At 42.0% G+C, this 72,089-nt stretch overlaps 1 protein-coding gene across 2 annotated transcripts; it reads left to right on the top strand.

The window, feature by feature from the left end:
- Positions 1–13,050: 13,050 nt before the first annotated feature.
- LOC129814787 (matrilin-4-like) lies at positions 13,051–52,010 on the top strand. 2 transcript variants are annotated; one of them, XM_055867815.1, is made up of 13 exons: positions 13,051–13,312; positions 17,817–17,958; positions 18,173–18,375; positions 18,678–19,068; positions 19,518–19,640; positions 20,092–20,214; positions 25,410–25,532; positions 29,626–29,748; positions 45,823–45,945; positions 47,061–47,465; positions 47,775–47,927; positions 48,306–48,410; positions 50,858–52,010. In XM_055867815.1, the coding sequence occupies exons 2-13, from the start codon at positions 17,886–17,888 to the stop codon at positions 50,914–50,916; spliced, it is 2,004 nt and encodes a 667-aa protein (XP_055723790.1). In that variant the 5' UTR covers positions 13,051–13,312; positions 17,817–17,885; the 3' UTR covers positions 50,917–52,010. The 2 variants fall into 2 exon arrangements, with proteins under 2 accessions (XP_055723790.1, XP_055723791.1); XM_055867816.1 differs by having other exon boundaries at positions 13,052–13,312; positions 18,200–18,375.
- Positions 52,011–72,089: the final 20,079 nt, after the last annotated feature.

The following is a 72,089-nucleotide window of genomic DNA, read 5'->3' as shown; positions in this document are numbered from 1 at the left end:
ATTTATTTCCATTGTTAGAGCGGTCAGTCAAGTATCTTGTCAGTATACAGATCATATTTGCCGTAACTAAATGGCACCACTCAGCTCTCTGAACAAAGACAACCACATTCAAGGTTTCTTGAGAGAGAGAGACTATTTTCTTATTACCCAAAGGGCCATGGAATGTGCCTCATAATTTGGTTTGTTGAAAAGGTTCTCCGATATGAGTGGAGAGGTGGACATGAGACAGAGGAAAGAGGGAAAATAAACCAAACAACAGGTTACTGTTCTGAAGATGGAGGACCCATAATTGGCACTGGCACACTCTCGCTGTGGCTGTTGTGCATAGGGCTAGAGTAAAATAATTCCTGTAAAGGGCCTTCTCGTAATTTTTCAGAAGTCAAACTACACACAACCAAAGACATTGTGAGAAAGGTCCAAGACAAGTGCTTGGATAGCAGATCAGGGCCCGGTTTCCCAAAAACATCTTAAGGCTAAATTAATCGTTAGAACCTTCGTAAGAGCATCGTTAAATCTCCGAGCTGTTTCCCAAAACCATCATTACTAAAGTTGCACTTGAAAATGCTTGTCTCCCCAACTGCCTCAGAACACTCGTAGAACAGCTAAGTGCGTCGTTACATGCGTTTTTTCCCTACCACTTGATACACAGAAGATCTCGGGTAAATATGGTATCAAGATGTTTATCTGTCTCTCTGAGACCGCTTATAACTTCACAACGAAGTCGATTACAAATACAAAGTTGCCATGTCTTTGAAATTGAAGAGTTTCATTCCAAAACGCTATATATCCTTTTTCAGAAATGTTGGTAAATTAGCTTTTATTGTTTAAAGAAATTATGAAAGAAGTGTTTTTTTCGCCATCTAATGAATGTGGTTGTTCATGACAAATCTATTACTTTATGGTTTCATTTCAGAGATACAAATAATCATGTTTTTGCTCAATTCTATATATCTGCCTCACTCTCAGATAAATAAATAGTACTGCTAGGTTTTACAGCGTCAAATTTAACAACTAAATTTTTTATAAATAACTGTACAAATTATACAACGTGACAAATACATATACACTACAGTTCAAAGGTTTGGGGTCAATTAGAAATGTCCTTGTTTTTGAAAGAAAAGCTTTAAAATAACATAAAATTGATCAGAAATACAGGTTAGAAATTGTTAATGTTGTAAATGACTATTGTAGCTGGAAACGGCTGATGTTTAATGGAATATCTACATAGGCGTACACTCCTGTGTTCCAATGGCATGTTGTGTTAGCTAATCCAAATGTATCATTTTAAAAGGCTAATTGATCATTAGAAAACCCTTTGACAATTATGTTATGAAATGTTGTGTTATGAAAACTGTTGTGCTGATTAAAGAAGGAATACAACTGGCCTTCTTTTAGACTAGGTGAGTATCTGGAGCATCAGCATTTGTGGGTTCTATTACAGGCTCAAAATGGCCAGAAACAAAGAACTTTCTTCTGAAACTCATCAGTCTACTCCTGTTCTGAGAAACGACAGCTATTCCATGCAAGAAATTGCCAAGAAACTGAAGATCTGGTACAACGCTGTGTACTACTCCCTTCACAGAACAGCGCAAACTGGCCCTAACCAGAATAGAAAGAGGAGTGGGAGGCCCCGGTGCACAACTGAGCAAGAGGACAAGTACATTAGAGTGTCTAGTTTGAGAAACAGACGCCTCACTAGTCCTCAACTGGCAGCTTCATTAAATAGTACCCGCAAAACACCAGTCTCAACGTAAACAGTGAAGAGGCGACTCCGGAATGCTGGCCTTCTAGGCAGAGTTGCAGAGAAAAAAACATATCTCAGACTGGCCAATAAAAATAGATTAAAATGGGCAAAAGAGCACAGACACTGGGCAGAGGAATTCTGCCTAGAAGGCCAGCATAGTCGCCTCTTCACTCATGTTCTATTTTGCAAATTTTAGGCTACTATCTGGAATTTTTCTCTCATATATATGATGTGTAACAACGTGTGCAAAGTTATTAAACATTTGCAGCCATATGTGAAATGTTTCTAGAAGCTGATCTGTCGTCAGTAATGTGGAATAATTCTAATGCTAAGGTAAGATTTGAATGGCGAAAGCTGATCAGAGAGCAGTGCTGCCTTTCAGTCTTACAGATGTCGGATCTTAATAATACCCATTTCGTCACAGGAGGAAAATAATCCTGCAGCAGGAGGATTTGAATAAATATTTAAATATTATAATCGCTGCCAGGGGACAGCTGGAAGCGGTGTTTGGAGGCTATACAATTCAATACCGTACCTAGAGGGCTATGGTTTGGGGAAGACCGCAAACCAACCATACTAATATCAAATCAAATTGTATTTGTCACATACACATGGTTAGCAGATTTAATGTAAGTGTAGCGAAATGCTTGTGCTTCTAGTTCCGACAATGCAGTAATAACCAACGAGTATTCTAACCTAACAATTTCACAACAACTACCTAATACACGCAAGTGTAAAGGGATGAAGAATATGTACATAAAAATATATGAATGAGTGATGGTACAGAACGGCACAGGCAAGATGCAGTAGATGGTATAGAGTACAGTATATACATATAAGATGAGTAATGTAGGGTATGTAAACATTATATTAAGTGGCATTGTTTAAAGTGGCTAGTGATACATTTTTTACATACATTTTTCCATTATTAAAGTGGCTGGAGTTGAGTCAGTATGTTGGCAGCAGCCACTCAATGTTAGTGATGGCTGTTTAACAGTCTGATGGCCTTGAGATAGAAGCTGTTTTTCAGTCTCTCAGTCCCTGCTTTGATGCACCTGTACTGACCTCGCCTTCTGGATGATAGCGGGGTAAACAGGCAGTTGCTTGGGTGGTTGTTGTCCTTGATGATCTTTATGGCCTTCCTGTGACATCGGGTGGTGTAGGTGTCCTGGAGGGCAGGTAGTTTGCCCCCGGTGATGCGTTGTGCAGACCTCACTACCCTCTGGAGAGCCTTCCGGTTGTGGGCGGAGAAGTTGCCATACCAGGCGGGGATACAGCCCGACAGGATGCTCTCGATTGTGCATCTGTAAAAGTTTGAGTGCTTTTGGTGACAAGCCGAATTTCTTCAGCCTCCTAAGGTTGAAGAGGCGCTGCTGCGTATAAGTATTACCAAGTATTCTCACAGCTTCCTGCAGCATTGCTGTAGCGCAGTGGTCTGAGTAGCGAGCTTACACTCTGAGCATCATAAGTTCACGCCCAGTACTCTGCAATATTTTGAAACTTTGTACGAACGGAAACTAATGTTGGAGTAGTATACTGTTATTATTTAACCAATCCAAAGACTGCTGCCTACCTGCCTACCTTTAGTATGTAGCACTTTTCCAGTAGGTTACTGCCATTTGGAACGGGATTCGAAGGCAGCATCATGTCAAAATGCATTCACATTCGACCAAGCGCAAGAAGTTTGTAGCGACATTGTAGCCACTGTAGCAGCATGAGCAACTAGTGCTTGCAATTCAGTGAACAACTACCCCAAAATGGAAATATCTGACATCAATAACAAGTAACAGAATCAATCTCCTCAGTACCGACCATAAAAAAATTGGCTCACATCAATAGCATCATCCCGGATACCCTAGACCAGGTATTCCCAAACTGGGCAATGCCGTCGGGGGTACGCCAAATACAAATGTGATTCACATTTATTTAAAAAAAAATCAATTTCGTCACATTTTCAAACAGTCCATTTATATTTTCCAATGGGACTATACATTTGGGTGAGTTTTTTTTCTCACCTGAGTAGCCAAAAATACAATTAAACCATCTAGTGTTCAGCGAAATAACAACACAATGTCAAATACAGGTAGCCTAGTCAAATAATTAACATCCAATCACATTAACTGTTACGGACCGTTAGTGCAATTCCCACGAGAGAGTATGTAGCTAAACGTAGCTGCTGCTCATGTTGGTATCTGTACTGATGTCTCAAAAGCCATGACAGGGAGACAGTGGAGTGGTAACGCACGTACGCCACTTGGGTACACTGCAGCATCTGCCGAGAAGCTCTTGCTGCCAAGGGAATGCCTGACAGCTTGAAAGACGTTTTGGACACTACAGTGAAAATGGTTAACTTTATTAAAGCAAGGCCCCTGAACTCTCGTGTATTTTCTGCACTATGCAATGATATGGGCAGCAACCATGTAACGGTTTTACAACATACAGAAAGAAGTGTGCTGGTTATCAAGGGGAAAATTGACACTTTTTGAAAATTGAGAGATGAGCTTAAAGTTCTCTTAACTGACCATCATTTTCACTTGTCTGACCGCTTGCATGATGCTGAGTTTCTCACGTGACTGGCCTATCTGGGTGAGGATTTTTCTCACCTTAATGATCTGAATATAGGATTACAGGGACACTCCACAACTATATTCAATGTGCGGGACAAAATTGATGCTATGATTAAGAAAGTGGAGCTCTTCTCTGTCTACATTAACATTGACAACACACAGGTCTTTCCATCATTGTATGATTTTTGTGTGCAAATTAACTCAAGCTTACGGACAATGTCAAATGTGATATAGCAAAGCACCTGAGTGAGTTGGGTGTGCAATTACGCAGGTACTTTCCCGAAACGGATGACACAAACAACTGGATTCATTATCCCTCTCATGCCCTGCCTCCAGTCCACTTACCGATATCTGAACAAGAGAGCCTCATCAAGATTGCAACAAGCGGTTCTGTGAAAATGTAATTTAATCAGAAGCCACTGCCAGATTTCTGGATTGGGCTGCGCTCAGTGTATCCTGCCCTGGCAAATCGCGCTGTTAAGACACTGATGCCCTTTGCAACCACATACCTATGTGAGAATGGATTATCGGCCCTCAATAGCACAAGAACTAAATACAGGCACAGACTGTGTGTGGAAAATTATTTAAGACTGAGACTCTCTCCAATACAACATTGCAGATTTATGTGCATCCTTTCAAGCACACCCTTCTCATTAACCTGTGGTGAGATATTCACAATTGTCGATGAACAAATAAGGTTTTATATGTAAGATGGTTAAATAAAGAGCCAAATTATTGATTATTATTATTATTATATTATTAGTATTATTATTAGTGCCCTGGTCCTGTAAGAGCTCTGTCACTTCCCACGAGCCTGGTTGTGATAACAACTCATACGTTTAATATATGTATCGTATAGTGTGTGTGTGGCAGGCTTACAATGATGGCAAAAAACAACATTTGAGGGTGCGCTGACCTTGGTGCTAGAGCGGGTACGCAGCTGGAGGTTGAATGTTTGAAGGGGTACGAGAGTATAAAAAGTTTGGGAACCACTGACCTGGACCCACTACAATTTACATACCGCCCCAACAGATCCACAGATGATGCAATCTTAAATTGCACTCCACACTGCCCTTTCCCACCTGGACAAAAGGAATACCTATGTGAGAATGCTGTTCATTGACTCCAGCTCAGCATTCAAAACCATAGTGCACACAAAGCTCATCACTAAGCTAAGGACCCTGGGACTAAACACCTCCCTCTGTAACTGGATCCTGGACTTCCTGATGGGCCGCCCCCAGGTGGAAAGAGTAGGCAACAACACGTCTGCCACAGTGATCCTCAACACTGGGGCCCCTCATGGGTGCGTGCTTAGTCCCCTCCTGTACTCCCTTTTCACCCACAACTATGTGGCCAAACACGACTCCAACACCATCATTAAGTTTGCTGATGACACAACAGTGGTAGGCCTGATTACTGATGACTATGAGACAGCCTATAGGGAGGAGGTGAGAAACCTGGCAGTGTGGTGCCAGGACAACAACCTCTCCCTCAATGTGAGTAAGACAAAGGAGTTGATTGTAGACAACAGGAATAGGCAGGCCGAACAAGCCCCCATTAACATTGACGGGGCTGCAGTTTCAGCAGGTCGAGAGTTTCAAGTTACTTGGTGACAACCTCAACAAGAAACTATCAGTGCCCCCCCCAAAAAAAAAAATTAAATAAATAAATATGAATGTATGTACTTGTAAGTCGCTCTGGATAAGAGCGTCTGCTAAATTACTTAAATGTAAAAAAATATGTAAATGTAAACACACCAAGACAGTTGTGAAGAGTGTACGCAACACCTTTTCCCCCTCAGGAGACTGAAAAGATTTGGCATGGGTCCCCAGATCTTCAAAAAGTTCTACAGCTGCACCATCGAGAGCATCCTGACCGGTTGCATCACCATCTGGTATGGCAACTGCTCGGCATTTGACCGTAAGGCGTTACAGAGGGTAGAGCGTATGGCCCAGTACATCACTGGGGCCAAGCTTCCTGCCATCCAGGACCTATATACTAGGCGTGTCAGAGGAAAGCTCCAAAAATTGTCAAAGACTCCAGTCACCAAAGTTATAGATTGTTCTCTCTGCTACCATATGGCAAGTGGTACCAGAGTGCCAAGTCTAGGACCAAAAAGCCCCTTAACAGCTTTTACCCCCAAGCCATAAGACTTCTGAACAATTAATCAAATGGCCACCCGGACTATTTACATTACAACCTGTCATTTAAATAGATTTTTATTTGGATTTCATGTAATGGACATACACAAAATAGTCAAAATTGGTGAAATGAAAAAAATTACTTGTTTCAAAATATAAAAATATAAAAAAACGGAAAAGTGGTGTGTGCATATGTATTCACCACCTTTGCTATGAAGGCCCTAAATAAGATCTGGTGCAACCAATTACCGTCAGAAGTCACATAATTATTTCAATAAAGTCCACCTGTGTGCAATCTAAGTGTCACATGATCTGTCACATGATCTCAGTATACATACACCTGTTCTGAAAGGCCCCAGAGTCTGCAACACCACTAAGCAAGCGACACCATGAAGACCAAGGAGCTCGACAAACAGGTGAGGGACAAAGTTGTGGAGAAGTACAGATCAGGGTTGGGTTATAAAAAATCTGAAACTTTGAACATCCCACGGAGCACCATTGAATCCATTATTAAAATATTTTACGAATATGGCACCACAACAAAACTGTCAAGAGAGGGCCGTCCACCAGGAGTCATGGACCAGTCAAGGAAGGTATTAATCAGAGAAGCAACAAAGAGACCAAAGATAACCCTTAACCTGTTATGGGTGCAGCCCGACACCGTTACACTTATGACAACATCCAGCTCAAGTGCAGGGCGCGAAATTCAAAAGATATATATTTTTTTAAATATTTTTATTTTATTTTATTAATTTTACCGTTATTTTACCAGGTAAGTTGACTGAGAACACGTTCTCATTTGCAGCAACGACCTGGGGAATAGTTACAGGGGAGAGGAGGGGGATGAATGAGCCAATTGTAAACTGGCTACTGTAATTGTAAAATTTAACTTTCACACATTAACAAGTCCAATACAGCATATGAAAGGTACACATCTTGTGAATCAAGCCAACATGTCCGATTTTTAAAATGTTTTACAGGGAAGACAAAATATGTAAATCTATTAGCTAACCACGTTAGCAAAAGACACCACTTTTCTTACTCCATCAGTTTCTTACTCCATCAGGTGCTATCACAAATTCGACCAAATAAAGATATAAATAGCCACTAACCAAGAAACAAATTCATCAGATGACAGTCTGATAACATATTTATTGTATAGCATATGTTTTGTTCGAAAAATGTGCATATTTCAGGTATAAACCATAGTTTACATTTCAGCTACAATCAGAAATTGCACCGAAAGCAGCCATAATATTTACAGACACCAACGTCAAATACCTAATTACTCATCATAAAACATTTCTGAAAAATACATAGTGTGCAGCAATTGAAAGACAGGCATCTTGTGATTCCAAACAATATTTCCGATTTATTAAATGTTTTACAGCGAAAACAAAATGTAGCGCTATATTTGCGTAGCCACAATAGCCAGATACACTTGGGCGCACACGACCAATTCACATGCACGACAGATATATGAAATAACATCATAAATTGGTTCTTACTTTTGCTGATCTTTCATCAGAATGTTGAACAAGGTGTCCTCTGTCCAGATGAGTCGTTGTTTGGATTCAGAATGGCAAATTTCCCTCTTCACTTAGCATTGGCACTAGCCGAGTGGCACAAATCTCTCCGACGTAAACACAGTCAGAGGACGGAACACGGCAAAACTCCCAAAAAAAATTTAATAATCTGATTAAAGTATATTGAAAAAACATACATTACGATGATATGTTCACATGTATCAAAAAAATTCCGAGCCGGGGATAGTTGTCGTCTATTACGGCAGCAAAACAGAAGGCAATGGCACTTCCTTGTTGTGCGTTTCAGAGTACCGGAAGTGGACGGTCACTTCAAAGAAATAGCTTTTATTCCACCCCAGACCAAGATGAACACAACATTTCTTCTCTGACATCCTCTTGACACCAAGAGGAAGGCGTATGGGGTGTAAGTAGACTCCTAAGTGTCATGACCATATATAGGCATCAAGTTGAACAGAACACATATTTCTGACATTTCACTTCCTGGTCAGGGAAAGTGCTGCCAAATGAATTCTGTTTCACTCAGAGAAATAATTCCAACGGTTTTAGAAACTAGAGAGTGTTTTCTATACAATATTAATAATAATATCCATATTGTACGAGCAAGAATTTTGTAGGAGGCCGTTTGAAATGGGCACGATTTCACTGGCTACTCAACACTTTCCCTTGCAGCCAGAAGAAGTTTTAAGGAGATGCAAAGCGCCACAGCGGAGTTTGGAGTATCTGTCCATAGGACCACTTTAAGCCGTACACTCCACAGAGCTGGGCTTTACGGAAGAGTGGCCAGAAAAAAAGCCATTGCTTAAAGAAAAATAAGCAAACACGTTTGGTGTTCGCCAAAAGGCATGTGGGAGACACCCCAAACATATGGAAGAAGGTACTCTGGTCAGATGAGACTAAAATGTAGCTTTTTGGCCATCAAGAAAAACGCTATGTCTGGCGCAAACCCAACATCTCTCATCACCCCGAGAACACCATCCCCACAATGAAGCATGGTGGTGCAGTATCATGCTGTGGGGATGTTTTTGGTTGGCAGGGACTTGGAAACTGGTCAGAATTGAACGAATGATGGATGGCGCTAAACACAGGGAAAGTCTTGAGGGAAACCTGTTTCAGTCTACCAGAGATTTGAGACTGGGACGTAGGTTCACCTTCCAGCAGGACAATGACCCTAAGCATACTGCTAAAGCAACACTCGAGTGGTTTAAGGGGAAACATTTAAATGTCTTGGAATGGCCTAGTCAAAGACCAGACCTCAATCCAATTGAGAATCTGTGGTATGACTTAAAGATTGCTGTACACCAGCGGAACCCATTCAACTTGAAGGAGCTGGAGCAGTTTTGCCTTGAAGAATGGGCAATGATCCCAGTGGCTAGATGTGCCAAACTAGCCACTGGGGGGGGGGGGGGGGGTTAGAGCGATGGATTAGTAACCGAAAGGTTGCAAGATTGAATTCCCGAGCTGACATGATAAAAATCTATCGTTTTGTCCCTGAACCAGGTAGTTAACCCACTGTTCCTAGGCCGTCATTGAAAATTAGAATTTGTTCTTAACTGACTTGCCTATTAAATAACGGGAAAATAAAAACAAGTAATATCAAATCAAATAGTAATGCATGCTCAAGTTTCTGTTTTTTTGTCTTACTTTCTTCAAAGTGGTAGGCATGTGGTGTAAATTAAATAATACAAACCCCCCAAAAATCAATTTTAATTCCAGGTTCTAAGAAATTCTAGGAAAAATGCCAAGGGGGTGAATTCTTTCGCAAGCCACTGTACATGTACAAATTACCTCGACTAAACTGTACCCCCAGTATATAGCCTCGCTATTGTTATTTTATTGTGTTACATGTTACTTTTTTTACGTTTATTTATTACATATTTTGTTAACCAACAATGCAGTTCAAGAAAGAGTTAATAATTCATAAGTAAGCATTTCACGGTAAGGTTTACACCTATTTTATTCAGTGCAAATAAAGTTTGATCTGAGGTAAGCTTGCATGCATGATATCATACAGGCTACGATTTATTGAGATAGTAAAACAGCTTATTTTACTGACTTTTAAGGATGATTAAAAGCCAGAATAGTGGTGTTGCACTGTAAAGCTTATTGTTCCATTGGAGCTGCAGTTTTTGTCTAACGAGTAGGCTTGGATTGTGATTAATTCATACTATAATTCATAAACTATCATACCCGTGTATACAGTACATTTGGAAAGTATTCAGACCCCTTGACTTTTTCCACATTTTGTTACGTACAGCATTGTTCTGAAATGGATTACATTTAAAAAATCCTCATCAATCTACAGACAATGCCCCATAATGACAAACTGAAGACAGATTTTTTTTAAATGTTTGCTAATGTATAAAAAAATAAAAAATAATACCTTACATAACTAAGTATTCCCTTTGCTATGTGACTCGAATTTGAGCTCAGGTGCATCCTGTTTCCATTGGTCATCCTTGAGAGGTTTCTACAACTTGATTGGAGTCCACCTGTGGTAAATTCAATTGATTGGACATGATTTGGAATATCACAGCAAAAACCAAGCTATGAGGTCGAAGGAATTGTCCTTTTAGCTCTGAGACAGGATTGTGTCGAGGCACAGATCTGAGGAAGGCTACCAAAACATTTCTGCAGCGTTGAAGGGGGACAAGAACACAGTGGCGTCCATCATTCTTAAGTGGAAGAAGCTTGGAACAACCAAGACTCTTCCTAGAGCTGGCTGCCCAGCCAAACTTAGCAACTGGGGGAGAAGTGCCTTGGTCAGGGAGGTGACCAACAACCTCACTCTGGCAGAGCTCTAGAGTTCTTCTGTGGAGATGGGAGAACCTTCCAGAAGGACAACCATTTTGCAGCACTCCACCAATCAGGTCTTTATGGTAGAGTGGCCAGACGAAAGCCACTCAACAATAAAAGGCACATGACAGCCCGCTTGGAATTTGCCAAAAGGCACCTAAAGGACAAGATTCCATGGTCTGATGAAACCAAGATTGAAGTTTCTTGTCTGAATGCCAAGCATCACGTCTCGAGGTAACCTGGCACCATCCGTACGGTGAAGCATGGTGGTGGCAGTATCATGCTGTGGGATGTTTTTCAGCGGCAGATACTACGAGACCAGTCAGGGTTGAGGAAAAGATGAAAAGAGCAAAGTAAAGAGAGATTCTTAATGAAAACCTGCTCCAGAGCACTCAGGACCTCAGACTGGTGCGAAGTTTCAACTTCCAACAGGACAACGACCCTAAGCACACAGCCAAGACAACACAGGAGGGGCTTCAGGACAAGTCTCTGAATGTCCTTGAGTGGTCCAGCCAGAGCCCGGAATTGAACCTGATCGAACATCTCTGGAGAGACCTGAAAATAGCTGTGCAGCAACGCTCCCCATACAACCTGACAGAGCTTGAGAGGAAAGGGAGAAACTTCCCAAATACAGGTGTGCCAAGCTTGTAGCGTCATACCCAAGAAGACTCGGCTGTAATTGCTGTCAAAGGCGCTTCAACAAAGTACTGAGTAAAGGGTCAGACTAAGCCAAGGGCAATTTATCTATGTGACAATCATTCCGTACAATAGAAATAAAGTACTTGTTTATCACGCATACCAGACACTTTGAATGTTGGTGTAGCCTACTGACTTATTTTATTCGTTTCCTATTTATGTTATCCAAAAGTGTCTGGTATGGTAATTTCTTATGAACATTGGGGGTAGAATAACCCTGGACTGTCCATATTTGAAATGTTTAACTAAATCAAACCCATATCAACTCAGTTGGCCTATATGTGCGTGCTGAATGCAGTCACCCTAACCGCTAGACCACCCCAGACCATTGTTGAACTACATTTTGAGTTCATTCACAACCTTAGGATACACTAGCCACTTGTTTGTCATGGATTAGTGGAGACCTATATCCATCTTGTCTTGATTGTATATTATTTTATTTCACCTTTATTTAACTAGTCAGTTAAGAACAAATTCTTATTTACAATGACAGCCTGCACCCGCCAAACCCGGACGACGCTGGCCCAATTGTGCAACACCCTATGGGACTCCCAATCACGGCCGGTTGTGATACAGCCTTGATGCATCAGGAAAATTCTCTGTGGCAAAATAGTGATCGAATTAAGATCCAACATCTGTATCAGTATGGACACATGCCTCAACAACCCACTTAGCAATCGTTCTCTCTGCGTAGTGTTTTGGGAAACACCGTTGTGTTGGAAAGATGCATCGCTAAAACACTCAGAAGCCCAAGTTCCATTGCTAACATGAAACCGGGCACAGTATAATAAAATTGGGGCTTAAATGCACAGGACAACAACTGTCCATCACTGGCAAATCCATAGGCCAAGCACATTACAGCAAAACAATAAAAACATCCAAGCTTATGTACAGTAGTTTTCCCACTGTCTTTATGTACCAGTTCAATTGTATATGCTTGTCTCGTTTCTGTAGACATAGTGATGTATGTTAAAATGTTTCATTGAATTGTCTCACAATAACTTCACTCCTACAAATATTTTCCCCTTATATAGACTTTAAGAAGTGAGTGTTCAGAGAATGTCTTGTCCAGATTACTGAGCTCTTATTTGACCCTGGGTTCACAGTTAACTTGAGCTGTCTGCCTACACACCAGGGTGCCAGGAGTTTAAATTAGACTTTCTCCTAGAGGTCACTGCGTCAGGAGCACAGACCTACTGGTTTTTCACACCATGCATGGCTACATAAGGCATGAAGTAAACAAAATGCACTCCAACAGTTACTAAACTAGGCCAAAACTAGGCCAAAATTACTGTTATTGTTGTCATTGGTAAATCGTTGTTACAGTATTAGCATTGGTCATTTGGAAAAGCACAGTGGGTAGCCTAGAGTTAAATAGTTTTATCAAACTTTATTTAGTAATCTCAATAAGTTTGAATTTATTGTATTCTACACAAAAGGCGCAAGATAATCCCAGTCCTGGCACGTGTCCCTCCTGTGCCTTCCCAGCGGTTCCTATTTCAAAGGGGGGTGGGGTCTACATTGCACTGTCATTGCCTGTATTTTAATACCTGCATGAGCCTCCACTCCTTCATTCCATGACAGAATATCAGTTGAGACGAGGCTAAAACCTCACAGGAACACTCATTCCTCCCAGCTTGGTGATTTAGGAGAATCTTGGATACCTTTGCTTTTACTTGGACTTTTTGTGAGTCACAGCAGGCATTTTGTGTGTTTTAAAGTTGTATTTACAGCAGTAGCTTCCCTGTTCCATTCCAACGGCCAAGGTTCCGTCCTACCCAGCGTCATTCCCAGGAGAGTGAGCGAATCCCCGGGTGGGCACAGGTGAGTGGGGTCCATGGAATTCGTTATCTGCAGCGATGCTGAAAATGTAATGGAGAGAGCATGTTTTTTTTTCATTATTCACTGACTGCTTATCTATAGACCAGTGTCAGTGTGTTTTGTTTGGCTACTCTATAGGCAAATAAATATTTTGGTCAACCAGGCAACATGACCCAGTAAGGAAATGCCTGTCTGATCCTTCATTAGCGGCACTATGGGATTGTCGTTTCTGATGTTACCATCATAGGGTATAATAAGAGTTGCCAATATGCAGTCTATCCCTGAGGTGTAGCTAATTTATATACACCTATATTGCTCAGTCATATCAAAGCTATGTATGCACTACTGTGCTGTCATGGTAGTCTACACTTGAAGATAAGAAATGCTTTGTAGTAAAACTATTACAAATATTTACAGCTTATATTGTTAGTATTAGTGTTAGGCAAATGCATTACTGTAGTAGCAATCGGTTTGTGCTGGACTAGATAATGATGGTTATCTTTAAAGAGTTCCTTGGGATAGAATGGAATTATTCAAATCTATATTTGCCAATCTGTGCTTATTAGGCTAATGGTTTGATGAAATTATATTATTAAATTGCAGTTTAAAAATGATACCTTAAACAAAACTTGGCTTACACTATAATTTAGTACAATTCATTATATAGAAACTATCACCAAACAGGATAATATCCAACAAACCCACATCTCCCAGTGAAATTGTGTATAATGAGAATTGCGGTTAGTTAAAAAAAAAAAAAAAAATCTATACAACCTGGTTATCAATGCAACATTGTGTATTGTAGAGTGAGTATGTTGAGGGTGCTAACTGCCGGTATGTGTGGGTGCACTGTGACTGCCTGGAGAAGAAGAGGCAGGAGAAACTGCTAACAGTAGCAAAGTCCACATCTGCTTCCAATCGAGAAGGAACAAGAAGCTGCTGTGTCTTAATCTGAATATGTGCTCAAGCTGTCACTCAACTCCCTTCCAGCCACAGAGCCAGCCACAAATGTCTCTTCTCTTCACTCACTCTGAATGTGTAGCTCACTCTCCCTCTCTCTTCCTACCTCTCTCCCCCTTCCTCTTCCCACCTCTTTCTCCCCTCTTGTAGAATTTACTTTACTTGGTGGAACTTGATGTGCACCAGATTCATTCATGTAGAAATTAATTGACCAAATTTTGTTTGCTCAAAAAGTTTGTCTTTTTTTGGGGGGGGTAGAACTCATTAGAATAATACAGAGCATATTTTGCAACCATACCTTAACAACTGCTGGCTTAGGAACTGGCAGAGAAGCTCATCGGTGAGAAAGAAGCCCCACATGAAAAATACTGTTTATATATTATATTATTATATTTATATACTATACTATTCACTGGTGTTTTTGCGCAAAAACACTACAGTGAATACTGTGGTATTTACTGTTGTGTTTTTTCTGATATGACTGTAGTATTTACTGTAGTGTTTTTGCAGACAGTGTAGCATACTGTTGAAAGTTTTTTATGAAAAAAATTTATGAAACTTTTTAATGATCTTTTTGGTGCTTTCTCCTTGAAGAAACCTACCGGATAAATACTAAAAGAGCAAATTTTCCATAACCTAAGTAGGTAGGACTGGGGACTGAATGGCTAGGTTCAGCTCTTCTGCTATTTTCTTTAACCTGTAGGGAACAAAATATATAGTCACAAATATGAGGGAGGGGAATGGGCATATGCAAATTGTGTAGTATAGTATTCTACAGTATACTACAACATTCTATAGTTAGCACTACACAATCAAGGGATAATACAATGTGTAGTATAGTATTCTACAGTATATTTCAAACTTCTATAGTAAGCACTACATGGCTGAGGGATACTACAGTGTGTAGTATAGTATTCTACAGTATGCTACAACATTCTATAGTAAGCTCTACACACGATCGAGGGGTAGAACAGTGTGTAATATAGTATTCTACAAAATTCTATAGTACGTACTACACATGATCGAGAGATACTAAAGAGTATAGCATACTACAGTTTACTACATAATACTATAGAATGCTATAGTAAGCACTATAGTATATGTTTTTTTTAGTAAACAGTAGTATTTTGTTATGTGGGGCAGATGGGAGCATAAAGCTCCCTACTGAAATCTTCAGTAGAGCTTGTTAACTTGGTAGAGCTTGAAATCTTGGGAGCTTGTTAACTGGAAATAAAACTTTTGAATGTAAAGAAGTGTTTCATTTAGTAGCTAGGACGAACACAACTCAAAGAGCTAGAACTGACACAATTAATTAATTTGGGAGGTAATTGAGTTTAAACATGATTACCTGAATACATTTTGTCAATCTGACATAGTAATTTATAATTATTATTTCTCAATTCAATAGGTGACTCCGGGATGATGACCTTCTAGGCAGAGTTGCAAAGAAAAAGCCATCTCTCAGACTGGCCAATAAAAATAAAAGATTAAGATGGGACACAGACCCTGGACAGAGGAACTCTGCCTGAAGGCGAGCATCCCGGAGTCGCCTCTTCATTGTTGACGTTGAGACTGGTGTTATGCGGGTACTATTTCATGAAGCTGCCAGTTGAGGACTTGTGAAGCGTCTGCTTCTTAAACTAGACACTCTAATATACTTGTCCTTTTTCTCAGTTCTAATGTACTTGTCTTCTTGGGCCTCCCACTCCTCTTTCTATTCTGGTTAGAGTCAGTTTGCACTGTTCTGTGAGGGACATAGTACACAGCGTTGTACCAGATCTTCAGTTTCTTGGCAATTTCTCGCATGGAATAGCCGTAATTTCTCAGAACAAGAATAGACTGACGAGTTTCAGAAGGAAGTTCTTTGTTTCTGGCCATTTTGAGCCTGTAATCGAACCCACAAATGCTGATGTTCCAGATACTCAACTAGTCTAAAGAAGGCCAGTTTTATTGCTTCTTTAATTAGCACAACCATTTTCAGCTGTGCTAACATAATTGCAAAAGAGTTTTCTAATGCTCAATTAGCCTTTAAAAATTATAAACTTGGATGGGCTAACACAACATGCCATTGCCATGGTTGCTGATAATGGGCCTCTGTACGGCTATGTAGATATTCCATTAAAAATCTGCAGTTTCCAGCTACAATAGTCATTTACAACATTTTTTTTTTCAAAAACAAAGGCATTTCTAAGTGACCCCAAACCTTTGAACGGTAGTGTATATATATATTTTGTAAATGTGAATCACATTTTTATCAATAGGCCATAATTGATTTTGGCCCAATAGGCCTGGCATATTGCCACGTTCAAAGAGCTTTCCATTTTGATTGGCATATTTAGCATAAAAACCTTTAGGCCTACCTATAACAAAAAATAATATGCATCTCTGCCCAGCCTGGCAAGAGTGACCAAAGGGATGTTAAGCATCCCCAGTAGCTCTGCAAGTGTGGAGATGATATTCTCCGCTGCTGGCCTGCTCTCCAGTCACCATAGCATGAGCCTGAAGCCACAGACTGGTCAAACTCGTGTTTTTAAAAAGGAATTCAAAGGCACTAATAAGTCATTTTTTGTTTAATTTGTATTGAATTCTAAGTACGTCACAGACTATATGTGCAATTTATAGACTATAGTGATTTAATACAAAGAAATGTTTAAATGCTGAGCACTTTCCAACAGGATTTCCAACAGCAGAACTCCGCTCACATACTCTGGTAGTGGGGCACACTGAAAGCTTCTTTGTACCTGCACACAGACACATGCACAGGGTTTACGGCAGGAGGCTTCTAAAACACACGTCTAGAGTTATTTCTGCACTGGGTCTCGGAGGAGAACAAGTGAGACTGATCAAGACCACAATGCATAAGGCTTTCTCTGAGCAGGATCTGGGCTCTTTGTGAGGTCCTGATCTATCTTTGTCATCACACTTAGTTCTGTCTGTATCCCTCTTTTCTTCTTTCCATCGCTCTCTTATCTATGAAATTAGTCTGTGGGATTTCACATACGTCTTCATATCAGAGGGATTCATGGCTCATGTCAACTGGCATCCGTTTAATGGTTCACTAAAACGTTGCTGCCAAGTAGGCATAGCACACTCCACAGTTGTTTTTTGATGTGGTATCTTCCTACTCTCTCTGAGGAAGTTGCTTCCATTGGGCATTCACAAATTGACCAAAATGAGGCCAATGAATGACAACAACCACTTTTTCAAGGTACAGCTATCTAAGTGATAACGATAAACCTCACCAGGACCCCTCTCTCAGGACCCAAGAAAATAAGTGCTTTTTGTAATGTCCATTTCGTATAAACATGTCCCAGACATTGTTATTTTCCAGCGATTACTCCTGTGCTGCGTTTGAACCCCTTGCTTTTGGTGATGTGAAGGATTAGTCCTGTGTGCAGCTATCTGTTAGGATAGGACTGAATCCTGTATACCTCCGCCATCTTTTTGGCGTCAAGAGTTTTTACGGCAGAGCTGGGCAGGAATGTGCTAGTGGTAAAGTACCCATGGATGTCTCTGACATGTTTTGTTCTGTATTCTCTCATTGCAGAGCAGTGTGAAGCCTGCCTAAACCCAGACCAGCTCTGACAGGTCCAGCTCCCAGCCCAGCACCCTAAACATGAGACAGCTGTGTGTCTGTGTGTCTATCCTGCTAGTCTTGGCCACCCTGGCTGTGGCTAGGCCAAAAGCAGGTTAGCCAAATCCAACGATGAAGTAATAAAATTACCATGAATGCATTGCAGTTCGGCACACATTCAATTGCTTCTTACCTCATCATTTTTTGTTAGATTCAATTAGAATGAGATCTGGCAAGGAAGTTAATGACATTCATACAAAATTACTGTTTACTTCTATGCTTATGCCGTAGATCATTTCATATTCATGCAGCTTGTGATGAATTTGCAGCTGATTTTCAACTCAATTCCAATCCAGCACCGGAGCAGAAGTGCAAGTCTGGCCCAGTGGACCTGGTGTTCATTATTGACAGCTCTCGCAGTGTGCGACCCCACGAGTTTGAGACCATGCGCAAGTTCATGATCGACATCATCCACACACTGGACGTGGGATCGAACGCTACCCGGGTCGGCCTGGTACAGTACTCCAGCCAGGTCCTCAACCTTTTATCATATTCTCAATTTATCTGTGTTTTTACACCTTAGCGAAGAACTACGCTTGAAAAGGGAAGATAGTTCGTGGCATGTATTTCTTATCTTGTCTTCCATTTCCAATCGTAGTTATTGTAGCTCCACAAAGTCTAGAGAACTATCACGAAAGGCTAAAAGCTTTTGCGATTCACATGTTTTTTTCCTAGGGTTTAACTAAACCGTTTTTTCCGCTGTTAAAGACTCAGTTAGACATGCAAACCCTGGAGATGAAGAGGTGACTGATGCTTTGTATGCTTCTACTCTAGGTCCAGAATGAATTCTCTCTCAAGACCCACGCAAAGCTGCAGGGCATGGTGAAAGGCATCAATGAGATCATCCCCTTGGCACAGGGCACCATGACGGGCCTGGCCATCAAGTACGTCATGAACCATGCCTTCACGGCAGCTGAGGGTGACAGACCCAAGGTGCCCAATGTAGCTGTCATTGTAACGGACGGACGGCCCCAGGACCGTGTGGCGGAAGTGGCGGCCGAGGCTCGGGACAAGGGCATCGAGATCTACACAGTAGGCGTGGCCCGGGCGGATATGACCTCACTGCGCGCCATGGCATCGCCGCCCTTCGAGGATCATGTTTTCCTGGTGGAGTCTTTTGACCTGATCCACCAGTTTGGCCTACAGTTCCAGGACAAGCTCTGCGGTGGGTTGGGTTGATATGTAATATTATTGAATTATCATCAAACGTGTGTACAGCAATATGCGCGATGTAAGCAATTATCAAGATACCACTCAGTTTCAATCATATTGAGAAAATCACACTTTACAGTTGCTGAAGTGTCAAGGTCATCAGTGTTCACAAATGTATGTATTCGTACCTGAGACTTTTAAAGCTTGTAAAACATTTATCCGCTAATTTATCCTCAGAAACTAAATTCATTTTCAGCACTCGCAATAAGTTACATCTTTGGCAGCACAATATCAAGACCTGCACAAGTTAGTGAGGCTATCATCAGGCCAAAAAATACAATTCTAGCTTTTGGGAACTTGATCATCTTTCAAAACAGTATGAGCAAATCCTTGATATTTCCTAATGTCAATGATATGAGAGTGATTAAAGGTAGATTTTTTGCTCACCTGCTGGTGTTCCAGGGATGGATCTATGCCTGGAGTCTGACCATGGCTGCGAGCACCTCTGTGAGAGTTCCCCTGGCTCTTTCCACTGCCTGTGTCGGCCAGGGTACACTCTCAACAAGGATTCCAAGACCTGCACAGGTAGGCTGTCCATTGGGCTAGACATGAGACAACTTAATACTTTTTAAAAATTCATGAACGATATATAATGTCAGTCAAGTGCATGCATAACTGTAGTGTATTCAATTTCATCACGTCACTTGAATTTAACAGTAACTGGGCCTGGTTCTTGTATATGCCAATGGAAAATTTGTAAGAAAGTTTCAATTGTGAGCATGTAGCCATGTATCTATTCAATATGCATTGTGGAAGTTCAGCTTTACAGCATGATTGAAATGTAAAGGCAATGTTCTAGCTTAAGGAGACTGGATTCACGGTAAGCGTGAATATGTCGTCTCAAATGGAAATTATCTTCACATTTCTATCACAGAATCTGTAACGATTCAGATTGAATAGAGCCCTAGGTCAAGTTAGGATTCAGCCATTACTGATTTACCATAAACAGTGATTTTTGTCTCTTTGTATGATATAGCCATAGACCTGTGTGCTGAGGGGAAGCATGACTGTGAGCAGATCTGTATCCCCTCCCCTGGAGCCTTCACCTGCGGCTGCAACATTGGCTACACCCTCAACAACGACAAGAAGACCTGCACAAGTTAGTGAGGCCATCATCAGGCCAAACAATACAATGCACTAAAAGCAACATATTTAGCATAATCCATCCAAACCCATAGACAGGGGTCACCAACCTTTTCTGAGGCAAGAACACTTTCTGAGTCAAATTGCAAGCAGAGATCTACCGCTCAGGGTTTTTTTTAAACATTACTTAAAAGCCTATGAAACATTAACATTAATTACAAACAGTTATGTAGCAATGAGGTTTGTGCAGTAGGCAATAGGCCCAATACATTATCACTGCATATTGGCTATGCTTGAATTACCCTGCCAATGTTGTTCTTCTCAGACCATTTAGAAATTATTTTAGGTATATTATTTTACATTTTATTTTACATTTTAGGTATATACCTAAATCATATGATCAAACAGGTAATAGATAATTTGTTTTATTACTTCTGAGGCACAGCTGAGTGAGCATAATAATTAATTTATAGGAACACATTGCTATACTCATTTATTGCAGTTGCAGTGCTGGTTTTAGCCATAGCCAAAAATTCTGAAAAATCTGAATGTAGTTATTTATTTTTAGATTTTTTATTATTATTACTCATTAATTTTTTTCTCACAAAAGTAGTACACTGGGCCTTTAATAGTCCTGTATTAGCAGACCAATATAACGTCTGCAGTATGGGCAAAAGTATTTTCCCAGCATTGTGAAACAGTGAATTTGGCCTTACTGCTATTAGCCCATAGAAACGCATTGAATAACAGCTTCTTACATGGATAAACAGACAGTCCCCCCAAAAGTTTAAATGAAGTTTGTTCTGAAGTGTCATGAAACTTTTTTGTTGTTGTATGTATTTAACCTCTTATTTTAGGCTCTCAACTATCTCCATATATATGCTTCTGTATATTTTTTAAACTGGTACCCGGCTACCTTCAGACGAGTTATGTGAGGCTTGTGGGCATCCTAGAGCAAAACAACCAACATGTACGTGTTCGTGAGAGACTCACCTTCCCACCATATTAGTGTGTAGTCCAAACGGTTCGGACGCTACAGACGCTTTTGTGAGAAGACTGATTTTCGGGATGTCTCATGGTCTGACAAACACTGCTCTAGCTCTGACACCTTTCACCGCAGTTGTGGATGCAGTGGATTGAGATGCAGCACATGCAAAATATGAGACACTGTATCTGTAGCTAAAACTGACAGATTTATATGGGGATTTTTTATGATGCTAATTAGATTTCCACGGGGACATCGACTCTAGGGAATTATAAACATTAACTTACTCATAAAAAGAGCAACTCTTTGCTGCATTCGTTGTGTCTTTCTCTACTCAACTTCGTTCGATGCTTCTTTTTACAGTCTATGGCTCAAGGAAACTGTGCAGACACAGTGATCTGAGCTTTCTGATTGGCCAGCGGTAGGCCTATAAGTGCACTTGGTTTGCTCTCAGGGCCTGCCGGGTAGGCGGAGTTCTACTTTCAGACACATGAAATTATTCAAAATGGGAACACTTTTTGGTTTTACTGTCTATGGCTCGAGGAAACTGTGCAGACACGGTGATCTGAGCTACCTGATTGGCCAGCGGTATGCCTATAGGTGCACTTGATTTGCTCTCTGGGCCTGCCGGGTAGTCGGAGTTCTACCTTCAGACACATGATATGGTGAAAAATGGGAACACTTTGCCAATCCTGTGCTAGGGCTGCTGAATCAAGTGCACCTTGCTATAAGACTCTAAATTGAGCTCAGATGCATCCTGTTTCCATTGATCATCCGTGAGATGCTTCTACAACTTGATTGGAGTCTACCTGTGGTAAATTCAATTGATTGTTCGTGATTTGGAAAGGCACACACCTGTCTATGTGACCAACCGGTTCAAATCGGTCTCATGTAGCAAAATGTTAAATATGTTTTCTATAGTGGATAAAATGGTATACCATACACTACAGTTGAGGAACAACGGGAAAGTGATTTTGCTTTGAATATTGATAAACTTGTAAGCTTACTTTTGAGAAAATGGACTTTGAATATTTTGTACTACTACTGGAGAACCCTCCTTTGTCTACACTCATTCAGCATCGTTCACACCCTCTTAAGCTTTAGCCCCACCTATCTCTTTAAATCAAATCAAAACACATTTTATTTGTCACATGTGCCGAATACAACAGGTGTTGTGACCTTACAGTGAAATGCCTACTTACAAGCCCTTAAGCGATTAACCAAAAGTAAAAAAAAATATTAATTAAATATAAAATATAAGAAATAGACAAATAAAAAATTATTAAGGAGTAACAATAAAATAATTGTAGCAAGACTATATAAAAAGGGGTCCCGGTACTGAGTCAATGTGAGGGAGCACCGGTTAATCAAGGTAATTGAGGTAATATGTACTTGAAGGTAGAGGTAAAGTAACTATGCATGGATAATAAACAGAGAGTAGCAGCAGCGTAAAAATGGGGGTGGTCCGGGAAGCCATTTGATTAGCTGTTCGGGAGTCTTATGGCTTGGGGGTAGAAGCTTTTAAGAAACCTTTTGGACCTAGACTTGGCGCTCCGGTACCTCTTGCTGTGCGTTAGCAGAGAGAACAGTCTATGACTAGGGTGGCTGGAATCTTTGGCAATTTTTTGGTATAGAGGTCCTGGATGGCAGGAAGTTTGGCCCCAGTGATGTACTGGGCCACACACACTATCCTCTGTAGTGCTTTGTAGTCGGTGGCAGAGTAGTTGCAATACCAGGCGGTGACGGAACCAGTCAGGATGCTCTTGATGTTGCAGATGTAGAACTTTTTCAGGATCTGAGGACCGTTGTGGAATATCTAATCAAAAGGAAGAGAGACTGCAGATTCTTTCAAAGAACACTTTATGAGATTTGTAAAAATGGAAAATCAACTACCTACTCAGCAGTGATAGTTGAAAAGATCAACGAACAGTGCCGGTTCAATGCTTTTATAGAGAAAATACATACAACCCCTTTCTGCATACGTGGCAGTCAGCAGATAGTGTGTAAAAGGTCATTCGTGGTCTATCTAAACTTAAGATAGCACAAGGTTGATAGCCCGAGGGCTCAACCGACTAACTGCGTTCACAACAACAAACACTATATTGTACTCCTTTCTGCAAGGTTCCATACATGTGACTTTCTGGTGATAGTAAACCCATGGGATTTCACATGCTGCGGTTGCGCCCAAATGTCTCTTAGCTGTAAGCCCAGTCTTATGACTAATTCACACCAATACAAGTGTCACGTCCGTCGATAGAATGATGAGACCAAGGCGCAGCGTGCATAGAGTTCCACATCATTTTAATAAAGAGAAACTCACTAAACAAAACAGCAAAAGCACAAACGAAACGTGAAGCTACTGGAGTGCACAAATGCAACTTACTGTAGACAAGATCCCACAACTAACAATGGGGAAAATGGCTCCTAAATATGATCCCCAATCAGAGACAACGATAAACAGCTGTCTCTGATTGGGAACCATATCAGGCCAACATAGACATACAAACACCTAGATGACCCACCTTAGTCACTATCACGCCCCAACCAACACTGAGAAAAACAGCTTACTATGGTCAGGGCGTGACAACAGGTTTGTATCAGGTTAGAAAAAACACTAGCATATAACAAAAGACTATTCTTTAAGCAGGAAAACATGGGATAGCATGACTAATTATGTAATTTTCCATGACAGGACCCATGCCAAATCTTTTCAGTCTCCTGGGGGGGAATAGGCATTGTCGTACGCTCTTCACGACTGTCTTGGTGTGTTTGGACCATGATAGTTTGTTGGTGATGTGGACACCAAGGAACTTGAAGCTGTCAACTTGCTCCACTACAGCCCTGTCGATGAGAATGGGGGTGGGCTCGGTCCTCCTTTTCCTGTAGTCCAAAATCATCTCCTTTGTCTTGCTCACATTGAGGGAGAGGTTGTTATCCTGGCACCACACTGCCAGGTCTATGACCTCCTCCCTATAGGCTGTCTCATCGATGTCGGTGATCGGGCCTACCACTGTTGTGTCATCTGCAAACTTAATGATGGTGTTGGAGTCGTGCTTGGCCATGCAGTCATGTGTGAACAGGGAGTACAGGAGGGGATTGAACACACACGTCTGAGGGGCCCCAATGTTGAGGATCAGCGTGGCAGATGTGTTGTTACCTACCCTTACCACCTGGGGGCGGCCCGTCAGGAAGTCCAGGATCCAGTTGTAGAGGGAGGTGTTTAGTCCCTGGGTCCTTAGCTTAGTCATGAGCTTTGAGGGCTTTATGGTGTTGAAACAAGTTTAAGTTGCGACTGGAAATTACGTTCAATGCTTACCAGCACTACACCAATCAGGCCTTTAGGATATAGTGGCCAGAGGGAAGCCACTCCTCAGTAAAAGGCACATGACAGCCACTCCTCAGTAAAAGGCACATGACAGCCTGCTTGGAGTTTGCCAAAAGGCACCTAAAGGACTCTCAGACCATGAGAAACAAGATTCTCTGGTTTGATGAAACCAAGATTTTACTCTTTGGCCTTAATGCCAATTGTCACATCTGGAGGAAACCTGGCACCATCCCTAAGGTGAAGCATGGTGGTGGCAGCATCATGCTGTGCGATGTTTTTCAGCACCAGGGACTGGTATATTTGAGGCTGTAATTGCTGCCAAAGATGTTTCAACAAAGTACTGAGTAAATGTGATATTTAAGTTTTTTTTATAGATTTGCAAGAAGTTCAAAAGAAATATGCATATCTGTGATAAGCTGATTTGTTAGATTTGTCTTAATGACCCCTTTGAAATCTCATATTTCTGCATGAAAACAAGGGTGAGGAAATATTTTTTTTTAACTGTAAAATCCACTGTAAGTATACTGTACTTCCACTCAAAAACATTATTCATTCATTTCCTCACCCTTGTTTTCATGCAGAAATATGATAATTCAAAGGGATCATTAAGATAGACCTTACAAAACAGTTTATCATAGATATGGATATTTCTCATAAGCTTGCCAAGCAAGTCCCATAATATATACCTTAAAGCAATATTTCCTACAGACTTAAGGGTCCCGCTTTAAATGACGTGCAGCTTATGAAGCCTTCATAAAACCTTCATAAAGCCTTCATTAGCACTACATAAATGTGTGAGAAATACAATCAAGAGCATTATTGAATTTAATATTATTTAATATTATGCATTATAAATTCATTTCTATAAGCATATCATTTTCTTGCATTTTCCTTCCTTCAGTGATCGACTACTGTTCGTTTGGGAATCACAGCTGTCAGCATGAGTGTGTGGATGTACTCAATGGCTATTTCTGCCGCTGTGCTGAGGGATACACGCTCCAGGAGGATGGAAAGACCTGCCAGAGTAAGTTTCTACACACTTTAAAGGGCCAATGCAGATGTGTTTATCTCAATATCAAATCATTTCTGGGTAACAATTAAGTACAGTACCTTACTGTGATTGTTTTCAATTAAAATGGTTAAAAATAAACAGCAAATAGCAAATTCTCAGGTAAGAATGTTATTAGGACTGTCTGGGAGTGGTCTGAGTGGGGAAAGGAAAACTGAAAACTAGCTGTTATTGGCAGAGGTTTGGAACTCTCTCATTTATCTATTAGCTAATTTACTGCCAGGTGATGTCAAAAGGCAGGCCAAACCTCTATCCAACCAAAACAGGCTGAAATTTCAGGCGGTCTTACACTAAAAGGGCATTATCATCAATTTCACAGTATTATTCCAACCTCATATTGTGGAAATATATATAAATCATAGAAAAATCAAATGTTTGACTGCACTGGGCCTTAAGAGGTATGAATCTTTATAAAGCCAGGAGCACGCTTCAGCTATTGAACCCAAACATTGAAGTCTATTTAAGATTAATTGACAAAAATGTTGTTGTTTTTTACATTAGTCTACACATAGCCATTTGGGTGTACAACTGTTTTATTTTACATGGGGGGAAAAATACTCTCATTTGGATGTTCGTAAAAAGTGGTAACCATTATCTGTGTGTACTGTTACAGGTAGTCCATACATGCCATATGTTCTGAACGAACATTAGATTAATAAACACTAACTCAATAAGCGGTATAACCTACAGTAGTTACTCCTCAATACTTAAAAACAAAAAAGGCTATCCAACCAAACCTTTGTTATCCAATTCACTTTCACTGAGTTTTCTAACTTAATAAAATACACTGGACTCAACTGGATATGGTTACTTGCCTAGTAATACTCAAGAAAGTCTCAAGATCAAACTGCTCTTTGACAGATAGGTCCCATGAAGTGAAGTCTTTATTCGTTTATTTCATCATACATCTGCCAAAAAAAGTATATTGCTTATTTCTCCAATTGGTGCATCACATGCACGCATGCATACGTGCATAAATGTTTGCGATTATCTCCTGGTAATGCCTACTTGCCATATCAATATTTTTGTACTGTTTTGTTATTTATTTGTGCCGGACGTGTCTACAATTACAGTGGCTTGCGAAAGTATGCACCCCCCGTGTCATTTTTCCTATTTTGTTGCCTTCCAACCTGGAATTAAAATAGATTTTTGGGGGTGTTGTATCATTTGATTTACACAGCATGCCTACCACTTTGAAAATGCTAAATATTTTGGGGGGTGAAACAAAAAAGAAATAAGACAAAAAAACTGAACTTGAGCGTGCAATACTTTGTAGAGCCACCTTTTGCAGCAATTACAGCTGCAAGTCTCTTGGGGTATGTCTCAATAAGCTTGGCACATCTAGCCACTGGGATCATTGCCCATTCTTTAAGGCAAAACTGCTCCAGCTCCTTCAAGTTGAATGGGTTCCGCTGGTGTACAGCAATCTTTAAGTCATACCACAGATTCTCAATTGGATTGAGATCTGGGCTTTGACTAGGCTATTCCAAGACATTTAAATGTTTCCCCTTAAACAACTCGAGTGTTGCTTTAGCAGTATGCATCGTAATGAGCGGACCAAGGCGCAGCGTGAGTATAGTTCCACATATTTTTAATATCCGTGAAACAACAAAACAATAAAGAAACAACGAAACGTGAAGTCATGACGTGCACACAGGCAACTAAAACACAAACAATATCCCACAAACACAGGTGGGAAATGGCTACTTAAATATGATCCCTTAAATATGATCCCCCCCCCCACTGAAACCAAAAGGGAGGGTTAGGTGAGTGACTAGTGTTGGTGGCGGCTCCGGTGCGGGTCCTAGCCCCTCCCCAGACCCTGGATCCGACCATAGCGCCGGGCTGAACGCCGTGCCTGGACTGGGCACCGGCGCAGAGGAGGGCTCCGGCCCCGGAGCTGGGTTGGACACCGGGCCTGGACTGGGCACCGAGGCAGATCAAGGTTCCGGCCATGGCGCCGGGCTGAACGCCGTGCCTGGTCTGGGCACCGGTACAGAGAGCTCTGGCCCTGGAGCTGAGTTGGACGCCGTGTCTGGACTGGGCAGAGGAAGGCTCCGGCCATGGAGCTGGGCTGACCGCCTTGCCTGGACTGGGCACCGGCACAGTTAACGGGATTGATATGATAACAGCCAGTGAAAGTCCAGGGCGCAAAATTCAAAACAACAGAAATCTCATATTTAAAATTCCTCAGATATACAAGTATTTTACACCATTTTAAAGATAAACTTGTTGTTAATCCCACCACAGTGTCCGATTTAAAAAAGGCTTTACAATAAAAGCACAGCATATCATTATGTTTGGTCCAAAAATCTCAGTTTACATTGGCGCGTTATGTTTAGTAATGTTTTGCCTCCAAAACATCCAGTGATTTTGCAGAGAGCCACATCAATTTACAGAAATACTATATAATAAACATTGATAAAAGATACAAGTATTTTCCATAGAACTTTAGATAAACCTCTCCTTAATGCAACCGCTCTGTCAGATTTTTTTTTTTACTTTACGGAAAAAGCACACAATGCTATAATCTGAGTACAGTGCTCAGAGCCTAAATAAGTGCCTCAGAGCCTAAATAAAGATATCCGCCATGTTGGGGAGTCAACAGATGTCAGAATAGCATTATAAATATTTACTTACCTTTGATGATCTTCATCAGAATGCACTCCCAGGAATCCTAGTTCCACAATAAATGTTTGATTTGTTCCATAAAGTCCATAATTTATGTTCAAATACCTCCTTTTTGTTTGCGCGTTCATTACACAATCCAAACTCACGACGCGCCGGCAAGTCCATGCGTTCAGACGAAAAGTCATATTACAGTTCGTAGAAACATGTCAAACGAAGTATAGAATCAATCTTTAGGATATTTTAAACATAAATCTTCAATAATGTTCCAACCGGAGAATTCCTTTGTCTGTAGAAAAGCGATGGAACGCAGGTCTAACTCTCACGTGAACGTGCATGACCAGCTCATGGCACTCTGCCAGACCACTGACTCAAAGAGCCCTCATTCCCCCCTCCTTCACAGTAGAAGCATCAAACAAGGTTCTAAAGACTGTTGACATCTAGTGGAAGCCTTAGGAAGTGCAATGTGACCAATATCCCACTGTATATTCGATGGGCGATGAGTTGAAAAACTACAAACCTCAGATTTCCCACTTCCTGGTTGGATTTTTCTCAGGTTTTCACCTGCCATATGAGTTCTGTTATACTCACAGACATCATTCAAACAGTTTTAGAAACTTTAGAGTGTTTTCTATCCAAATGCACTAATAATATGCATATATTAGCAACTGGGACTGAATAGCAGGCAGTTTACTCTGGGCACGCTTTTCATCCAAACGTGAAAAATGCTGCCCCCTATCCCAAACAGGTTTTAAACAAGTAATTTTTTTATTTCACTTCACAATTTGGACTATTTTGTGTATGTCAATTACATGAAATCCAAATAAAATCGATTTAAACTACAGGTTGTAATGCAACAAAATAGGAAAAACTTCAAGGGGGATGAATACTTTTGCATCATTGTCGCAGTTGTAAATGAGAACTTGTGCTCAACTAGCCTACATGGCTAAATAAAGGTGAAATATATATATACATTTTTAAATACAATAACTCAAACGGAAAACAGTCAGAAAGTACATTAGACTGACTGCCGGAAGATTTTTCTCAGCTCAAATCCGCATTACGTTCAAGATGGTTAGGATGATCAGTAGTAAGCTGGACTGCCAGTATGAAGTAAATGGGTATCACTTCACTTATTAAGGTGCACATGTGTAATAAATTAATATTAGTTATAAGCATGTATGAGTTCATACTGTTTTACAGTCAACACATGATATCTCCTGTCTGGCAATTTTTCAACACGACTCAAAAGATTTTACCTCAGGATCATTATGGAATGATAAGACATTTTAAGACTGTCATAACCCCTTACAATAACTGCATGATAATGCATAATGTGTGTGTACCTTAGTGAACTGTATTCTGTACATGAAACCACAGCCATGCAGTAATCAGTGTCTCTGTTTTTTATGAAACACAGTGATGGACCTGTGTGGTGAGGGGAAGCATGACTGTGAGCAGATCTGTATCGCCTCGCCAGGCGCCTTCACCTGCAACTGCAACGCTGGCTACACTCTCAACAATGACAAGAAGACCTGCACAAGTTAGTGAGGCCAAACAGTAGAATGTATTTAGCTGGGAGCAGATTTATCCAACAGCATATTTAAGGTGGCTGCTTGTTAAGGTTTGCGGTGATCACTGTGAGCACAACAAATCTACATACTGTTCCATATTAATCAAGCCCGAGACCCGCCTTTAAAATATGAATAGTGAAAATCTGTGCTAAAATGTCAATCAATCAAAATGATTGGTAACGATTAACTTTGACTCTATATCCATAACACATTCATTACACATGTATAAGTGTTTAATGAACCTGTTATAACGTGCCCCAACCACATTATTAAAGATTAATGAAATATATCCATAGCATATCTATAGCGCATTCATATCATGCTATGCAAGAGTTCATATTTAGGCATCTTAATAGATGCATCATTACAATGATAGAGTAGTGTCATCATTATGACTGTTCTGAAAAGTGTGCTTCTGCCATACCATTGTTATCGTATATGCCAAAAGGCCAAATCTCATTCTGAAATTTTTGAAAATTATGCTTATTTATGCAACGGGTGTTTTGGAATTCTCATTGTTAGACCTAATGTTATAGTCTAGGGCAGCAGGTAGCCTAGCGGTTAGAGTGTTGGGCCAGTAGCCAAAAGGTTGCTGATTTGAATACCCGAGCCGCCAAGGTGAAAAATCTGTTGCGGTTTTGCCAATTTAGCAACTTAGTTGCTATATTTAGCGAGTTTTCAGACCCCTCCAGAGACTTTTATGGGTAAAAGATTCTAGCGACAAATTCAAAATGCTATCTAGTGACTTCTGGGACAAATCAAGGAGCCAATAGCAGATCTCACTGAAAAATAGTTGGCAACGCTGATCTGTTGATGTGTCCTTGAGCAAAGCACTTAACCCTAATTTGCTCCAGTGGTGCCATACTACTATGGCTGACCCTGTACGACAACACATTTCACTAGACCTATCTGGTGTATGTGATAATAAAACATCTGTTTATCCTGCCCATGATACACTAAATACCATCCACATGGCGAGTACATTCAGAAAAAGATACCAAGCAAGCACTACTCCTACTACTACTTTTACAGACCCCCTGCCCAGCCATGCAATTTATAAACTTAATCACCACTGTAAAAAGCATCTAGACATTATAATTTGCAACATAAATTTTTAAATTTGATCTCCACTGTGTCCCATAGTAATGAACGGAACGAGACCAATGATTTATAAACTATATACACTAGATGACTGATAGGGGGCACTGTGTCCCATAGTAGGGAGTCGGAACGAGACCAATGATTTATAAACTATATACACTAGATGACTGATAGGAGGCGCTGTGTTGAAGCCACAGTGTCTCCATCTTGGCATCCTTTTACCATTGTTTGGGGAAGCTTTAGAAATGCATTTATTAATGTCTACATTCGTTTTTGCCATATGAGGGCAATTCGTGCAAGTTGGTGGAAGAACACGGGAGTTCTTATAGAACACCAGCAAAAAAAAGCCTCTATTTACATGTTGCTTATGAGTGCATTGAACACTTTTGGATTATATTTGGATTTTAAGGCTCGTATGATTGTCCTGCTTAATAATAAACTTCAACCAGTAAGTCTGGTTGAAGAAGTTAGGCTGTATCAAAAAAGCTAGCCAATGTCAATGAGGGTTAGCATTCCAACTAACAACTGCTGCTTCCCAGATAGTTATTTTGTAAAGAGCACAACCAAATATAATCTTAGAGACTGTTCAAGCATTTTAGAAGTATTAAAAATGTAAATCTAGACTATGTTGAATGGGCGCAGTTGGCGATGGTTTTCTTACTGCAGCCAAGAGTGGCGCGCATCTGTGTGTGAAGTCAGTGTGTCGTGTACTGGAAAAGGTTCTATTTATATATTTCATCAACCTTTTAATAATGTGGTTGGGATCTGTTGTAACACGTACATGAAATGTTTACGGATGTGTAATGAATGTGTTATGGATATATAGTCAAAGTAAATCGCTAGCGAGAGATCAAAATGTACACAATAGTTACCCGGAGGAAAATGTGGGAGGGTCATGCTTTTTCAATTTCAGTCAAGGGGAGGTCCAGGGGAGGGTTATGTAATTTGTAATCGATTTAAATGTTATATTGCTCAGGGTTTGAGAATTAGTTGCTTATCATAGTAATGTGTGTCTGATGATGGCCCTCATCCCTGATTTTCTGCTGGGTGTGCAATATCAAGTTCGCCTAGTGTGGTCTCAATAAAATATTCCATAACTTATACTATAGGCTATAGGCCTAGGGTATATGAAGAGCATGCTCATAGAAGCACAGGGCAAAGTTATGTTTTTAAGAAAATGTACTTCAGTCCCGAGCTTTTGCGCTGCTGGGATGGTGTATATGAGTGGCGGACGGTGCCGTTTAAAATGAGGGAGGACAATTATTTATTTTTTATGAGCATGGCCTTATTTCTATTACAGCATATTGGATGACTGTCATTCATATTCCATTCACCCAGCTCAATGTAACATCGATAGGTTTACTACATGATACTAAAATGTTCCTTATACCCAGCATGAGGTTACTACAACCTAGCCTATGAATGAAAGTTTACAACATAGGTGCACAGGTCCAGCGAAATTTGAGTAATCAAGGTGACAGACATTGACACATTCAATACTGCCTTGCACAATCTTGTCTGCAGCTAGCTGATCTAGGGTGTAATCATAAGTCTAACACTTGCAAACAAGAGTGTCTATTGTTTATCCCCGTTTCTATCAGTTTGCTTCTGTTTAATACATTATTTTCAACAACATTGTCGGAATGAATAAACCCTTGATCACACAAACACAGTTCACTGTCATAGCAGCCACATACAAACTGCATGATCCCTTTAATCATTGGATACTTCCTTCTCGCAACTAGGCGCTCTTCTCTTTTCACCTTTTCCCTTCGCTTGTGGACTTCAGTGCACAACACATCAGTTGTCTGTGACCAGGCGAAGAAACCTTTCCAACAAACCTTCATATCATAACCGCTAAACTGCTACACACAGCCTACATCATCACTATATTAGCTAACACCAAGTCAACATAGCTATTAGAACTAACGCGTTAGTAAACCCGCTACAATCATGCAGTAAATCACAGTTAGCAAGAAGTTTAGCAGTTACACTTGTGGATCCTAGTAGCAATAAATTATTAAAACTAAAAGCTTACCTTGACTTGGAAGAGTTCCAGTGTTGGATAGCCGTAACCAGCTAGGTAACATAGCGTACCTCTCTGTTTGAGCCGGGTGTTTGAGTAGGCTAAGCTAGCTAGCTGCATTCGCTTACTAAGTAAGTGAACGTGAAACAAAATAGAAATATAGCTAGATCTCTCTCTTGCTTTTCCTTAATTTTTTGTTCAAAACTGTTAAACTATTGTCTTTCTCTCTCTTTAAGTCAACTACTCACCACATGTTATGCACTGTAGTGCTAGCTAGCTGTAGCTTATGCTTTCAGAACTAGATTTATTCTCTGACCCTTAAATTGGGTGGACAACATGTCAGTTCATGCTGCAGAAGCTCTGATAGGTTGGAGGATGTCCTCCCAGTATTGTCATAATTACTGTGCAAGTCTATGGAAGGGTTTGAGAATCATGAGCCTCCTAGGTTTTGTATTGAAGTCAATGTACCCAGAGGAGAATGGAAACTAGTTGTTCTCCGGCTACGCTATGCTGCTACCCTACAGAGTGCTGTTGAGGCCACTGTAGACCATTGCAAAACAATGTGTTTTAATCAATTATTTGGTGATGTGAGTATATTTAGTATAGTTTTATCTAAAAAGGATAATGTTTCACAAATTGTTTTCTTCTGAAATTCAGGATGTGTCACGTTCCTGACCTATTTCTGTTAGTTTATGTGTGTTAGTTGGTCAGGACGTGAGGTTGGGTGGGCATTCTATGTTTTCTGTTTCTGTGTTGGTTTTTGGGTTGCCTGGTATGGCTCTTAATTAGAGGCAGGTGTTTGGCGTTCCTCTAATTAAGAGTCATATTTAGGTAGGCGTTGTCACAGTGTTCGTTGTGGGTGATTGTCTTCCGTGTCTGTGTCTGTACACCACGCGGGACTGTTTACGGTTTGTTCGGTTTGCGTAGCCTATGTTCCTATTCGTGCGTTTTCTTGTTTTATGTAAGTACGACGTCTAGGTCTGTCTACATCGTTTGTTGTTTTTTTGTTAGTTTATCAAGTTCGTGTTTTCGTTAAATAAATATGTCTTTTCACTACGCTGCGCCTTGGTTCCCTCAATACTCCTCCTCTTCCGAAGATGAAGAGGAGGAGGAATGCCGTTACAGAATCACCCACCAAAAATCCAGAACCAAGCAGCGTAATTTTGAGCAACGGGCAAGTATACAGGACTTGTGGAGTTGGGAGCAAATATTTAACGGAGAAGGACCATGGGCTAAAGTGAATCACCGTCCATGGGAACAGCTGGAGGCAGCTCGGAGAGTGGAGGAAAAGAGAGAGAGGAACCGGAGTTATGAGGGAACGCGTCTTGCACGGAAGCCCAAAAAGCCCGTGAGTAACACCCAAAAATTTCTTGGGGGGGGGGGGGGGGGGGGGGGCTAAGAGGTAGTGGGCCAAGGGCAGGTAGGAGACCTGCGCCCACTTCCCAGGCTTACCGTGGAGAGCGGGAGTACGGGCAGGCGCCGTGTTACGCAGTAGAGCGCACGGTGTCTCCTGTACGAGTGCATAGCCCAGTGAGGGTTATTCCACCTCCCCGCACTGGTAGGGCTAGATTGGGCATTGAGCCAGGTGTCATGAGGCCGGCTCAACGCGTCTGGTCTCCAGTGCGTCTCCTCGGGCCGGCATACATGGCACCTGCCTTACGCATGGTTTCCCCGGTTCGCCTACATAGGCCGGTGCGGGTTATTCCACCTCCCCGCACTGGTCGGGCGACCGGGAGCATTCAACCAGGTAAGGTTGGGCAGGCTCAATGCTCAAGAGAGCCAGTACGCCTGCACGGTCCGGTATTTCCAGCACCACCTCCCCGCCCCAGCCTAGTACCTACAGTGCCTACACTACGCACTAGGCTACCAGTGCGTCTCCTGAGCCCTGTTCCTCCTCCACGCACTCTCCCTGTAGTGCGTGTATCCAGTTCGGTGCCTCCAGTTCCGGCACCACGCACTAAGCCTCCTGTGCGTCTCCAGAGCCCTGTACACACTGTTTCTTCTCCCCCTACTAATCCTGATGTGCTTGTCCTTAGCCCGGTGCCACCAGTGCCGGTACCACGCACCAGGTATAGAGTGGGCTTTGAGAGTCCAGTGTGCCCTGTCCCTGCTCCCCGCACTAGTATGAAGGTGCGTGTCCTTAGCCCGGTGCCTCCAGTTCCGGCACTACGCACCAGGTCTACAGTGCGCCTTATCCGGCCAGAGCCATCCGTCTCCCCAGCGCCATCTGAGCCATCCGTCTCCCCAGCGCCATCTGAGCCATCCGTCTCCCCAGCGCCATCTGAGCCATCCGTCTCCCCAGCGCCATCTGAGCCATCCGTCTCCCCAGCGCCATCTGAGCCATCCGTCTCCCCAGCGCCATCTGAGCCATATGTCTCCCCAGCGCCATCTGAGCCATCCGTCTGCAATGAGCCTGCAAAGCCGCCCGTCTGCCATGAGCCTGCAAAGCCGCCCGTCTGCCATGAGCCTGCAAAGCCGCCCGTCTGCCATGAGCCTACAGAGCCGTCCGCCAGGCAGGAGCCGCTAGAGCCGTCCGCCAGACAGGAGCCGCTAGAGCCGTCCGCCAGACAGGAGCCGCTAGAGCCGTCCGCCAGACAGGAGCCGCTAGAGCCGTCCGCCAGACAGGAGCCGCTAGAGCCGCCAACCAGACAGGATCCGCCAGAGCCGCCAACCAGACAGGATCCGCCAGAGCCGCCAACCAGACAGGATCTGCCAGAGCCGCCAACCAGACAGGATCTGCCAGAGCCGCCAACCAGACAGGATCTGCCAGAGCCGCCAACCAGACAGGATCTGCCAGAGCCGCCAACCAGACAGGATCTGCCAGAGCCGCCAACCAGACAGGATCTGCCAGAGCCGCCAACCAGACAGGATCTGCCAGAGCCGCCAACCAGACAGGATCTGCCAGAGCCGCCAACCAGACAGGATCTGCCAGAGCCGCCAACCAGACAGGATCTGCCAGAGCCGCCAACCAGACAGGATCTGCCAGAGCAGCCAGCGAGCCATGAGCGGCCAGAGCCGTCAGAGAGCCATGAGCGTCCAGAGCCGTCAGCGTGCCATGAGCGTCGAGAGCCGTCAGCGTGCCATGAGCGTCGAGAGCCGTCAGCCAGCCATGAGCGTCGAGAGCCGTCAGCCAGCCATGAGCGTCGAGAGCCGTCAGCCAGCCATGAGCGTCGAGAGCCGTCAGCCAGCCATGAGCGTCGAGAGCCGTCAGCCAGCCATGAGCGTCGAGAGCCGTCAGCCAGCCATGAGCGTCGAGAGCCGTCAGCCAGCCATGAGCGTCGAGAGCCGTCAGCCAGCCATGAGCGTCGAGAGCCGTCAGCCTGCCATGAGCGTCCAGATTCGTCAGTCAGCCATGAGCTGCCCTTCAGCCAGAAACGGCTATATACCCAGAACTGCCCCTCAGTCCAGAGCTGTCTCTCTGTCCGGAGCTGCCTTTCAGTCCGGAGTTGCCCCTCTATCATGATCTCCCTCTCTATCTTGATCTACCTCTATATTCTGATCTATCCTTCTGTCTGGTGCTATCACTCTGCCTTGATTTATCCCTCTGTCCCGGTGCTGTCCCTGTCATGGATGTTACTAAGAGGATTTTGTGGGGGTAAGATATGGGTGGACATTTTTAGGGGTAGATGGAGGCTAGGATTGATTATGGTGGGGTGGGGACCTCGCCCGGAGCCTGAGCCACCACCGTGGTCAGATGCCCACCCAGACCCTCCCCTAGACTTTGTGCTGGTGCGCCCGGTGTTCGCACCTTATGGGGGGGGGGGTTATGTCACATTCCTGACCTATTTCTGTTAGTTTATGTGTGTCAGGACGTGAGGTTGGGTGGGCATTCTATGTTTTCTGTTTCTGTGTTGGTTTTTGGGTTGCCTGGTATGGCTCTTAATTAGAGGCAGGTGTTTGGCGTTCCTCCAATTAAGAGTCATATTTAGGTAGGCGTTGTCACAGTGTTCGTTGTGGGTGATTGTCTTCCGTGTCTGTGTCTGTACACCACGCGGGACTGTTTACGGTTTGTTCGGTTTGTGTAGCCTATGTTCCTATTCGTGCGTTTTCTTGTTTTATGTAAGTACGACGTCTAGGTCTGTCTACATCGTTTGTTGTTTTTTTGTTAGTTTATCAAGTTCGTGTTTTCGTTAAATAAATATGTCTTTTCACTACGCTGCGCCTTGGTTCCCTCAATACTCCTCCTCTTCCGAAGATGAAGAGGAGGAGGAATGCCGTTACAGGATGGTCCTCCCCTTCCTCCTCCTCCCCTTGTACAGCCTTATTCTAAAATTGATTAAATGTATTTTTTTACTCATCAATCTACACACAATACCCCATAATCACAAAGCAAAAACATTTTTTTGCCATTTTTGCAAAGTTATTGAATTTAAAAAACAAAAATAACTTATTTACATAAGTATTCAGACCCTTTGCTATGAGACTCTGAATTGAGCTCAGATGTAACATGTTTACATTGATCTTCCTTGGTAAATTCAATTGATTGGACATGATTTGGAAAGGCACACACCTGTCTATATAAAGGTCCCACAGTTGATAGTGCATGTTAGAGCAAATACCAAGCCATGAGGTCGAAGGAATTGTCTGTAGAGCTCCAAGACAGAATTGTGTCGAGGCACAGATCTGAGGAAGGGTACCAAAAATATTCTGCAGCATTGAAGTTCCCCAAGAACCCAGTGGCCTCCATCATTCTTAAATGGAAGAAGTTTGGAACCACCAAGACTATTCCTAGAGTTGGCCGCCCGGCCAAACTGAGCAATCAAGGTCACTCTAACAGAGTGGAGATGGGAGAACCTTCCAGATGGACAACCATCTCTTTAGCACTTTCCAATCAGGCTATTATGGTAGAGTGGCCAGACGGAAGCCACTTCTTAGTGAAAGGCACATGACAGACCGCTTGGAGTTTGCCAAAAAGCACCGAAAGGACTCTCAGACCATGAGAAACAAGATTCTCTGGTCTGATGAAACCAAGATTGAACTCTTTGGCCTGAATGCCAAGCTTCACCTCTGGAGGAAACCTGGCACCATCCCTATGGTGAAGCATGGTGGTGGCAGCATCATGCTGTGGGGATGTTTTACAGCAACAGGGACTGGGAGACTAGTCAGTATTGAGGGAAAGATGAACGTAGCAAAGTACAGAGAGATCCTTGATGAAAACATGCTCCAGAGCACTCAGGACCTCAGACTGGGACGAAGTTTCACCTTCCAACAGGACAGCGACCCTAAGCACACAGCCACGACAATGCAGGAGTGGCTTCGGGACAGGTCTCTGAATGTCATTGAGTGGCCCAGCCAGAGTCTGGAATTGAACCCGATCTAACATCTCTAGAGAGACCTGAAAATAGCTGTGCAGCAACACTCCCCATCCAACATGACAGAGCTTGAGAGGATCTGCAGAGAAGAATGGGAGAAACTCCCCAAATACAGGTGTCAAGCTTGTAGCGTCACACCCAAGAAGACTCGAGGCTGTAATCGCTACCAAAGGTGCTTCAACAAAGTACTGAGTAAAAGGTCTGATTACTTATGTATATGTGATGTGTCAGTTTATTGTATTTTATTTTTTTTACAAATGTGCCAAAATTACTCAACCTGTTAATGCTTTGGTATTATGATGTATTGTGTGTAGATTGATGAGGAAAAGAACTATTCAATTCATTTTAGAATAAGGCTGTAATGTAACAAAATGTGGAAAAAGTCAATGGATCTGAATACTTTACGAATGCACTTTATAAAAAACAAGGCTACACTGCTTTAGGCCTACACACCGCAATGGATAGGTGTTCCAAATCATGAGCCCTACCTGTAGGTTTTCATTCCAACCCTAATCTAACACACCTGCTTCTAATAATTAGCTATTTTCTAAGATGGATCGGGTTAGTTACAACTGGAGTTGGAATTACAGTACGGTAGCACTCCCCGAACAGGGTTGGGGAGCCCTGTAATGATAGGCTATTCAAAAGGCTACATCTGTCGATACAAATATTTGAGGAAATTATGACTTAATTTACGTATTTTTTTGCACTCCCTCGCCTAAAAATATCGCACACCACTGCAAGTAAGATCTGTGGTATGTCTGTAGCAGTGGTGTCTGTATGCTGCATGTGTTCCACACTGGCTTCATCCATCTGAACAGAAGCCAAAATGCAACTATCCCATGCTCATTACGAACACAATCAAAGACCTTGAATGACAGCACCACTCTGTTCACCCGAAACCTTCGTGCCGCTATTTTGACCTGCCAATCTGTGCTAATCATGTTTTAGCCGCCTTCTCCATTTGCATTGTGTCATATGTGGCAGCCCAGGGGAGTCAGAGGTGAAACTCACAATACAATTAGACAGCGGGAGATCGTTTTGTGGTGCTCAAACAAAAGTTGTTCTTTAATTAAGGTTGGAGGAACAGGTAGGGGAGAAATACAACTGAAAGGCCTCTTAGGCTCCTCGGACCGCCCAAGTGACTGCACCTCTACTTATACTCATTTGAGGTAGAGAAGGACAGGTGGACCAATTCCAGGTGCCAATTGGTTGCAGCACCTGGACTGAGTAGTATTGGTGTTGAATCATCAGCCCTAGTTGGTGCCTGTAGAGCTGTCCATGGTAATGACTCACCTTGGCCTCTCTAGCCCTCTGGAGCTGACCAAAGTCTTGCTCCTTCCTTTGTAGCTCCCTGCTGGTTGCCACTCTTGGATTAGCCTACACTGTAATTAAACTGGACTGGATTATTTTATCGCACCAGCATTGCAATCCAATGTATGTACGATTTATGCAATAAACTGAGATATATTGCAGCGCTGTAAAAAACTTTCCCCCTGCACTACAGACGGCTAGTAAACGGCTAGTGCACTACTTTTGTGAGAGAAAAAATTTATTGAATTTAATTGAAACATTTATTCTGATTTTCAGGGGGTGCTACAGCACCCTCAGCACCCCTACTTCCCGCGGCTATGCGTACTGATGTCCTGAAAACATGAGGTATTTTTTGGGGGGGGGGGAGATCCCCATTACCTGCTGCGCTCTTACTGGGATCCAAAGCTAGCAACTGATATAATTTATTTTAATAAAAATGAAATGGACCTGATTTATATAAAACAATTTATAACGCTTTAGTCTGCAATGCTTTAAAATTCTGGGGAAAGACATGACTGTGATGCATGTGGGATATATTTGGCTGCGCTACAATCTTCTATAGCCAAGGAGCAGTGGTGTAGTGCTATTTTTTTAGGTGAGGGAGCGCAAAAGTTTGTACCCACAGATTGAATATCATTATAGAATTCATCCTCCTATTGCAACATCTGCCTATATGCCCACACATCTTGTCTCAAGAACATTTTCTATTTTTAATACCTCAAAAAACTAGCTAAGCATACCTAATTTCAAAGTAGGCCATTTTTTATGTCAGTTTCATTTGAATATGCATTTAGATCTTCTTGAATAACTGTTTTGCGAAATAATTAAAGCAGATGGTGTTAACAAATTATTAGAGTTTCTTGTAGGCCTGTTTTCTCCGCTATGCAGTCTGGTTTCCGAGCTGGTCATGGGTGCACATCAGCCACGCCGATAATGGTCCTAAACGATATCATAACCGCCATCGATAAAAGACTGTACTGTGCAGCTGTCTTCATCAACCTGGCCAAGGCTTTCGACTCTGTCAATCACCGTATTCTTATCGGCAGACTCAATAGCCTTGGTTTCTCAAATGATTGCCTCGCCTGGTTCACCAACTACTTCTCAGATAGAGTTCAGTATGTCAAATCGGAGGGCCTGTTGTCCAGACCTCTGGCAGTCTCTATGGGGATGCCACAGGGTTCGATTCCCGGGCTGACTCTTTTCTCAGTATATATCAATGATACTTCTGGCCCTTTTTTAGACACTGTGTTAACAAACCTCCAAACAAGCTTCAATGCCATTCAACACTCCTTCCGTGGCCTCCAACTGCTCTTAAATGCTAGTAAACCCAAATGCATGCTCTTCAACCGATCGCTGCCCGCACCCGCCCTCCCGACTAGCATCACTACTCTGGATGGTTCTGACTTAGAATATGTGGACAACTACAAATACCTAGGTGTCTGGCTAGACAGTAAACTCTCCTTCCAGACTCACATTAAGCATCTCTAATACAAAATTAATCTAAAATCGGTTTCCTATTTTGCAACAAAGCCTCCTTCACTCATGCTGCTAAACATACCCTCATAAAACTGACTATCCTAACGGTCCTTGACTTCGGCAATGTCATTTACAAAATAGCCTCCAACACTCTACTCAGCAAATTGGATGTAGTCTATCACAGTGCCATCCGTTTTGTCACCAAAGCCCCATATACTACCCACCACTGCGACCTGTATGCCCTCGCTTCATATTCATTGCCAAACCCACTGGCTCCAGGTCATCTATAAGTCTTTGCTAGGTAAAGCCCCACCTTATCTCAGCTCACTGGTCACCATAGCAACACCCACCCGTAGAACGCGCTCCAGCAGGTATATTTCACTGGTCATCCCCAAAGCCAACACCCCCTTTGGTCGCCTTTCTTTCCAGTTCTCTGCTGCTAATGACTGGAACGAATTGCAAAAATCACTGAAGCTGGAGACTTATATCTCCCTCACTAACTTTAAGCATCAGCTGTCAGAGCAACTTACCGATTACTGCACCTGTACACAGCCCATCTGTAAATAGCCCACCCAACTACTTCATCCCCATATTGTTATTTATTTTTGCTCTTTTGCACCCCAGTATCCCTACTTGCACACATACATTGTAATTATTTATTTCGCCACTATGGCCTATTTATTGCCTTACCTTCCGAATCTTACTATATTTGCACACACTGTATATAGCTTTTTCTATTGTGTTATTGACTGTACGTTTGTTTATCCGATGTGTAAGTCTGTGTTGTTGTTTTTGTCAAACTGCTTTGCTTTATCTTGGCCAGGTCGCAGTTGTAAATGAGAACTTGTTCTCAACTGGCCTACCTTGTTAAATAAAATGAAATAATAAATAATAATAAAATAAAATAAAAATGTAAAATCCTTAGCATTAACCACATGGCCAGGAGAGCGTTTACAGAAGAAGCAAATGGAGGTAAACAAAACAATGTAATTAGTTCTCTACACCGGGATTAGATTGATTCATCTGACAGAGGAGTGTATTGCATTTGGTTAGGAGAATAACTAAATTTAGTTGGTATTGCCGGTACCTTACTTTTCAATTGTGCCTCTTCAACGGTTGTGGTCCCAGCCAAACCCCATGAACCCCATAATCCGCTGGTTTACCGTTTCAGAAGAAGGTGTAGCTGCCTTTGTCTTCCTTCAGATGCCCTTCATCTGCCAGTTGGGTTTCGGCGAGGGCAGCACTGTGAATCCAATATCAACTCAGTTCTCTTGGAATGATCGCAGTTCATCTCTCAGGTTGATCCCTGGTTGCATTGTTCATCAGAGTTTGCACGTTCCAGGCTCCAAAATTAAAACGTTTGCTTTCTGACCTTAAAGAGGTGATCCTACTGGCAGCTCCAATGGCATGGAGCCCATGACGACTGGTGACCTCTCGCTACTGCAGTCTTCCTCCACCTTTACAACCATTGTGACCATTATATTCTGCCTGCTCTGCAGTTAAGGTCTTTGTTGGATCACACTTTGTCTGTAACTTCCGACCTTACCGCCACGGGTGACCCTACCAGGAGCGTAAGCTCCAGACGGCATCTCAGGAACTCAGGAACTCGCTGACAAGAAGACCTGCACAAGTTAGTGAGGCCATCATCAGGCTAAACAATATAATGCATTTAGCTAGTGGCAGATTTCCCCAACATCGTATTTGAGTCAGCTGCTGGGTGAGAGTTTTGTTGTGATCTTTACAAGTGGAACAAATCTACATTTTCCTCTGTGTTAATCAATTTTGAGCTCAATCTTTAAAATTGGAATACTGGAAATCCATGCTTCAAAACAACAACAGCAACAACGTTTTTACAAATTAAATGTGGAATATGTAGAAATTTCTCTGCCATTTTCTGGTTGCTAAAATTTGAATATTTTGCCTAATTTCAGTTTGTGACAAAACAAGCAATGTATGTAGAGAATCATTGTACCATCTAAACCACTGTGAAATATATTTTAATATAACCCAAAATATTGTATTTTCAGCTGTTTGAGACTGGTGTACAAAACCGAATGTAAAAGACGTAAAAAACTCAACCTAAGAAGGGGAAGCATAGAAATAGCACACAGAACATTTACCGGTTCTTAGACTTGCTTTCAATGAGAATGACAGAGCTATAACTCACATTTGCCCAAAAAAGTTATATATTGCAGCTTTATAAAGGAAGATAAATATATTTTTTCCCCCATCCTTATTACTTCTACACAACAGGATTTTGTTCAAATCTCTCAGCAGAACTGGGTTCAAATAGTAAGATTTCTTTCAAATACTTTTGATTGTCTGATTCAGCCTATCTGGAATGTAGGATTGATGGATTGTACTTTTTGGACTATATCATTGCTTCCATTGCGCCGGCAAAGCTCAATCAAAAACAACTCAAGTTACCATTATAGACGATCCACTGTAGGTGTAAGAAGTTCCATAACCAAAGTGGGTAAATTTGGGTCTAAAATATATATATATATATATAAAACATCATGAGTTGCTTATACAGTATATATATCCCCTAGATATAAGACAGACACTTCAAAACCTTATTCCTCATTATTTATTTTTTACTGTCTGTTTTATAAATGTGTTATTCACATTTCTATGGGCTATAACAGTAAAGGCCAAATTCAATATTTTATCAAATCATTTTTTTAAATATTGTTTTTGTATACCTACAGGGGTCCTACAATTCCAAATCAAACAGCTAAATGATCCATCCTATGACCATCTTAAAACAATTTCATATGTTAGCTTAGAAGGTATTGCGAACCAAGGGCTTAGACTTACAAGGGTTTAATGTTTGCCTCCTTCAGGACACAGGTGTTGGTGTGCCTGTCTTCCCAGCTGATCCTCATGATTTTGCAAAGGAATCTTTGGTGGTGCTTACTGTATGTGGTCTTGGTTTCACCGGAGCTCCATGATGAAAACCTATTTGCTGTTTGTCTTGAATTTATTTAGGTTTGGACTCCCTGAAAGAGATTTGAGCTTTAAGGTGAAAGATGGCAACAATGAAGAATGGGTGGGGGCAACGATCCAGTTTCACCCCAGGTTTCATCTTAAAGGGTTACTTTTTAGCACCACTGTTACTGAGATTGTCAGCCAAAGGGTATCATAGTTCATAGATTCAAATATTTTTGTAAGGTCATAAAGGCCATGTAAATTGTTTGCTTTTGCTCCTTGCATGTCTGTTGTGCCTCTGGTTGTACGAAAGCCGCAATGTGATTCTGGGAGGAGTAGGAGTCTTTATTTTCCTAGTGGTGGAAAGGAGAAAGAACACACTTTTTTAACCTCCTTTTTAAAGATGGTAACAATCAGGGCGTCCTTGATTTGTGTGGGAATTGTATTCTCGTACAAGAGCAAGGCATGTACAGTATGTGGTGTAAGAGCTCTCAGGATCATGTATGTGGCCTTGTCATTTCTTACCTTCTGGGTGGCATCTTGTACGTCCTGCTTGCTAGGTGATTCACCCATGTCTACCTTCATGAGTTGAACGGTGCTTCTTGGTGTTCTCTCCACCAGGATTTCATTGATTCATCATCCTTCAGCAGCTTTTGTCCATCTTTGGAGCGGAATGGGTTTAGGCTACAGTAACTGGGTTTGTATAATGCCTTGGTGGCATGGAAGAAGTGGCATATTCATTAATCTAATGGACATAATGGAGCGGATCAAGGGATGATCTGTCCTTTCCAAAAGTTGTCAGGACTCGTCATCGCTCTTGGGATGTTCACGACACAACAATCCTTACCTCAGACAATGACATAGCCAATGATATGCCATTGTGTGGATGCATCCAGAACGTTTTGAATGTGTTTTTCTGATTGAAGATGACAAGAACAGGTTCTACAAATTTGGTTAGGAGAATAGCTCCATTTGAGCTGGTATTGCTGACACCTTTCTAATCATGCCTCTTCAAGTGTTGTGGTCCTGGCCGACCCTGGCAATACAATCCGCAAGAAGAATGATCTTCCTTAGGAATACTTGAGAGTCCAAGTTGGTATAGAAGTTCTCAAACAATAGAAGAATCCTGGGCATGGAACCACAACCTTCCCTTCAAGCTGTAATCAGTGTATCTGTTTTTATGACACAATGATAGACCTGTGTGCTGAGGGGAAGCATGACTGTAAGCAGATCTGTATCCCCTCCTCAGGCACCTTCACCTGTGAATGCAACACTTCAAACTCAAGTTAGTGAGGCCGTCATCAGGCCAAACAGTAGAATGCATAGGGACAGATGTATACAACAGCGTATTTGAGGCGGCTGCTGCGTGAGATTTGTGGTGAACATTGCGTACTCAACAAATCTACATGCTATCCTGTATTTATCAAGCTTAAAATACAAATTCTATCTGAACCCAGGTCTGTGCTGTTGGTCACAATCAAATAACATTGAGTTGCCTTTAAGACATGTAGTTCATCTTTAACTACATTGGTAACCAGATGCAATTACTGGCTAGTTTTGCTACCAGCTTATCCGAACAGTAGTTAGCATTTAGCAAATATTTTTCTACACCAGAAAAGGACAACTTCTAAATGTTATGTAGCAGAAACAGCCAAATGTTTTTTTTCAATCAGATTTTAGTGACCACAATGTAAGCCTCTTAGAACTGTGATAAATGTGCACTTTGTTAGTAGCAGCTTTTTTTGAATGGTTGCCAACAACAGTGTCATTGTGCTATCCCCCATCGTGTTCCATTGATCCCGGACATAGCCTATGACACTACACACTTCTCATCCACTGCCCCTCAGTTTGTCAGTCTCTCCATGTGTGTTTGTCCTCCACAGATCTTGACCTGTGTAACACAGTGGTGCATGGCTGTGAGCACCAGTGTGTCAGCACACCAGGATCCTACTACTGCATCTGCCCTGAGGCACAGCTACTGGAGGAGGATGGCAAAGGCTGCGGAAGTAAGTATACTTCATACACCCAGTAAATACAATAATGAATACCCTCTACAACTCCTGTGGTTCACCAGGATGCAATGGCTTTATACAACTACTACTATTCAGTTGTCCCTCTGTAGTATCTAGAACATCATATCTAATGTGCTCTAGAACTGGAATTACATAACCTACAAAATAAAACCTCTTCCGAAATAAAATATTTAGCCATGTAAGCAATGCAGAACGTTTTACAATAAGGACCTGTTAAAATGCTTAATAACTGCACATTCTACAGTGTATTATTTTTGTTCGGTAGGTTACAGGTACATTGTCCATTACCCATAGGCTACCACTCAAGTTTAAGTAATAATAAATTCAGTATAAACAGGAAAATTAAATAAAAAAGAAGTTGGCCCCAACCTTTCATCTCGTTCTCCCACACCCGCCCAGCCAACATGTCACCATCGCAGATAATGTATAAATCTCATCATTGGGTGGTCGGTAGTTGGGTTTCCCAAGGGACTCCATAGTCCAGCATAGCTGACCTAAATTGTAAATACATAAAAAATGATTTGATTCTTAATGTGTATGGAATGTTCTCAAACCATTGCTGTCCATGATATCAGCAAGGGTACGGATTCCACATTTGGACTATTGGGAAGATGCAAAATACTGCTCTCCAGATCACAAGGCATTATTGTCAAATAGTGGAGCATAGCATTCCATTTTGCACCAATAGAAATTGTGTTAGCACTAATAGGACCAAAGCGTAGTTTACATTGTTAAAGGGATATATCAGTGATGACCACCTCTTCCATGTCTCTCTTTACTCAGCTAGGGGGCAGAAGAATCATCTCTAAACCAAATTAGGATTGGGCGAAATGCTGCCTGGAAATACAATTTAAAGTTTGGTACGAATAGTCCTCCTACGTCTTTCCATCTTTGTAAGTTTGTTAATTTTTACAGGGAAAAATATAAAAAAGCCTTTTCTTCATCAAGAAGTAACACTACCAAAGGAGCTGTTGTTTCTGATGATTCCCACAGTGTTTTATGAAAGACCAACAATCCATGCATGGTAAATGCAACAAAGGCATGTTACTGTATGAAAAGTGCCCTGATTCGCCCCGTGTCCCACCCAGCCTGCAGATCAGCCAACATTGACCTGGTCCTCCTCATCGACGGCTCCAAGAGTGTGCGTCCCCAGAACTTTGAGCTGGTCAAGCAGTTTGTCAACCAGGTGGTGGACTCCCTGGACGTGTCGGCGCACGGGACACGAGTGGGCCTAGTGCAGTACTCCAGTCGCGTGCGAACCGAGTTCTCCCTCAACATGTACCAGACGGCGGTTGACATCAAGAAGGCGGTGATGAATGTGGAGTACATGGAGAAGGGCACCATGACGGGCCTGGCTCTCAAGCATATGGTAGAGAACAGCTTCTCAGAGGCAGAGGGTGCCCGCAAGAATGTCCCTCGTGTGGGCCTGGTCTTCACTGACGGCCGCTCTCAAGACGACATCACCGAGTGGGCCAAGAAAGCCAAAGAAGCAGGTACTGTAGGTGACACACGGGCTGTAATTTATTTGCCTACTGTATTATAAAGCTTCTACAGTAATGTTTCCATTTACATTAAGATTTGATTATCTTTCTATAATGAGAGCTCTTATAACATGATTATGAAATATGAATATGTAAGCCTGCTACTTACTACTTAAAGACAACAAATCATGTCCAAATCGACTGCCATTCACTACTTTGGTGTGTGGCTAGATGTTTCAACAAAACAGTGCTTGCAATCAAATAAAATTTCAGGACTTCATCCACCACTTCAGTGAGATACTGCATTGTCCTGTGTGCCAGGTATTACTATGTATGCTGTTGGCGTTGGCAAGGCCGTGGAGGATGAGCTGCGCGAGATCGCCTCGGAGCCACACGACAAGCACTTCTTCTATACCACTGACTTCACTTTCATCAACCAGATAGCAGAGAACCTCAAGCTCAACATCTGTGCAGGTATTCTATTCTATGGTCAAAGAAAATCACAACATAATCAGAACTCGTTATTTTAGAGCACCATCTAGAGTCAGGCAAAGATAATAGAGAGGATGAGGTTAAATACTTTTTACATAATAGACACCTCCTTACATTTCTTAATTTGGAGCGCTGATGAAAGTGATAGAATGAAATATAAGTGTGTTTTTTTTCACAATGTGTGTGTATGTGGTACCCTGTGGCTCAGTTGGTAGAGCATGGTGCTTGCAACGCCAGGTTTGTGGGTTCGATTCCCATTGGGTACCAGGAAGGGGGGGGGAAAGTATGAAAATGAATGCACTCATTGTAAGTCGCTCTGGATAAGAGTGTCTGCTAAATGATGTAAATGTGTGTTTTCAGAGGAGAGCCAGGGAGAGATTGAGGTAAAAAACCCATGCGCCTGTGAGAGTCTGGTTGATTTCCAGCAAGCCACAATGACCACTCTGGAGCAGCTGACAACAAAACATATCCTTTTATATACAGTTTCTGTTCATTTAAGGTGAATTTGTAGCTTGGCATTTACCTGTTGTAGCATGATGATTTAAATACACACTCGCAGCTGAGACAAAACTAACACACACCCAAATATTGTTCATTTATACTAGTCAGGGTGCCTGTTCCTCTAGTCTATTTTTATTTTTTTTGCACTTGCCACAATCTTCCCCCCACCATGTGTGGTGTAATGTGTGTAGATGACAACGCAAAAACAGGTTTTTAGAAACGTATTACTTATTTACATAAGTATTCAGACCCTTTGCTATTAGACTCAAAATTGAGCTCAAGTGCATCCTGTTTGTAACGGTCGTCTTGTGGTGAATGAGCGGACCAAGGCGCAGCGGGTGATGAATACATAATGAATTTATTATATCAAGACGAAACACGATGAACACTTGAATAAACTATAAAACAACAAAACGACGTAGACAGACCTGAACATGGAACTTACATAATAACACGAAGAACGCACGAACAGAAACAGACTACATACACGAACGACAACGAAACAGTCCCGTGTGGTGCGACATACACAGACACGGAAGACAATCACCCACTAACAAACAGTGAGAACAGCCTACCTTAATATGGTTCTCAATCAGAGGAAACGTCAAACACCTGCCTCTAATTGAGAACCATATCAGGCAACACATTAACCCCAACATAGAAACACAACACATAGAGTGCCCACCCCAACTCACGCCCTGACCAACTAAACACATACAAAACAACAGAAAACAGGTCAGGAACGTGACACTGTTCCACTGATCATCCTTGAGATGTTTCTACAACTTGATTGGAGTCCACTTGTGGTAAATTTGATTGATTGAACATGATTTGGAAAGCCACACACCGGTCTATATAAGGTCCCACAGTTGACATTGTATGTCAGAGCAAAGATCAAGCCATGAGGTTGAAGGAATTGTTCATAGAGCTTTGAGTCAGTATTGTGTCCTGGCACAGATCTGGGGAAGGGTACCAAAACATTTCTGCAGCTTTGAATGCCCCCAAGAACACTGTAGCCTCCATCATTCTTAAATGGAAAAAGTTTGGATCCACCACCACAAGACTCTTCCTAGAGTTGGCCGCATGGCCAAACTGAGCAATCGGGAGAGAAGGGTCTTGATCAGGGAGGTGACCAAGAACCCGATGGTCACTCTGACAGAGCTCTAGAGTTCCTCTGTGGAGATGGAAGAACCTTCCAGAAGGACAACCATCTCTGCAGCACTCCACCAATCAGGCCTTTATGGTAGAGCGACCAGGCGAAAGCCACTCCTCAGTAAAAGGTATATGACAGCCCACTTGGAGTTTTCCAAAAGGCACCTAAACACTCTCAGACCATGATAAATAAGATTCTCTTGTCTGATGTAACCAAGATTTAACTCTTTGGCCTGAATGCCACGCGTCACGTCTGGAGGAAAGTATGGCGAAGCATGATGGTGTCAGCATGATGCTGTGGGGATGTTTTCCAGTGGCAGGGACTGGGAGACTAGTCAGGATCGAGGCAAAGATGAACAGAGCAAAGTACAGAGAGATCCTTGATGAAAACCTGCTCCAGAGCACTCAGGATCTCAGACAAGTGGGGGAAGGTTCCCGTTCCAACAGGACAACTACCCTAAGTACACAGCCAAGACAACGCAGGAGTGGCTTCGGGGCAAGTCTCTGAATGTCCTTGAGTGGCCCAGCCAGAGCCCGGACTTGAACCCGATCTAACATCTCTGGAGAGACCTGAAAATAACTGTGCAGCAATACTCCCCATCCAACCTGACAGAGCTGAGAGGATCTGCCGAGAAGAATGGGAGAAACTCAAATACAGGTGTTTCAAGCTTGTAGCGTCATACCCAAGAAAACTCAAGGCTGTAATCACTGCCAAAGGCGCTTCAACAAAGTACTGAGTAAAGGGTCTGAATACTTATGTATATGTGATATTTCAGATTTTTTTAAATGTATAAATTAGCAAAAATGTATAAACTGTTTTTGCTTTGTCATTACAGGGTATTGTGTGTAGATTGAGTCGAAAAATCAACAATTGAATCCATTTTAGAATAAGGTTGTAACCTAACAAAATGTGGAAAACGTCAAGTGGTCTGAATACTTTCCAAAGGCACTGTATCTTAGGTACTTAATATATATGCATTTAAGTGATATACTGTTGGCCCAAATACGTCAGTGTCTGTAACTCAAGTTTTTGCACAGACCTTTCCATCAACATCAATGCATGATTTATGCCAAAGTCCAAGTTTAGTGCACACATTTCAAGTTAGGATTCGGACCAAAATTTATCCCATGAAAAAAGCCATATGATTCTTCTACTACAATATCATTCAATTCAACATACAACTCAGCTCAGCTTCATTCGTACAGCCCATTTGACCATAAAATGGAATGATGTGTTTATTTCCTTTACGCTTTTCTACTGGCGGGGATGACTACTCGATTGGAGGACTTGGAGAACCAGCTGCTGTCACGGAAATGAGGGGTGTCAACCATGTAACCCAACAAGGATGTGGAGATGCATTGAGTATAGAGGACTCTTCCTGTCAAGAATGTAAGGGGAAAAACAAGTCCTGTCAATGTCGAATTTCCATGATGTAAATTACCCAAAACAATATTTCATGTAGAGTATCTCGTATCAGAGCATGAATGTGCACATGCACTGGACTTAAGTCATGTCAAACACATCAATAGGAACAGTTGGCACACTACTTACTGTAGCCGTAAGCACAGGCGACTAGAAAGTACAGCCATTGTTTATAACTTAAACACAGTATTTTTCCATTCACACACCAGATACCAGTTTCTTTGTGCCCTATTTATACTTGATCTGTTTTATATGGTCTGTTAAATGTGATGTATTTATAGCCATTTTTTATACCGGCAGTAGATATCTGAGAAAAGAGAAATTAAGTGTTTTTATTACCAGTCCTTATGATCTAGCCAAGGTCAATTCAAAGCACCAATCAGTGATTCGTAGAAAGTAATATAAAGCAATATTTGTAGAGGAATGAATGATAGCAGAGTCAAAAAGAGTACAAAGAATGGTTCCTGGATTTACAAAAGTGAAACCAAGCATCACACAATTACCCAGATCAAACCAAAACATTACTGTCAAGAGGATGAGATCAGGTACTGTATTAACTTGATCACATTAATTGTTTTACTGGGTAACTATGTATGAAATATAATTAGGTAATGACTTTACTGGTATATTATGTGAAATCAAAATACCACCAGAAACAAAGCAAAGTTTATGCCCCACCTTTTGCTATGGTTTAATTTTAAATTAAGTGAGCTTTTTACAGTTTAATTAATTTGCCCTCTCTGTTATGCATTTTACTGCATTTTTGAGGGACAGAGAGAATGTCACTGAGATATGTAACTGAACAAGAGGGCCTTTTTAGTTTCTTGTTACTCTTTGTTTAGTCTTGTATTAAACGACCACGTGATGGAAAGATGTATACCCCTATATTTGGTTACCTGTACTTTTTGTATATTTTCTAATCACCTTTTTTTGTAATGTTCAAAGTCTCTCTGTTTTCTGGCACAGATGGCAATAAAGACTAAATTGTTCGCTGTGTTGTTTCTTCACAACTCTGAACGGAATCGTAGGATCGTTGCAACCTGAGAGCAGTCACCCTGTAATTGGTCACAGATGTGTTATGGTGTGTACCCTCAAGGGACTAAATGTACAATTGATGTGTAATGGGATTTTGCTTCATTATTGTTTTCAAACAGAGACATACTTTATGATGATGAACTTCAGTTCCTGTCTCCATAGAGAGTCTAATACGTCCCTGGGATACCTTGTGTTCTTTTCACAACAAGTCTCCCACAATGGATGACCTTTGTAAGTACCTTCTAATTAAGGCTAATGGGGGGGAGTTCCTCTTTCCATTGCCGTGTTTGCTGACTTCCAGCCAAGACTCTGGAGAATGTGAAATGCCAGTTGGTCCCCCAAGCCTTGGTGAAGACATGTTAATTGTCCCAAAAGGTAGCCTGGCCTTAGACTCTCACAAGGAGCTGTGGAAGAACATAAGCAAATGCTTTTCAACAACAAACTGCCTCTAAAGTTTTCAGACTGATGTAACATTGTCAAGTGAGTGCAGGAAACAGGAGCTCAAACAGGAGCTCAAAACAAAAGGATGTTTTGCCACACAGAATAGTAGCAACCTACCGGGCACACGCTGGTTGAATCAACGTTGTTTCCGCGTGATTTGTCAACGTATTGTGTCATGGAATCAATGTGGAAAATGCATTGGATTCGAAAAAAGTCATCAACCAGTGCTGTTTTCATCTCATTTCAACCAGCAGTGTAAATATTAAAATGAGGGTAAAACTTCTACTTAAATACATTGACTTAACCTAACTGTTACATCAATGTAATTTCAATATAATCATCAGATCTATGTACAGTATACATTGAAATTCTGTAGAAAATTCCACAAAGAAACAAAGAAAATATTTTTAATTCAATATACAGTTGAAGTCGGAAGTTTACATACACCTTAGCCAAATACATTTAAACTCAGTTTCACAATTCCTGACATCTAATCCTATTAAACATTCTCTGTCTTAGGTCAGTTAGGATCATCACTTTATTTTAAGAATGAGACATGTCAGAATAAAGGTAGCGAGAATTATATATTTCAGCTGTTATTTCTTTCATCACATTCCCAGTGGGTCAAAAGTTTCAACCGGCGGGGGTCTGCCGGTTGAGGAGGTTGAGTCTTCTGGCGGTGAGTGGGCCTCAGCCTGGGTGGACAGTTCCTCCATCATGTCGTCCATGTGCTCTACTCCTCTACGGTCATTCTGGACAGCGTTGTAAGGGACGTACACTCTGGGTTTCTTCTTGTGCTCAGGATTCTCTGATGTGCCGTGGAGAATCAACTTCCAGGTCAGGATCTGGCCTTCATTCTCCATCCTCCCGGACGTGTCAGTTATCATGAGGGTCCAGGTGCCAGTGGGGTTTTCTCCCCAGGTGTGAACAGACATGAAGTCCCAGTTCCTGAAGCCGTTCGACATGTCCCTCTCTCTCTCTGCCAGCAGGACCGTGCTAATGCTATAACTAGCTACCATCCCATAGCCTACATTGCATAGGAAGTGTGACTGGCTCATCTGTGGATGTGTGCAGAGGGTCCCTGGTTCGAGCCCGGGTATGGGCGAGGGGACGGACGTAAAGTTAAACTGTTACATTGGTGCCGTGACCCGGATGAAATAAAATACATTTAATGAAATAAAACCCGAAGATGTTACTTCCAAAACATCCAGTGATTTTGCAGAGAGCCACATCAATTTACAGAAATACTCATAATAAACATTGATAAAAGATACAACTATTATCAGAATTATATGGAATTATAGATACACTTCTCCTTAAATCAGCCGCTGTGTAAGATTTCAAAAAAGCTTTACCGAAAAAGCACACCATGCAATAATCTGAGTACAGCGCTCAGACAACAAATCAAGCCATACAGATATCCGCCATGTTGTGGAATCAACAAAGTCAGAAATAGTATTATAAATATTCACTTACCTTTGATGATCTTCATCAGAATGCACTCCCAGGAATCCCAGTTCCACAATAAATGTTTGATTTGTTCGATAAAGTTCATAATTTATGTCCAAATACCTCCTTTTTGTTTGAGCGTTTAGCCCAGTAATTCAAAATGATGACATGCGAGCAGACGAAAAGTCAAAAAGTTCAGTTACAGTACGTAGAAACATGTGAAACGATGTATAGAATCAATCTTTAGGATGTTTTTATCATAAATCTTCAATAATGTTCCAACCGGAGAATTCCTTTGTCTTCAGAAATGCAATGGAATGCAAGCTAACTCTCACATGAGCGTGGTCAGCTCATGACACTCTGCCAGACCCATGACTCAAAGAGCCCTCATTCCCCCCTCCTTCACAGTAGAAGCATCAAACAAGGTTCTAAAGACTTTTGACATCTAGTGGAAGCCTTAAGAAGTGCAATATGACCAAAATCCCACTGTATATTCGATAGGCGATGAGTTGAAAAACTACAAACCTCAGATTTCCCACTTCCTGGTTGGATTATTTCTCAGGTTTTCACCTGCCATATGAGTTCTGTTATACTCACAGACATCATTCAAACAGTTTAAGAAACTTCAGAGTGTTTTCTATCCGAATATACTAATAATATGCATATCTTAGTTTCTGGGACTGAGTAGCAGGCAGTTTCCTCTGGGCATGCTATTCATCTAACCTGTTAAGGCTAGGGGGTGCTGTTGTCACTATTTATGGTAATCGTGTAATTTTTGAAACGGCTTCCTACAAAATTCTTGATCGTACAATATGCATATTATTATTATTATTGGATAGAAAACAGTCTATAGTTTCTATAGGAGTTGAAATTTTGTCTCTAAGTGGAACAGAACTCATTCTACAGCAATTTCCCTGACATGGAGTCAGATTTCAGAAATTTTGGCCTCTGTTCTGGAGTCAGTTTTAAGGCCACTGTTATTCCTATGAGTATATGGACACTGCTTACGTCTTCCCCTGGATGCCTTTACGTGATGACGATTTGAATGGTGTCGATTGCACAGTCACAGGCACTATAAATGAAAAAACCCTGTATGTAGGAGCTCTTTTCTTGGTGCGTCATGCGCGAGGAGGATACCGACCCACTGTTTTTCCAAGCACTAGTGAAGCCAGTTATATTTCTCCGGTCATATTTCTACTCGTTATAGGAGTTAAAAACATCATAAGGTAGTTAATTTAAAGCGTTTTATAGCAATTTATATCCGTTTAGTGCGATTTTGGGACATTTATTTCTGAGACGCTGTGAATCTCTGGGCACGCTTCCAATTCATGCCGAACGCAGTTGGCATTTCCACATGGCAAGAGGACAGCTTTCCACCAAAAGACGATTATACCCAAGAAAGGATGCTTCGCCCAAGATTCTGATGGAAGAACAGCTCAAAGTAGGAACAATTGATTATGATAAATCGTGTTTCTGTCGAAAAATGTTAGTGGCTTAGGACGCCATTTTTTTTTACTTAGCTTCGCTTGGCGCAAACTGTATTGAAAAGTAAGGATAATTAAAAAAATGTAATTCCGCGATTGTATTAAGAATTAAATTGTCTATCAATCGCTGTCCACCCTATATTTTTTAGTCACGTTTATGAGTATTTATGTATACGACTAGATCACTGTCTAATATGGCGCACGACATTGTCTGACCAGCTGGGCAACTTTTGTCATTGTCTAACCATGATTTTGGTGGCTAAATATGCACATTTTCGAACAAACTGTATATGTATGTTGTAATGTGATGTTACAGGAGTGTCATCTGAAGAATTCTGAGAAGGTTAGTGAAAAAATTAATATATTTTGGCGATGTTTACGTTATCGCTCTCTTTGGCTAGAATCAATGCTGGGGTAATGTTTGCACATGTGCTATGCTAATATAACGATTTATTGTGTTTTCGCTGTAAGACACTTAGAAAATCTGAAATATTGTCTGTATTCACAGGATCTGTGTCTTTCGCTTAGTGTATGCTGTGTATTTTTACGAAATGTTTGATTATTAGTAGTTAGGTAAACACGTTGCTCATTGTAATTATTCTAGTCCATTTGTGACGGTGGGTGCAATTGTAACCTATGCCATCTACCTGAAATATGCACATTTTTCTAACAAAACCTATCCTATACCATAAATATGTTATCAGACTGTCATCTGATGAGTTTTTTTCTTGGTTAGGGGCTATCAATATCTTAGTTTAGCCGAATTGGTGATAGCTACTGTTGTTGGTGGACAAAGTAAAGATGGTGGATTATGCTAATGTGTTTTTAGCTAATAGATTTACATCTTTACATATTGTGTCTTCCCTGTAAAACATTTAAAAAATCAGACATGTTGGCTGGATTCACAAGATCTGTGTCTTTCATTAGCTGTATTGGACTTTAATGTGTGAAAGTTAAATATTAAAAAAAAAAAAAACATTTGAATTTCGCGGCTCTGCCTTTTCAGTGGGGGTGGGGGGGGTGTGCCGCTAGCGGCACCCCAGTCCTAGACAGGTCTAAGCTACTCAATACTCCCCCCAGCCATAAGAAGTTTTAACAAGAAATGCGTGGAGTGGTTGAAAAACGAGTTTTAATGACTCCAACCTAAGTGTATGTAAACTTCCGACTCCAACTGTATATATTTGGTGGTTGAAATGATGTTGAATTTCGTACTTGATTAGACACATTTTATTTCACCTTGTATAAATGTTGACAGTAAAATGGTATGTTTAAATCAAATTCATTGTTTCAATGTCATGCTATCAACCTAAATAAAGATGTATATTGTAAGAAAATGTGAAGCCACAGTCCAACGATTCCAGCCTGAACATTGACTCCTACTGATATATGAGGGGTATTGCACTTCAGTGAGAACAAGTCTACCACCCAGGGGCCTCATTTATAACCATTGCATACATTTTACACTAAGTATCTGCTGCGCTGTTTCTGAAAAGACTGCACAAGCACAAAAATATTGAGATTTATAAACTTTGCGCATGCCATGCCATATGTTTCCTTAAACAAAACTATAAACACAGCATGTTGGTTCAATGTTTCATCAGCTGAAATAAAAGATCCCTCTCTCAAATGTTGTTCACAAATTTGTTTACATCCCTGTTAGTGAGCATTTATCCTTTGCCAAGATAATCCATCCACTTGACAGATGTGGCCTATCAAGAAGCTGATTAAACAGCATGATCATTACACAGGTGGACCTTGTGCTGGGGACCACAATGCCACAGATGTCTCAAGTTTTGACGGAGCATGCAATTGGCATGCTGACTGTAGGAATGTCCACCAAAGCTGTTGCCAGAGAATTGAATGTTTATCTTTCTACTATAAGCAGCTTCCAATGTCGTTTTGGAGAATTTGGCAGTACGTCCAACCGCCCTCACAACCGCAGACCACGTTTAACCACGCCAGACAATCCACATCTGGCTTCTTCACATGCGGGATCGTCTGAGACCAGTCACCTGGACAGCTGATGCAACTGTGGGTTTGCACAACCGAAGAATTTCTGCACAAACTGTCAGAAACTATCTCAGGGAAGCTCATCTGCATGCTCGTCATCCTCACCAGGGTCTTGACCTGACTGCAGTTCGGTGTCGTAACCGACTTCAGTGGGCAAATGCTCACCTTTGATGGCCACTGGCACGCTGGAGAAGTGTGCTCTTCATGGATGAATCCCGGTTTCAACTGTACTGGGCAGATGGCACACAGCATGTATGGCGTCGTGTGGGCGAACGGTTTTCTGATGTCAACATGCCCCCTGGTGGCGGTGGGGTTATGGTATGGGCAGGCATAAGCTACGGACAACGAGCACAACTGCATTTTATCGATGGCAATTTGAATGCACAGAGATACCGTGACCAGATCCTGAGACCCATTGTCGTGCCATTCATCCCCCGCCATCACCTCATGTTTCAACATGATAATGCACGGGCCAATGTCCCAAGGATCTGCACGCAATTCCTGGAAGCTAAAAATATCCCAATTCTTCCATGGCCTACATACTCACCAGACATGTCACCCATTGAACATGTTTAGGATTCTCTGGATCGACGTTTACGGCAGCGTGTTCCAGTTCTCACCAATATCCAGCAACTTTGCACAGCCGTTGAAGAGGAGTGTGACAACTTTCCACAGGCCACAAGCCACAGCCTGATCAACTCTATGCGAAGGAGATGTGTTGCGCTGCATGAAGCAAATGGTGGACACACCAGATACTGACTGGTTTTGTGATCCACACCCCTACTTTTTTTATATATATATCTTCTGACCAACAGATGCATATCTGTACTCCCAGTCATGTGAAATCCATAGGCTAGGGCCTAATGAATTTATTTCAATTGACTGATTTCCTTATATGAACTGTAACTCAGTAAAATCTTAGAAATTGTTGCGTATTGAGTTTATATTTTTGTTCAGGGTAAATCAGACCTGCTGTATAACTGTGTGCATGTGAACGAGCATTATAACTACAAACGTCAACGAAAAAGTTGAACTATGTTCTTTCGGGAGTATGAAATCATCACAGTGAGAAAAGGTGAGGAATGTAATTCTGCAATGATCATGGAAATAAAACAAAAAATAAGAAATAAATTCCTAATTATTTTAGGATGCAAAGATAAAATGAATATCTTTTCGCTCTTCTCACTAACAGCAAATTATTGCATATTGTTATTATACTTAGCTACCTGTTAATTTGTTATGAATAAATCATCATATATTTCTCATTTGCACAAGGCTACTAGGCAACTTTCTCATTGTTGCAATGCAAAACAATACTTCAACCACTAGAAGTTTGTGGGAGGATAAGCACATTTTCACATCAAGTTAAATAGCCTATTAAGTTGTTAACAAGTTAAAAGTTATTTTTAAATTGTGGAATTTCTTTCCTTCTTAATACGTTTGAGCCAATAAATTGTGTTGTGACAAGGTAGGGTGGAATACAGAAGATAGGCCTATTTGGTAAATTACCAAGTCCATATTATGGAAAGAAAAGCTCAAATAAGCAAAGAGAAACGATAGTCCATCATTATTTAAGACAAGAAGGTCAGTCAATGCGGAACATTTCAATAACTTTGAAAGTTTCTTCAAGTGCGGTCGCAAAAACTATCAAGCGCTATGATGAAACTTGATCTCATGAGGACCGTCACAGGAAAGGAAGACCCAGTTACCTCTGCTGCAGAGGATAGGTTCATTAGAGTTACCAGCCTCAGAAATTGCAGCCCTTTAACCTGTCTAGGATCAGCGTGGCGCTAGCGGCACACCCCCCCCCCCCCCCCCCCACTGAAAAACCAGTGCCGCGAAATTCAAAAAAAATATATTTTTAAAATATTTAACTTTCACACATTAAAGTCCAATACAGCTAATGAAAGACACAGATCTTGTGAATCCAGTCAACATTTCCGATTTTTAAAATGTTTTACAGGGAAGACACAATATGTAAAGATGTACATCTATTACCTAAAAACACATTAGCATAATCCACCATCTTTTATTTGTCCACCAACACCAGTAGCCATCACCAATTCGGCTAAACTAAGATATTTATAGCCCCTAACCAACAAAAAAACTCATTAGATGACAGTCTGATAACATATTTATGGTATGGGATAGGTTTTGTTAGAAAAAAGTGCATATTTCAGGTAGACTTCATAGTTTACAATTGCACCCACCATCACAAATGGACTAGAATAATTACAATGAGCAACGTGTTTACCTAACTACTAATCATCAAACATTTCGTAAAAATACACAGCATACACGAATCGAAAGACACAGATCCTGTGAATACAGACAATATTTCAGATTTTCTAAGTGTCTTACAGCGAAAACACAATAAATCGTTATATTAGCTTAGCACATAGCAATTAGCAGCCCAGCATTGATTCTAGCCAAAGTGAGCGATAAAAGTCAACATCGCCAAAAGATATTAATTTTTTCACTAACCTTCTCAGAATTCTTCCGATGACACTCCTGTAACATCACATTACAACATGCATATACAGTTTGATCGAAAATGTTTATATTTAGCCACCAAAATCATGGTTAGACAATGTGAAATGTAACTCAGCTGGTCAGAATTTGTCCTTGCGCCACTTAGACAGTGATCTACTCTTATACATAAATACTCATAAACGTGACTAAAAAATATAGGGTGGACAGGGATTGATAGACAATTTAATTCTTAATACAATTGCGTTATTACATTTTTTAATTTATCCTTACTTTTCAATACAGTTTGCGCCAAGCGAAGCTACGTCAAAAAACATGGCGTCCTAAGCCACTAAAATGTTTCGACAGAAACACGATTTATCATAATAAAAATGTCCTACCTTGAGCTGTTCTTCCATCAGTATCTTGGGCAAAGGATCCTTTCTTGAGAAATCGTCTTTTGGTGGAAAGCTGTCCTCTTGCCATGTGGAAATGTCAACTACGTTCGGGATGAACTGAAAAGCGTGCCCAACTTTTCACATCGTTGCAAAAATAAATGTCCCAAAATCGCACTAAACGGATATAAATTGCTATAAAACGCTTTAAATTAACTACTTTATGATGTTTGTAACTCCTATAACGAGTGAAAAGATGACCGGAGAAATATAACAGGCTAAACTAACGCTTGGAACAGGAGCGGGTCGGTGTCCAGCACGCGCGTTACGCAGCTCCAAAAGAATGACTAGCTTCAGGGTTTTTTCATTTGTAGGGCCTGTGAACGAGCAATCGAGCCCGTTGGAATCGTCATCACGTAAAGGCATCCAGGGGAAGACGTAAGAAGTGTCCGTATAGTCATAGCAACGACAGTGCCCTTTTAACTGACTTCAGAAAAGTGGCCAACATTTCTCAAATCTGACTCCATGTCAGGGAAATTGCTGTAGAATGGGCTCTGTTCCACTTAGAGACAAAATTTCAACTCCTATAGAAACTATAGACTGTTTTCTATCCAATAATAATAATAATATGCATATTGTACGATCAAGGATTTTGTGGGAAGCCGTTTAAAAAATTAGCCACATTAGCATAAATAGTCTAAACAGCGCCCCCATCCCCAACAGGTTAATTACTTGATACTTTATCTCTTATTCTTATCCATATATTTTTTTAAACCGCATTATTGGTTAGGGGCTCGTAAGTAAGGATTTCACTGTAAGGTTGTATTCGGCACATATGACTAATAAGATTTTATTTGAAATAAATGTTTCACAGAGTTCAAGTAACAGACACATCTCAACTGTTCAGAGGGGACTGCGTGAATCAGGCCTTCATGGTTGAATTGCTGCAAAGAAACCACTACTAAAGGACACCAATAAGAAGAAGAGACAGACCGGTGGAAATCTGTCCTTTGGTCTGATGAGTCCAAATTTGAGATTTTTGGTTGCAAACGCCGTGTCTTTGTGAGACACAGAGTAGGTGAATGGATGATCTCCGCATGTGTGGTTCCCACCGTGAAGCATGGACAAGGTGGTGTGAAGATGTGGGGGTGCTTTGCTGGTGACACTGTCTGATTTATTTAGAATTCAAGGCACGCTTAACCAGTATAGCTACCACAGCATTCTACAGCGATACGCCATCCCATCTGGTTTGCGCTTAGTGGGACTATCATTTGTTTTTCAACAGGACAATAACCCAACACACCTCCGGCCGTGTAAGGGCTATTTGACCAAGAATGAGAATTATGGAGTGCTGCATCAGATGACCTGGCCTCCACAATCACAAGACCTCAACACAATTGCGATGGTTTGGGGTGAGTTGGACTGCAGAGAGAAGGAAAAGCAGCCAACCAGTGCTCTGCATATGTGGGAACCCCTTCAAGACTGTTGGAAAAGCATTCCAGGTGAAGCTGGTTGAGAGAATGCCAATTGTGTTCAAAGCTGTCATCAAGGCAAAGGGTGGCTACATTGAAGAATCTCAAATATATAATATTTGTTTAACACTTTTTTGGTTACAACATGATTCCATATGTGTTATTTCATAGTAATGACATAGTAATCAAATAGGTAACATAGTAAAGAATTCAAATAACCCACTGGGCAAAAACTGGTTGAATCAACTTTGTTTCCATATGATTTCAACCCCAAAAATCTATGTGATGATGTTGAATCAACAACAAAAAGTAATCAACCTAAGGGCATTTAGAACCCAACATTTAACCTAAATCCAATGACATTACATTTTTTGTGGATTTCACATTGGATTCACATTAGTTGAATACTCAACCAAATTTAAATCCAAACTAGACGTCGAACTAGTCTGGATTTGTAAATATATAACAAAATCTGATTTAAAAAAAATAGCTTATAGAGATGTAGTATGGACATCGTTTGCCCATGTGCATGGTGAGTGGAATAAGGTACAGTGACGTAGAAGCATAGAATTATATAAGAGTATATAGTGCAGTAAGGTGAAATAACAATATGTTTTACTTTTATTTAACCTGTTGGGGATGGGGGCGCTGTTTAGACTATTTATGCTAATGTGGCTAATTTTTTAAACGGCTTCCCACAAAATCCTTGATCGTACAATATGCATATTATTATTATTATTGGATAGAAAACAGTCTATAGTTTCTATAGGAGTTGAAATTTTGTCTCTAAGTGGAACAGAGCCCATTCTACAGCAATTTCCCTGACATGGAGTCAGATTTGAGAAACGTTGGCCACTTTTCTGAAGTCATTTAAAAGGGCTCTGTCGTTGCTATGACTATACGGACACTTCTTACGTCTTCCCCTGGATGCCTTTACGTGATGACGATTCCAACGGGCTCGATTGCTCGTTCACAGGCCCTACAAATGAAAAAAACCTTTAGCTAGCAAGTCTTTTCTTGCTGCGTAACGCGCGTGGAAGACACCGACCCTCTCCTGTTCCAAGCATTAGTTTAGCCTGTTATATTTCTCCGGTCATCTTTTCACTCGTTATAGGAGTTACAAACATCACAAAGTAGTTAATTTAAAGCGTTTTATAGCAATTTATATCCGTTTAGTGCGATTTTGGAACATTTATTTTTGCAACGATGTGAAAAGTTGGGCACGCTTTTCAGTTCATCCCGAACGTAGTTGACATTTCCACATGGCAAGAGGACAGCTTTCCACCAAAAGACGATTTCTCCCAAGAAAGGATCCTTTGCCCAAGATACTGATGGAAGAACAGCTCAAGGTAGGACATTTTTATTATGATAAATCGTGTTTCTGTCGAAACATTTTAGTGGCTTAGGACGCCATGTTTTTTGACGTAGCTTCGCTTGGCGCAAACTGTATTGAAAAGTAAGGATAAATTAAAAAATGTAATAACGCAATTGTATTAAGAATTAAATTGTCTATCAATCCCTGTCCACCCTATATTTTTTAGTCACGTTTATGAGTATTTATGTATAAGAGTAGATCACTGTCTAAGTGGCGCAAGGACAAATTCTGACCAGCCGAGTTACATTTCACATTGTCTAACCATGATTTTGGTGGCTAAATATAAACATTTTCGATCAAACTGTATATGCATGTTGTAATGTGATGTTACAGGAGTGTCATCGGAAGAATTCTGAGAAGGTTAGTGAAAAAATTAATATCTTTTGGCGATGTTGACTTTTATCGCTCACTTTGGCTAGAATCAATGCTGGGCTGCTAATTGCTATGTGCTAAGCTAATATAACGATTTATTGTGTTTTCGCTGTAAGACACTTAGAAAATCTGAAATATTGTCTGTATTCACAGGATCTGTGTCTTTCGATTCGTGTATGCTGTGTATTTTTACGAAATGTTTGATGATTAGTAGTTAGGTAAACACGTTGCTCATTGTAATTATTCTAGTCCATTTGTGATGGTGGGTGCAATTGTAAACTATGCCATATACCTGAAATATGCACTTTTTTCTAACAAAACCTATCCCATACCATAAATATGTTATCAGACTGTCATCTAATGAGTTTTTTTGTTGGTTAGGGGCTATAAATATCTTAGTTTAGCCGAATTGGTGATGGCTACTGGTGTTGGTGGACAAATAAAAGATGGTGGAATATGCTAATGTGTTTTTAGGTAATAGATGTACATCTTTACATATTGTGTCTTCCCTGTAAAACATTTTAAAAATCGGAAATGTTGACTGGATTCATAAGATCTGTGTCTTTCATTAGCTGTATTGGACTTTAATGTGTGAAAGTTAAATATTTTAAAAAAATATTTTTTTTGAATTTCGCGGCACTGGTTTTTCAGTGGGGGGGGGGGGGGAGTGCCGCTAGCGCCACGCTGATCCTAGACAGGTTAACTAGGCAAGTCAGTTAAGAACAAATTCTTATTTACTATGATTGCCTGGCGGGTAACAGTGGGTTAACTGCCTTGTTCAGGGGCAGAATGAAATATTTTTACCTTGTCACGTCGGAGATTCGATCCAGCAACCTTTCGGTTACAGGCCCAAGCTTTAACCACTACGCTACCTGCCACCCTGCATTGGGCCGGTTGACAAAGGTCATTTCAGTGTGTACAGAATATGAATAAATGTTAAGTGTGTGGTAGGATGCAGTAGTCAGCCCAGGGTTCAACTGTTGGAACAGTCTTGTGGCTTGCTGGTCCGAGACTTTATTTTGATACTCACTGCAGCGAATCCCTCTCCCCTGTGCGCCGCCGCCTCCTGCATTCACAATCGGAGACAACTTTCAGGGAAAGAATGACCTGAATCTGGAACCCCTCATCTGTGGCATCCCGGATTGCAGGGTTTTTCAGAATGGCTCTTATACACAATGAAAGAACATTGAGTTACATTTGAATCGCACATGGTCTTACACATGAGTTTAAGAATTTACTTAAAACTAGAGAAAACAAGAGTAACACATTTAATAATATCACAACTTACTGTGAAGAATGGTCTTCAGAAACAAGTCCCTGAAACAGGCCTTATCCCCTGCCCCAGTCCAAGTTGTGGCGATGGCAAGACAGTTTCACAGAATGCAAGGTAACATCTGCCACACTGTCGACTTCAGGTCCTTGGGATTACAGCCAGAAACCTAATCTACAAAATGCAAGAGAAGAAAAGAAATAACTCACTATGTTAACATATTTTCCACCCCTTATATTTTATACACTGTACATTTATTTTGACAGTCTGTAAAGGCAGATATTTCCAATAAGTATTTACATTTAAATTGGTAACAGTTATGTTCTTACCTTCATATCTGCAGCCCAAACTTGGCACTGTAGTGTCTCACTCCTAGCCCTGTTTGAAACAATAATCTTACATTGAAATTAAGTAAATATTGTGCAAGAAAGAACAGATAAGCAAAGTCTCACTTTGCTAAGTGAATGTAACGTACATAACCTCCGTGGCTACCACATGGTGCTGTGGTGAATACGATGCTGGGGCTGGCAATTGCACTAATTGAAACACACCAGATTAGCTACATGAATAAAGGTCATTATTTTGTCCTCTAAATGTACATATAACATTAGTCAAAGTTATTAGCTAGCCAGCTAAATCATATAACATTAGCAAACTAGCTATCTAGCTAAGTATCTTGGATTGCAAGGATACAATCAGATAGCAAACTAGCCAACATAGCAGCATTTATCATCATTCTCTAGCTAGCAACAGCCAACTTCATGTTTCTAACTAGCTAGCAAACGTTAGCAAGCTAGCCATGTAACATTAACTAGCTAAACTAGCTAGCTAACTTGCGTCTTTATCCTCGTTGACATTACACACATACTACACACAAATGAAGGAAAGCAGTAACTTTGCTTACTTAAGCAAACAAACTTTGCATTCCAATTTGGTACATGAACAACTGAAAACAAGAAACATTTTCAAATGCTTTGGGGGTTTTTTAAAAGAAGAAAAAAAAGGTCTATTGTCTCTGGTGAACAATCCGTTCTAGCATGATACAAAATTTAGGCTAGGGAATTGTTGCTCCTTCTAGCTATATCAACTGAATGGGTGCCACTAGTGTATTATTTTTTCTGTATTTCAAAACGTTTGGTGGTGATAAATACAAACATTTGCACTTTTTTTTAGTTTCAAAAGCCTGTGTCATTTTCTTTTCCAAAAGGTACTGGCTACCATCAAGTATTGAAGACAGGTTTGAAAATTGGATGGTGGATGGTAAAAAAGATAACTATTCTGCTATTCGGTTTCTTCTGAGAGGTTTAACTTAAGAGGTGCCACCACCTACTGTACATAGTGATCAACAAGTGGCAATCAAGTGGGTGAAGTGGTTTAGGGACTGGTATTTATTGCTAGAAAGGAACCGTTTGGTTTGCCTGTTAATTCAAATGGATTCCAAGTGAATACCTCATGAAACTGGTTATGAGAATGCCAAGAGTGTGCAAAGTTGTCATCAAGGCAAAGGGTGGATACTTTGAAGAATCTCAAATAAAAAATATTTAGATTTGTTTAACACTTTTTTGGTTACTACATGATTCCATGTGTTATTTCACAATTTTGATGTCTTCACTATTATTCTACAATGTTGACAATATTAAACATAAAGAAAAACCCCTGAAGGAGTAGGTTGTCCAAACTTTTGACTGGTACTGTATGTCCACATTGACTACAGCTCAACGTTCAACACCTTAGTGCCCACAAAGCTCATCACTAAGCTAAGGACCCTGTGGCTAAACACCTTCCTCTGCAACTGGATCCTGGACTTCCTGATGGGCAGTAAGGGTAGGCAACAACACATCTGCTACGCTGATCCTCAACACGGGGGCCCCTCAGGGGTGCGTGCCTAGACCCCTCCTGTGCTCCCTGTTCACCCACTACAGCGTGATCAAGCAAGACTCCAACACTGTCATTAAGTTTACTGACGACACAACAGTGTTAGGTCTGATCACCGACAACGATGAGACAGCCTATAGGGAGGTGGTCAGAGAACTGGCAGTGTGGTGCCAGGACAACAACCTCTCCCTCAATGTGAGCAAGACAAAGGAGCTGATCGTGGACTACTGGAAAAGGCAGGCCAAACAGGTCCCCATTAACATCAACGGGGCTGTGGTGGAGCGGGTCAAGAGTTCCAAGTTCCTTAGTGTCCACATCATTAACAAACTATCTATTTTTTTAATACCTTTATTTAAACTAGGCATGGGCCAAACACACCAAGACCGTCTTGAAGAGGGCACGACAAAACCTTTTCCCCCTCAGGAGACTGAAAAGATTTGGCATGTGTCCCCAGATCTTCAAAACGTTATACAGCTGCATCATCGAGATCATCCTGACCGGTTGCATCACCGCCTGGTATAGCAACTACTTGGCATCTGACCGTAAGGAGCTACAGAGGGTAGAACGTATGGCCCTTTACATCACTGGGTCCAAGCTTCCTGCCATCCATGACCTATATAATAGGTGGTGTCAGAGGAAAGCCCATAAAATTGTCAGAGACTCCAGTCACCCAAGTCATAGACTGTTTTCTCTGCCACCATACGGCAAGCGATACCAGAGTGCCAAGTCTAGGACCAAAAGGCTCCTTAACAGCTTCTACCCCCAAGCCATAAAACTGCTGAACAACGAATCAAATGGCCACCGGACTATTACATTGACCCCCCCCCCTCCATTTGTTTTGTACACTGCTGTTAATCTCTGTTTATTATATATGAATAGTCACTTCACCCTTTCCTAAATGTACAAATTACCTCAACTATCCTGTACCCCTGCACACTGACTCGGTACCGGTACCCCCTGTATATAGCCTCGCTATTGTTATGTTATTGTGTTACTTTTTACGTGGCTTCAGGACAAGTCTCTGAATGTCCTTGAGTGGCCCAGCCAGAGCCCGGACGTGAACCTGAATAAACATCTCTGGAGAGACCTGAAAATAGCTGTGCAGCGACTCTCCCCAGCCAACCTAACAGAGCTTGAGAGGACCTGCAAAGAAGAATGGGAGAAACTCCCCAAATACAGGTGTGCCAAGCTTGTAGCGTCATACCCAAGATCGAGGCTGTAATCACTGCCAAATGTTCTTCAGTGTACCTTCAGTGCATTGAGAAAGTATCCACACCCCTTGACTTTTTCAAATTGTATTGTGTTACAGTCTGAATTTAAAATTGATAAAGAGATTTGTTTTGCCACTGGCCTACACACAATACCCCATAAAGTAGAATAATTTTTTCCAAAATGTTTACAAATTTATAAAAAATGAATAGCTGAAATGGTTTGAGTCATTAAGTATTCAACCACTTTGTTAATCTAAGCCTAAATAAGTTCTAGAGTAAAAATACAAGTCACATACGTTTCATGGACTCACTGTATGTGCAATAATAGTGTTTGACGTGATTTTTTTATGACTACCTCATCTCTGTATCTGTCAACGTCGTGTGTATAGGTGGCAGGGAAGTCAGGCGCAGGAGAGTAAACGAAGTGTAGATGGAGACTTTTAATAAATGTCCATGACATGCTCCAAACAGGAGAAATATACATACATCAAATAAAATGGGTACGAGGACCCGTCGCGCACCTATACACCAATAAAACAACACTTGACATAAAACAATCTCTGACAAACACATGAAGGGAAACAGAGGGTTAAATACACAACAGGTAATGAATGGGATTGACAACAGGTGTGTGGGAAGACAAGACAAAACCAATGGAAAATGAAAAATGGATCGATGATGGCTAGAAGGCCGGTGAAGTCGACCGCCGAACACCGCCCGGACAAGGAGAGGCAACGACTTCGGCAGAAGTCGTGACATTACCCCCCCCCCCGGACGCGCGGCTCCAGCAGCGCGTCGACACCGGCCTCGGAGACGAGGTGGGCGAGGTGCAGGGCGATCCGGATGGAGGCGGTGGAATTCTTTTAACATGGAAGGATCTAAAACGTCCTCCACCGGAACCCAGCATCTCTCCTCCGGCCCGTACCCCTCCCAGTCCACGAGGTACTGAAGGCCCCTCGCCCGACGTCTCGAATCCAAAATGGATCGAACAGAGTACGCCGGGACCCCCTCGATGTCTAGAGGAGGCGGAGGAACTTCACGCACTTCAGCCTCCTGGAGCGGGCCAGCCACCACCGGCCTGAGGAGAGACACATGGAACGAGGGGTTAATACGGTAATTAGTGGGCAGTTGTAATCTATAACATACCTCGTTCACTCTCCTCAGGACTTTGAACGGCCCCACAAACCGCGGACACAGCTTCCGGCAGAGCAGGCGGAGGGGCAGGTTTCGGGTCGAGAGCCAGACCCTGTCCCCTGGTACGAACACCGGGGCCTCACTGCGGCGACGGTCTGCGCCAATTTTCTGGCGCCTTATGGCACGCTGAAGGTGGACGTGGGCTGCCTCCCAAGTTTCCTCAGCGTGCCGAAACCAATTGTCCACCGCAGGAGCTTCGGTCTGACTCTGATGCCAAGGAGCCAGAACCGGCTGATACCCTAATACACATTGAAAAGGGGTAAGGTTAGTGGAGGAGTGACGTAGCGAGTTCTGGGCCATTTCTGCCCAGGGCACGAACTTCGCCCACTCCCCCGGCCGGTCCTGGCAATAGGACCGCAGAAACCTGCCCACATCCTGGTTAACTCTCTCAACCTGCCCATTACTCTCGGGGTGAAAACCTGAGGTAAGACTAACCGAGATCCCCAGACGTTCCATGAACGCCTTCCAGACCCTTGACGTGAACTGGGGACCCCGATCAGACACTATATCCTCAGGCACCCCATAATGCCGGAAAACATGTGTAAACAGGGCCTCCGCAGTTTGTAAGGCCGTAGGGAGACCGGGCAAAGGGAGAAGACGACAGGACTTAGAGAACCGATCCACAACGACCAGGATCGTGGTGTAACCCTGTGAAGGTGGAAGATCAGTCAAAAAATCCACTGACAGGTGCGACCACGGCCGTTGAGGAACGGGTAAAGGTAAAAGCTTACCTCTAGGCAGGTGTCTAGGAGCCTTGCACTGGGCGCACACCGAACAGGAGGAAACATAAATCCTCACGTCCTTAGCTAAAGTGGGCCACCAGTACCTCCCATCAAGACAGCGCATCGTCCGACCTATCCCAGGATGACCAGAGGAGGGTGATGTGTGAGCCCAATAAATCAATCGGTCGCGGACAGCAGACGGAACGTACAGACGACCAGCTGGACACTCAGGAGGAGAGGGCTCTGCACGTGACGCCCGCTCAATGTCCGCGTCCAGCTCCCACACTACTGGCGCCACCAAACACGACTCTGGGAGTATGGGAGTGGGATCCATGGGTCGCTCCTCTGTGTCATACAGCCGAGACAATGCGTCTGCCTTGACGTTCTGGGAGCCTGGTCTGTAAGTAAGCGTAAACACAAAACGAGTGAAAAACATGGCCCACCTTGCCTGGCGAGGATTTAGTCTCTTCGCCTGCCGGATGTACTCCAGATTGCGGTGGTCAGTCCAGATGAGAAAAGGGTGATTAGCCCCCTCAAGCCAATGCCTCCACACCTTCAAGGCTTTTACGACAGCTAACAGCTCTCGGTCCCCCACATCATAGTTACGCTCCGCCGGGCTGAGCTTCTTCGAAAAGAAAGCACAGGGGCGAAGCTTCGGTGGCACACCCGAACGCTGAGAGAGCACTGCTCCTATCCCAGCTTCGGATACGTCCACCTCTACTATGAATGGCAAAGAGGGATCCGGATGAGCCAACACAGGCGCCGAGGTAAACAGAGCCTTCAGTTGTCCAAAAGCCCTATTCGCCTCGGCCGACCACTGCAAGCGCACCGGTCCCCCCTTAAGCAGTGAGGTAATGGGAGCTGCAACCTGACCAAAACCCCGGATAAATCTCCGGTAGTAATTGGCAAACCCTAAAAAACGCTGCACCTCCTTTACCGTGGTTGGAGTCGGCCAATTACGCACGGCTGTAATGCGGTCGCGCTCCATTTCGACTCCTGAAGTGGAAATCTGATGCCCTAGGAAGGAGATGGATTGTTGGAAGAACAAGCATTTCTCAGCCTTGACATATAGATCATGCTCCAACAGGCGACCAAGCACCCTGCGCACCAAGGACACATGCTCGGCGCGTGTAGCAGAGTATATCAAAATATCATCGATATACACCACTACACCCTGCCCGTGCAGGTCCCTGAAGATCTCATCTACAAATGATTGGAAGACTGATGGAGCATTCATCAACCCACATGGCATGACCATGTACTCATAATGACCTGAGGTGGTGCTAAATGCCGTCTTCCACTCATCACCCCTCCTAATACGCACCAGATTGTACGCACTCCTGAGATCCAATTTTGTGAAGAAGCGGGCCCCGCGCATTGACTCCATTACTGTATTGATCAAAGGTAGCGGGTAACTATATTTTACCGTGATTTTATTAAGGTCTCGATAATCAATGCACGGGCGTAAACCGCCATCCCTCTTCTTCACAAAAAAGAAACTCGAAGAGGCGGGTGAAATGGATGGCTGAATGAACCCCTGACGCAGGGATTCAGAGATATAATTATCCATAGCCACTGTCTCCGCTTGCGACATAGGATACACGTGACTCCTGGGATATGCAGCGTCTACCAGGAGATCTATCGCACAATCCCCCTGTCGATGGGGTGGTAATTGAGTCGCCTTCTTTTTACAGAAGGCGAGTGCCAAATCGGCATATTCTGGGGGAATGCGCACGGTGGAAACCTGGTCTGGACTTTCCACCGTAGTAGCACCAACGGAAACCCCTACACACCTACCTGAGCACTCTCGCGACCACCCCGTGAGAGCCCTCTGTGGCCAAGAAACAGTGGGGTTATGAGTAGTTAACCAGGGTAGGCCTAACACCACAGAATACGCAGGGGAATCAATAAGGAAAAGACTAATCTTCTCCTTGTGACCCTCCTGCGTTATCATAGATAAAGGTGCGGTGACCTGCCTGATAAACCCTGACCCTATTGGTCGACTATCTAAGGCATGAATAGGGAAAGGCATATCCACAGAAACAACAGGAATCCCTAAACTATGAGCTAAATTTTTATTAAGGAAATTCCCAGCCGCGCCTGAATCTACTAGCGCCTTATACTGGGAATGCAGGGAAAAATCCGGAAAAATGACAGAGACAAACATAAGTGCAGCAGAGGGCTCTGGAAGAGTATGGTGCCTACTCACCTGGGGTGATGCCAGAGTGCCCTTGCCTGCCTTCTCTATTCCCAGAGGAACCAACCCGGCACCGATCAGCAGTGTGATCTCTGCG

This window comes from Salvelinus fontinalis, chromosome 18 (genome assembly GCF_029448725.1).
Source record: "Salvelinus fontinalis isolate EN_2023a chromosome 18, ASM2944872v1, whole genome shotgun sequence".
In the NCBI taxonomy this organism is placed as follows: domain Eukaryota; kingdom Metazoa; phylum Chordata; class Actinopteri; order Salmoniformes; family Salmonidae; genus Salvelinus; species Salvelinus fontinalis.
Note: the sequence above shows the minus strand (reverse complement) of the source record. Positions and strands in the feature narration are given on the sequence as shown.

Excerpts from the sequence above, each read along its gene's own strand:
- LOC129814787 (XM_055867815.1), top strand. The coding sequence starts at position 17,886 with ATGAGACAGCTGTGTGTCTGTGTGTCTATCCTGCTAGTCTTGGCCACC. Across the intron at positions 19,641-20,091 it reads GGATTCCAAGACCTGCACAG|CCATAGACCTGTGTGCTGAG; the intron begins GTAGGCTGTCCA and ends TGTATGATATAG. Across the intron at positions 20,215-25,409 it reads CGACAAGAAGACCTGCACAA|TGATCGACTACTGTTCGTTT; the intron begins GTTAGTGAGGCC and ends TCCTTCCTTCAG.